The 56,688-nt window shown below is 39.5% G+C and overlaps 1 protein-coding gene across 1 annotated transcript; it reads left to right on the top strand.

Annotated features, from left to right (window-relative positions):
* The first annotated feature begins 1,454 nt into the window (after positions 1 to 1,454).
* On the top strand, positions 1,455 to 53,256 carry MED13 (mediator complex subunit 13). Its single transcript, XM_010009057.1, has 30 exons — positions 1,455 to 1,520; positions 3,458 to 3,692; positions 12,255 to 12,423; positions 26,569 to 26,714; positions 27,772 to 27,969; positions 29,078 to 29,272; positions 30,228 to 30,390; positions 30,698 to 30,808; positions 32,725 to 33,408; positions 36,072 to 36,288; positions 36,845 to 36,929; positions 37,296 to 37,417; positions 38,605 to 38,695; positions 38,860 to 39,074; positions 39,509 to 39,705; positions 40,908 to 41,824; positions 43,201 to 43,368; positions 44,455 to 44,678; positions 45,584 to 45,773; positions 46,302 to 46,767; positions 47,425 to 47,644; positions 48,018 to 48,209; positions 48,359 to 48,582; positions 49,038 to 49,180; positions 49,409 to 49,567; positions 49,663 to 49,848; positions 50,053 to 50,201; positions 50,432 to 50,605; positions 51,788 to 51,888; positions 52,586 to 53,256. The coding sequence occupies exons 1-30, from the start codon at positions 1,455 to 1,457 to the stop codon at positions 52,716 to 52,718; spliced, it is 6,540 nt and encodes a 2,179-aa protein (XP_010007359.1). The 3' UTR covers positions 52,719 to 53,256.
* Positions 53,257 to 56,688: the final 3,432 nt, after the last annotated feature.

Below are 56,688 nucleotides of genomic sequence, written 5' to 3'. Positions count from 1 at the left end.
CCCCCAGCTCGCAGGGGTCTTGCGGGGCTTGTTGCGGTGTTGGGGGCCCTCCCTGCCCCGGACCTGCCCCCCGCCTCCGGCTCTCGGCGGTAACTCGGCGGGGCCCGGGCTCCCCTGAAGATCCACCCAGCCCTGTGGACTTTGTGGGGCTCCCTCGGCCCCGGAGGACAGCTGGGAGAGGGGGGGGCCGAGCCTCCCTGAAGACACTCTGCGATTTACCCCTTTTCTTCCTCCCCCCCGAAAAGACTGGGGATCGGCCTCCGGGAGACTCCTCCATCCTTCCCCGACGAGACTTCGAGGGTCACCCGCGATTCCCTCCTTCCTTCCACCCCTCTCCCCCTCCCTCCTTTCCCCACGGAAGGATTTTTACCCGACGGAGGATATTTTGGTTTCGCCCTCTCTGCGACGAGTATCTCTTTTTGGGGAGGGGGGGTTTCCACAGGGGAATTTAATCCCCTGCTGTGCTGCTGAGGAGACTTTTGCGGCCTTTCTCTCTCAAGGAATACCTTCCCCCCCCCCGCCCCCGCAGATGTTTTTTAGGGGTACCCCCCAGGAAATTTTTCTTCTCCTGCCTTTACGAATTCTTCAGACTCGCCTTGCTTCTGGCCCCCTGAAGTTTGTTTTTATGATTTTAAATTTTAATTTATTCGGAATATTTTTGGAGCAGGGGAGAAGAATCTGACCCCCCCACCCTGTTGCCCTCGGACTCCGAAGAGACGAGCCTGGATTTTTCTCTCTCCCACAGCCAATCCTTCCCAGTCATTCCACAATTTGCCCCTTTCTCATCTGATGACTAAAGAAACAGGAGGAAGAGGAGGGAGGTTTCTGGATTAATTGCCCCCATTGGATTATTTATTTTTTTCCTGCTTCTCTTGCTTGGCATCTGAGAAGAGAGGAAGGAGGGATGACAACTGATTTTTACCCTTAGCCCCCTGGATTAATTGCCCCATTTTTATTCTCTTGTTGGATCAATTACCCCTTCACCTTACCTCCTTTCCCTCCCCTCCTTATGCGAATGAGAAGACAAGAGGAACAGGGAGGATTTTGATCTTAATCTCCCGTCGTTGGATTACTTACCACCTCCCTCTTTCTGTTCTCCCCTTCCAGGGTGGCTTTACCCCCCCCCTCCCCCCCGTTTGATATCCAAAAGAAGAGAAAACGTTCCGAGTTTCTCTTTAATTTTTAATATTTTTTTAAAATCTATTTTTTTACCCTCCCTCTCCGATACCACTCTCCTCCTGGGTTATTTATCCTGCCACTATTTCGCGTGCGTGTGTGTCCGTATGTAAATCCCTTATTTAATTGTATTATTATTTGTGCGTGTGCATCGTCCCCCCTCCCCCCGTTCCCTCTCGGTGTCTGTCTCTCTCTCTCTCTCTCTCTCTCTCTCTGTCTGTCTCTTTCTTTCTTGTCGGAGGCTGTGGGATAATGGCGTGTGGGTTGTGGCTGTGAGGATGAGTTCCTGCTTCGTGCCGAACGGGGCCAGCCTGGAGGATTGCCATTCCAACCTCTTCTGCCTGGTAAGTGTCGGCCACCGGCACACACAGACACACGCGCGACAGACACGGAGTGAAAGAGAGAGAGGAGGTTTGGGGGAGGGGAGGAAGGGGTAGTGGAAGCAAAGCAGCCATTTTTAGCATAGCTTCTGTTGGATGAGTCCTCGGAGTAGGCCCTGCCTGGAGCCAGCCAACTCTCCCATGCCCCTCTGGTTCCCCCTCCATCGCTGTCTGTCTAGCCTTGCCCCTCCCTCCGCTTTCTTCCTGGATACTATCCTCCCTGCAACTTGCCTTTTCCTTCCCTTTCCTCGCCTGCAACTTTCTCCCTGGCTTCCTATCTCTGCTTCTTGAACGTGATATTTCTCGCAGGAGGTAAGGAGGTCTGCTGCTCCTCCTTTTCAGCCCCACATCTCAGGGAACTTTCTCTTTTTCTCTCCCCACTCGTGACATCCCAGGCAGATCTGAGCTGAAACCTCCCTTCGTCCTTGCTTCTAAAGTGATCTGGTTCACTGCTTGTTTCTGTTCTGGAGGTCTGCTTTTGGTGATACACTGGTATTTTACATTTTGTTGTGCACCATTTTGGAGTCTTTTTAAACCCAAATATGAAGTCGTTCAAATTGTCGATTTTGGTAGCTCCCAAAGTAAATTTAATTCGACTGGTCCGTGATGCAATTTTTGCTGGCTGTGTGCTGAGCTGTTTCATCTGCTTTTTAATGCAAATTAGTTTATCTTAGCTGACTGCCTGATATTTATTATTCTAGAGATTGCTGTAAGTAAAAACCTGTGCCAAGCTGTGGTACTAATATTTTTGGATGGAGGGGAATCTGGACGGTTTGAACATGTCTGCAGCCTGCATCAGGCCTGCAGCTCCAGATGAGTAGTGCATTTTAAAATCTTAGTCGTTTAAAGTATCAACTGTTGCAGACTCCCTACCTTTCCTCAATATGCTTTCCTTCTGAAGGTGGGAAGGTTGCCATGTTAGGTTTAAATGTTGCACTAAGCTTTTGTGTGTTATCTTACTGAAAAGAAAAATAAAATAGTGACTTCTTAGCAAATGCCAGCCTGCCTTGTGTTCCCTTCTGAGAGAGAACCCAGGGGAAAAGTCTCCCCTACATGCCTTAAGGTGACTGTCCTCGTGTAGAGAGGCTAAAACTTGCTATGATTCTATGATTGTAGATAATCCAGGAATTGTCTATTCCCTGTTACATATAGTGGTGACACTTTTACTTTACGAAGTCAAATTAATTTTTTGCCTGGAAGGGAATTTAGTGGATCATAAGGTGGATGCGAGTCTGATGTATAATTTAATGATAAAACCAGGATTTAAATTCTTAAGATGTGGTGTGAGAAATAAGAAGTGTGATAGCTCTGGGTAAAATAAGTGTGCTTGAGACAGTTTGTGTGTGAGACAGAGAGAATATTTTACACTGGAGAAACTTGTGAAATTTTCCAAAACAGTGGATGACTGGAAGAGTGTATTGAGGTAGATTTTACTATATTGCCCTGTTTCCTTAGAGTAATCTTGGATGGAAAGGTGTTATGTACATAAGTAAGCAAAAAGAAAGATGTTCTTTGCTGAGGCAAGTGTTTAGTAGATTAGACAGTTGCAGTCTGCAAATAATTGCATTATTCAGTCGTCTTTCATAGTTTTTATTTTTAAATCAAATCTGACTTTTCTCTCTGTCGTCTTAAAACTGCAGTGAAAACAAACAGCTCTTGCTTTATTGCATTTATTAAAGGAGGTTTTAAAACAGGGGTCCCTTATTATTTCCAGTTTGTCTTCTGAGGTCCCCAAAACTTACAAGTGTGGGTTCTGTTAAATTGTGCTGGATATGAATCCTTCCTTTCTTCCCTTCCACCCGCCTCTTCCTGTGCCATCCTCTTGCTGACAACAGGATGTTTCTGTTGGGGATGTCCCTATCCCACTTTTGTTCTGACAGTTGTTCTTTTCCTTCCCTCAGGCTGATCTAACTGGGATTAAATGGAAGCGATATGTATGGCAGGGCCCAACATCTGCCCCGATTCTCTTCCCGGTCACGGAAGAGGACCCGATTTTAAGCAGCTTCAGTCGCTGTCTGAAGGCGGATGTGCTCAGTGTTTGGCGCCGAGACCAGAGACCTGGACGCAGGGAGCTGTGGATATTCTGGTGGGGTGATGACCCCAACTTTGCTGACCTTATTCATCATGATCTCTCAGGTAGGAGGGAATTAATACCTTCTTTTGGGCAGTGAAAGGATGCTGTTACTCAGGAGCGTCTTCCACCAGACCTTAGAAAACCTGTACTGGTTGCACTGTTGTCTGTAGATAAGATAAATCTATGACTGCAATATACACCAAATTATGACAGCAGTGCAGTGATCAAAACAGCTACTGTTTGTGTTTAGGTGGTCTAGGACTGCTAGATTTTCAAGAAACAAATTTTTGCTTCCCACTTGTTTCTTTTGAAAATAAACAAACAACCCCAAGCCTATGAATTTTGGCAGGTTCTTCACTAGGAAGCTGTGCCTGTGATGCAGATGTGATGTCTGAAACATTTTGATAAGATCCCAGGCAAGTAGAATTTTTAAATTCAAACAGTAAACTTGATTTTATTATGTAGTAAGAATTGTAGAGAGCTGGGAAACTCTTGAACCGTGTGGAGTTGTTTTATTTGGAAGTCAAATAATTGATGAGAAGTCCTCAAAAGAAGGCATCTGAAACTAGCTTGCTATCTTCCTGTAATAATCCCTAAACCTTGTACTTCGATGATTTCTCTCTCCCCCTTTCCCAGTGCTCTGGGAAAGCTTGTATCTGCTTTCAGACTGAGGCTTTTGAAAGACTGACAATATTTGTATTTCTCAATAGTGCTGCACTTCAGCTTTGGCACCTTGTTTTGGAAATGTTTACTTGTTGATCTCAATTCCCCAGGTAGATGGCATTCCAGTTGCTTACCAGCAAAGTGACAAAGTTGGGTTTTTAAACTTAGCTGTGGCCAGGCTGCACTAATTCTAGAAAAAAAAAAGGTCACATCACTCCAATTTCCTTTCAAATAATGTACAGTATTCAGATTACTGAAGTGTAAAATGAGACCAAGGTTTGGTGACCTGTAACCAGAAATTGTTCGTGCTGTCTGTGTTTGTGGATAAGCTGGAGAACAAATAGAGGTTGGAAGTGCTGCTGAGGAAGTTCACTTGAAACAATTGCATAACGTGTGGAATTTTCATACAAAAATAATATGATTTGAAAAACAACTGATGCTGTTTATTTCTTTGAATAATTTACTTTAAATATTAGGATGTTGCTTGTGTTCCTGTGTATCCCTGAACTAGAAATATTGCATCTTAAATGGCACTTCCATTGTAGCTTGCTTGATGTTTTAGTGCTTTTATGTCTTCTTTATTTTGCCCTATGAGTAACCTCAGTCTTGACCTGCAGGGAACATCCTTTCTATGACTGAGATATAATTTAGGCTGAATGCTGTTTTTGGCCTGGGCCTGGGTGAAAAGCATCCGTGTAGATTTTGTGTGCTGTTGGCTGGTGGGATTTAACTGAGACAAATATGTTGCATTATTTTCTGAGGGGAATATCAAATGAAAGTTAAGCCGTTTGAAGAGTGTATTGCTGCCCTACCAAACCAGGAAAATTATTTGTTTGAGCAACTTGCTTTGTGTTCTCTCTTGCATCCATCTACTAGTGATACAGTGCAGAGGTACCTTTTAAAAACAGTGGTGTTTTGTAGCTGAACATTTGGATCAGCGTATGTTTACACTTTATGGAATTAGACTTTTGCGCAGGTAGATAAGCACATATCACTCTAGGTACTTAGGGACTCTTAACCTCTCTTAGGGTATAAGGGAGAGATAGTAAAGGATTAGAGTCTCCCAGCCACGTCTTTGCAATTGCTTTGGGTATTTTCTTTGTCCAGGTCACCTGTGGATGTTTGCACTTTGTTTAAGAGGCTATTCTACATGTTATATATTTTTCTACCTGAATGCTTACCACTGCCACCTCTGTCTGTGTGTAGATGTATCTGCCATCTTGGTTTTTCCAGGCATGTTTTTCTCCTTTTTAATTTAAAAGAGACATCATAATCTCTTAAACGGTTAGTCTGCTTGGCTCTTCTGACCAGAAGTTGATAATGATATTAATCAGCTAGATTGTGGAGGAGATGGCTGAGAAGTGTCTGCACCTGCACTTTTTCCTGTTACACAAAATCTTAATGTGAACCTCATAGAAGAAAGAATTATGGCTGAACCCAAACAATGTTATCTGACCTTTGTCATAGACCTAATGGATTTTTTTCATTGGTGGACAATTTCTCCCAGTAATTGACGTTGCCCTGTTCTCCCAATGATTGCTTGTTACATTTTCAATGGGAAAGATAAATTACTTCCTGGCTCAGGCTTCTTACCTGCAAAATTGATTGGAAACTATTGGCTGCTGATGGTTAAGGTGCTGCCTCATTTAGAACTTTTCTCCTTGGTAGGTGAAGAATTACCCTGAAGAATGGGGTGAGGGGGGAAGAGGGGGCTCAGAACAGTATGTTGCTGCTGGCCTGTTTTTTATTGCCTACAGAGAGACTTCTCTTGGGGAAGTGGGCCTTGAATGAGCTGTAGTTAGAAATATGCCAGAGCAATGTTAATAACTTTGGATTCTGGCTTCCTTTGGTATGAAACTATGCCTGTTAAGGAGAGGAATTCTGACAGTTTTGGACTTCTTTTTGGTGATTTGTAGTTTCAGTGAACAATGGGCAGTGTCTGGAACACATCTTGGATTATCAACCCTCAGGGATTTGAAATGTGGCAGCCTTCAAGAATCTGTCTCTCCATTTCCTAAGATGACTTCAAAAGGGAATGTACAGCTTTGTGTGTGCTCATCTCTGCATATCAGATGAAGAAAAAATTTAAAAAAAGCCCAACACTATCTTTCTCTTCGTCCTGTATATTCTAGAAGTTCATTCTCTGCCCCGGAGATATGTTGAAATGCCTGCTACTGGCTATATCTGAGTTCTCATATCAAACCTTGGATAACTGTCTTGTTGATGGTCAGGGTTTGTTGTTGCCTGGGGGCATGTCATAAGGAGACTTGTTCAGAGATGCTGATTGATCAGTAATATTGACTTCACTCAATCATTTCTTTTTCCTTCCCTAGGAAGCTGCTTACTATATGTAATACCAAAAAACTGTAAGTCTTATTTCTACCACAACCTAGCTAGAGGCAAACAGAAGTTTGTGAAATGTTATTTTATCCTCTAACAACCTCAAAGATCATGTTTTTGTTGTGACAGTGAGGCTTGATTATAGTAATTCCCTCAACTCAAGCCTTAAAGCAGGAGGACATCTCTTCAGATTTCAGAAGGCAGTGGTCTCTCACTGATCTGATCAGCAGCTATTTTATTAGATATGTTCTTTCTTGTTTTAAAGTGATTGCCTATACACTTTGATTTTTTTATTTTTATTTTTTAAATTGGCAGTAGATTGTTTCAAACCTGGAGCACAGTTGGGTATGAATTATGTACAAGGGATAGTCCCAAGAAAATGGTTACAATTTGATTAATGCTTGGGTAGGGGAATTCTTCTACACACCTTTGACCTTCAAATTGCATCTTTCAGATGGTGAGCTTTAAGATGCATCTTTTTTATTCCGGTGTCTATTAAATCTTGTTAATTAATGTGAAAGAGTTTTCCTTGCACCTGTTATATATTAAGTTAATCAGTTTTTGGTACAGTCTTCCTCATGCTTCTGTGCGGAATAAATGTTTAAAAATAGTGCTGGTCTTGGCTCTTTGCTGGGCTTGTAGGAGAGCTTGGAAGAGAAAGGAGAGAGGTCTGTGTGCTGGTGCTTGTCTGTTGGTACTGTGTGGTGAAAACAGCAACAGTCATGGCAGCAAAGGCTTCTGTGTTGTGCAGTTCTCAGTGTATGTGCCTTATAGATCAAATCCGTGTCTCCAAACAAATCTGTGAATTGGTTGGTTTGTGCTGATGTCAGCATTCAGTGTCTCATTGCTTCTGATACAATGGAAAGCAGAGTATGAGCCTGTTATCACACTGAGGGTTCTGCAGAAATGCCTGCCAGTGGCAAGCAGCTGGCAGAGGGAGCTTTGAAAATAGTTCAGCTAGTGGCCTGATTGTTTTGTTTTTTAATATCATTTGCTTCCAAATGGTATTTAACTAAAAAAAAAAAAGATACTTTCTTAAAAATTTTGCTCCTGCTGTCAATATAGTGAGCTGAAATAACTTCCTCCTGTGTGTAATAAGGCAGGAATACAAATACCTTGTGTTCTGATGCTGGAGTGTTCCCTCAGGTGTCAGAGAGGTGTCCAATCAGGTAAAACTGCTGAGAAGCATCAGGCAAAACTGACTGCAGCAGTCTTTGTAGAACTTGGGTGACTTGGTGCAAGTATCTGCTTGTTAAACTGATGTTTAACTTTTTTTCTTTTCTCCTGACCAACATGCATGTAAACATCTGTTTAAGGTGAAAAATACCTTGTCTCAGTAAATGAGGATTTTGCATCACATCATGTTGGTTGTACATACAATCTCATGTCCATAATACACCTGTATTCATAAGAGCAATGACTCCGTGGGCACTCAGGGTAGGATTTAACCATATAAGTGATATATGTCTGCATATGGAATTACTCAAAGACCATGTGGAGCAGGATATTGGAACATGTAGCTAGAGAGTTTTTCAGCTTTGCTTTTCTTGTGGCACTGCAACCCAGCCCAGCTAAACTTACACCCAACAAACTGAAGGAAAGTTGTTACCTTGTTATCCTTATAAGCAGGCACAGCTACACACTTACAGAAAGGTCATACTTTCAAATTTCTAATCTTTAGAAAAATATTCTGATGGCAGAGAAAGAATAAAATCTGTGTATGTGATGCTGGTAAAGGGCTGGCACTTCAAAAACTACTTTGTATTGGTGCTGGATATTTTGAGTAAGGTGTTTTGGACAGCAGGTCACATTTTGGCTTGCTTCTCGGTGAATTTTCCAACTAGTTTGGATATCTTGAGTCTTATATCTAGACTCTTCAGTGAATGTAGATAAAAGGTACAGCTCTACTAGAAGCAAACTTAAGTGGTTCTACTTGGATTCTTAAGTTTGTATTTTTTAACTGTATTTGCTCCTTTTTTTCTCACCCAATCTGTTGCTTCTCACTTACTTCCTGAGGGATATAAGCCCTCATCAAAATTAATTTTCAGGTTAACTGGGTAACTCTTGCTTTGAGCAATTTTATTTAAGGTATTTGAATTTCAAGATCTATTTTTTTAAATAGAAAACTTTACTTGAAGTGTTTCTGTCATGTTGTTATAATATTGCATACAGCAGCATTTCACTCTGCTTTGCTTATCATACTTCCCTTGTAATCTAAAGCTTATATAGGGAGTTTGATTGTATAAAAGAGGTTTGCATCAGTCTATTTCTGTAACTGACATGCTGTCAAATGATGACAGAAAGGAAGCCTGTGAAGGTAAGTTGTACTTTGAAAAGATGTGTCTCAGTCATGGTACCAAGAAACATATTTGTCCTCTATGTAATTGAAGTAATTGGGCAGGGGGGTTTGTAATCCAAAGTGGAGACTTGACTGATTTATTTCCTTGCATAATTTATTTTAGAGGCATTTAAATGATACAGTAAACATACTCAACCTTTTCAAGAGCTGATTCTTACTGGTGTTTTGCTGATGTGGCCAGATATATGTTAAAAAGAAGAAAGTGGAAAGTCCATAGTATTTAAAAGTGTTCTTGAAAATGCAACTTTTAATACTGTATATTAATAATTTAATACTGTATCTTGAGCAATATAACTCAAGAAATTAAAGGTATTAAATTCAGAATTGACATTCTTGCAAAAACATACATTAAGCAAAGATATGTTTATTTGTTAGCAATCCTTGATTAATGTAATAATTTAATAATCAGTAAAAATGTAGTTTTGTCAAGTGAACTGTACAAAGAATGTAATGTAGAACATAAAAGTGCGAAAAGCAAGTAGCCTCCTCCACTGTTAAATTAAAATTGGATGCTGGTAGTCTCAAGGAGGTGTTGACTAAGAAAAGCTTGTATTTATGTGTAGTGTGATTTTTTTTTTTTTTCCTGGCTGTTGTTACCATTAATTCTTCATTTCCTGGTAATTTTAGCCTCATTTAAGGGAAACTCTCTGCTTAATATGTGGTGTAAAGAGGGAGGGGACAAAATTAGTTATTGTGGGATGATATGTGTATATATATATATTTGTTCAGTGGAGTGACATTAAAGAATGTCACAGAAATTGAGTGGTTTGGGCAGCTAAGAGCACTGATCAAAAATGAAATATTTGTAAACTTCAGGTTGCCAGAGCACTTTTGTGGATAACACTTGTCTGAAGTGAAATTGTGGCTTAACACCTTCTTAAAATGAGTCAACAACTTACTTTGGTTTATTATCAGTATCAGGTTGAACATCTAAAGTTATTGTGTTTAAAGAATATTACAAGACAAAAATGCCTGTCCTTTTTCCTCCCTTTTTACAAATTGTTCACTTTGTACAGTTTCTATTGAGTAGGAGGATTTCTCTCATGTTGAGAAATAAGAATTTGAATGAAGAAGACAAATAGCTGGGAGATATGAGCAGATGTCATATTTCTCTCCTTCCATCCACCACCCTAAAAAAGGGGGAGGGGGAAGAATCACTGAATAGACTTCAGAAAGACACAGAGCACTTACTGCTATTTTTTTTGCATGAATTTGAATAATGTTCTGAAATGAGGGTATCTTTAACTGTCATCATGTTCCCTTTCTATAGCAAGATGCACTTCGGTTGGAACAGGTGGTCTTATTTTGGGTACCAGACGTTTTTCCTGATCAGTGGGCAGGCTTACAGTGTGCTGTCTTTTTAATTATTAGAGTTTTAATTGTGATTTCCACCTAATGCCTTACACTTCCCCAGATAATATGCTCATCTAAGAGGTCTCTGTTTTAGCAATAAACTAAGACAGCTTGGAGAGCTCGTAAGAATTAAAGTCTTGTGGTGATTTCTTGCACTTAAAGTTTGTTCACAACCTGGTTGTCAGCACAACTGTTAATGTGAAATGAAACACCTAGCACTGTGTAGTGTCCAGAAAATGGAAACTTCTCCTTTGTGTCCTTTGCTTGACCATCAAAATACAAGCTTTGAATCACACTTGTGTATCTTTGCCATTTCAGCATCTTTCTTCTCATTGATTCACTAATATGTCAAAACAAAACTAGGCAGAAAGGCTGGAAATAGCTCTTCTTATTTCCTCTTATAAGAGGTAATTGATGCAGGGGGATGTTCTTAGAATGATGTTTTAAATTACGAGAGCCATATAGAAGCCAACCATTTAACCTTTGAAATGGTGTGGAGTTTATTGTGCAGTTAAAGTCCAATATCATTAAGTTTAGTAGTTAATGTTTGCTCTATTGAGCTGCTTGTTTGCCACCAGTTGAGCAGTTTGTGCTGAGCAGCCAAGCTGCCTGTAGGGTAGAACATTTGTGTGTGTCTACAAATCTCTGAGCTGGGGAAATAAAAAAGTGTCCTCTTGGCACAAACATTTTACACCCTTTGACTTTGGACCTTTGTTGCTTTTTGTTACAAGCTTCTTGTGTGATGTTTCTTTAGTGAGTGACTATATTGTAGCTTTGTGTTTTTTAATAACAAGTGTTTGCTGAACTTCAAAACTGGAATAGGATGATGAGGTGAGAAACTCATGATGAGGCCTTATACATAGGAAATGTGGTTCCTTGCTTTTCCTGGTCTTTACCAGAGAATTATTTCATGTAATGATTAATCTGTAATGATGCACACCTCTCTATTTATAAATTATGAGGCAGGTCTGTTTACTCTTCTTCTGTCCCTCAGAGAAAAGGATACTGGGAGCAATTTTCTTTAGCTCACAGCACTGCTCTGGGGTGGAAATGTACTTTGTGTAGTATCTAGCAAGATACAGATGTGACCACCACCTTCTGCTTGCAGTAGTATCTTGAAACTCCTTTTTCAGTAACTTTTGTCTTAAAGGTTTTTTCATTGTAATAATCTGTAAGTTGTTCTGAGTAAAACTCTTAGGTGTCTGATTTTCTACACGCTCTCTAATTTAAGGATATTGAGACTTTGGTTAATACTATTGCAACCTTTTAAGCTTCTAAGTGGCTTCCAGATAAAGGTGAAGGGGCTTATTTCAAAGGGGGATTTAAAATGCAGAGACTTGGCTGTATTACTGAGGTTTTCTGCCATGGAGCAAACCAGTGGGAAGCTCTTTGAACCAAAGTCCTCTGAGAAGGAGGGGTGAGGTCACTGTGGTAAGACATGTTGTATGGGACTAAACATGAACCCAAGCCTGGCTTCTTGGAGGTGTGGAGAGATGGCATGAGGGACAATGCATGTGAGATACGAGCAGCCTGTTCTAACTTTGAACTCTGAGTGAGTGTTGGAGCAGATGACCTCCACAGGTGCCTTTCAACCTAAATTATTCCTCGACTATCCAGAGACTGAAGTAAAAATGTGTCTCGTTATCTATGTCAGACAGTCTTCTAGTCTCTGCTGCTACCTGGAGTATAAAAGCAAAGGCATTATAAGAATAACTATGCTAGGTTGGTCCAAGGAGACCAGTGGCAGATCCTCAGGGATACACGTGAATCCCAATATACCAGGAATTGCAGGCTTGAAGATAAGACCCGATAGCCAGTAATTTAAGGACAAGCTATTGTGACATGTGCACAAAATAATAGGATGGAACTCAACTCCAATTTATTTTTTTTTTTCCTCTTTGCCTTACAGAAGAGGAAGATGGTGTTTGGGAAAATGGCCTTTCCTACGAGTGTCGCACTCTGCTTTTCAAAGCTGTTCACAACCTGCTGGAGAGGTGCCTGATGAATCGGAATTTCGTGCGCATCGGGAAGTGGTTTGTGAAGCCTTATGAGAAAGATGAAAAACCTATCAACAAAAGGTAGGATGTTTTATTTTGCCTTATTAAAGTTGTAGGGTTTAAGCTTATGAAGTTGTAGGGTTTATTTAGGCTTCATTTAATTAAGAGCACCCTCTTTATGGTTTATTTGGGAACCTGGATCTCTGCTCTTTCTTGTTTTTCTGTCTTTTTGGTGTTCCTCAGAAATTCCTTATGATGAACGGAAGTAATACTAAAAGTAGTAGTCATTCTTTTCTGTGCTGGCACTCATCTACAGACCACAAATAATAGGGTTGTTTTTTGAAAAGAAGTCTTCTAGAAAGGGCAAAAAGGATAGCTGTGTGAAGATAGACCAGCACTAGACTTGCCATTATAGTGACTGGGACTAATTCTGATTGTAAATACTGAGAAAGATTCATTCTTCAGGCAAGCAAGATCCAGAGAGCTGTTTGTAGGCACTGCATGTGGTTTGGATAAATTACATCTTATGGGAGATGTTGAGAAGAGAGTTTGCAATGTCAGGTCCTGGTCAGAAAGAAGGTGTCTGGGAGCATTGGTGTTGTAAGAATACATGTGGCCTTCACGCTGAGGGGGAGGAAGGTGAGAGGAGAATTTTTTTATCTAAATTGGAAGGACTTCTGCTCATGGTTCTAATGTGGTTTGACACGGTCTATGTTGCCTAGCAATAAATAATGAAATGAATAAAAACTAGGTTAGCTGGAACAGGTTTAATCGCTGTTCCCAAATCAGCTTTTAAAATCCAAAGTAATTTAAAGCTTAGATGATGGGCTTTTTGTGTGTGGGGGGGTTTTTTTGTGTATGTATGTGTTAAATCTTGCATGCAGGAAATTTTGAGATCAATGGCTTTGTTTTTTGGGTGTGGAATTGGCCATTGTTGGCATCTTCTGTAATAAATTTAAACTTGAAAGACAATTAGAGCTGTGTTGGAGCAAAAGAAGCAGAAGCACATGTTTGTGTGTGTTTCTATTAGTAGTTGTGAGCTGCTGCTTTTAATTTATGTATAAATTTGTCCTTTAGTTCTAGGCATCTCTTTCTCCACCCTGGTTGGGGCAAATGTTTCCTCTCTGGGGTGTCCTTGTTCATCCATTTCTTCTGTGTTGTTGCTATAAATCAATAGCAAAGAGTTTACTTTTAACTATTTAGGCCAATATTGTCTTGGCACAGTCTGGGTTTTCCTTATTTGAGAAACTGGTTTTCCAAATTGCCATTTGAAACTAGCATTAGTTATGTCATGGCATCTCTTGCAGTAATTCTAAAAAGCTCTCTACAGCAGCTGGAAAAGCTGATGAAAGCTTTTAAAATAAAACAGTGTTTGTTTAATTTGGAGACTGTGGTTCTTTTTTTTAAGGTCAGAAAGTCAGTATGCTTGGTGAAAATAACTGAAGGAATTGTATACTTACCCATAAAACAACTGTGTCCTAAGTAGTCCAGAACTACTGGAAAAAGATATGTAGAGAGATCTACACAGATCTGTGTGAAACAATGTATTTGTAGAGAAGTCTCAGGATTTCCTACCAGATAGCTCAGTAGCTGATATTCTGTGATATTCTGAGTACTGGCTTTTATGAAACGAAGTGAGGGGAATGGTTAACAGATGTGCATACCCTTGGCATATTTGGTTCATCCCTTTTAGGAGTATCTGCAGTTTGGGTAATCTTTACTCTCTGGAAACGTAATCCTTTCAGAGGTCTCACTTCAGGCCTCTGCTGCTCCCAGGAACTTCCTGTGGGAGAAACCCAAATGGTTGAAATAGATGCTTTGTGATACCACCTCTAGAGCTAGGAAGTGTGTCACTCTGTGGTGGAGGAGGAAGTGTCAAGTGGAATGTTTTGAGGTGATTTTGGTCTCGTGTCTAAATTGGAATACTCTTCTGGTCAAAAGGCACATTTCTCTCTTATCTAATGTTAAGTGTGACACTGCAGCAAACAATGTGAAAGGACTTGCAGCCTGCCTAGAAAATGTTCTCAATGTTGCACCCAGGGTGCTATTGTGTTTCTTGCCAGTTGGTATTAAGGTTTAGTTTTTATTAGTTCTTAACAACTTTTGCATGTTTTTCCTTCCTCAGGATCCACTTAACCAGTAAGACCTATACTAAGTTTATCTTTTTTTGTAGGTTTCACTGACTTAATTAAAAACCAAAACAAATCACCACCAGCCCCTCCCCAGAGCCATTCTTCTCTTCATGACTATGGATGCACATATCCTAAGAATCAGAGCAGTTTTCAAGCTGTATTTTTCTTACATGCATTTTCACTATCTTTCAAGTAATAGGAACAGTAATATTCATAATGCTGTTCTCAAAAGCATGTCATACAAGCCTCTTGATGTAGGAAGAATAGAGTTTCTTTCAGAAGACTTTTTTTCTTCCTCTGGTAGAAATACATGTGTCTCTCCAAAGAGCAGTGCAAACGTAGCCACAGATGAATGTGGCAAGTGCTGCACCTGGCATAGGAAATCAAGCCTTTTCTGTTCAGGAAAGCTGTAATTACTCTCTATGTTGCATTTGTTGTTTAAATGTATTAAGGAAGGAGGAAGCTACCCATGATGGTGTTGGAGTATTTTTATTCCTCCTTTCCTTCTTAGAAAACCTTGAATAGTGGGAGAAGTACAGGAAGAAACTCTGTGTACCCAAAATAGGAAGGCTTAGCCCCACTCTCTGGTATTATTACATAAGTGTTGTCCTGCTTCATTTCAGACCTTGTGACTGTTACCTTTAGTGCCTGCTTCCATCCCATGTTGGTGTGTGTGGTTTGCTTTCCTTGGGACTGTTCTTTGCAGTAACATTCAGAAACCCTGAGATATAATTCATATGCCTGTATAATTTGAAGGTACTTGGTTTACCAAGAGGATATGAAGTTTGCTGCCAGTCTGTTTCTGATCATCGTTTACCCTACCCTGCCCTCTGGGCTTTGGCTGGCCACTACATAGACTTGTTCTCTGTATATTGTAACTACAGGTTTTGATAAGGTTGGTTGTTCTTGCTGGCAATCTTTAGTTTCAAAGTCTTTGATTACAGACTGAGTAGTCAGTGCTCGTCACAGTGGAGGTAACTTCCTAACATGTGTTCTCTGGAGCTGTGGTTGAGCAACATCCTGGACTTTAGTCCCACTTTTAAACTTTCTTTGAAGGATGTGTGGATAGAGATATTTCCTTCATTTGGAGCTGATCCCATCTGGATTTTTCTGAGTTCTGTTTGAAAGCATGTGGTTCCAGAACGTGTGAGATTTTCTGTTAATCTGGTCTCCCAACAATAGAAGTCAGTCGTGTTGTGCTTTTCATGTGTATGTGGCAGTGCAAGAGGCATGAGGCTGTGCTTTCTAATAGGTGTTTGGCTGTGCTGACAGATCCTTGGGCAGCCAGAGCTTCCTGGCTGTTGCTCTGTTGTTTTTCATCCTTGTATAAAGTTGTACTTTAAAAAAAAAAAAAGAAGTACATTTCATTGTTGTGTCATATACATCTTAATTTCAGGAAGACAGTCCTTAATGTTTATAACCTGATGCCGCTGTAGCATGTGAATAGATGACCAAGGGAACTGGAATTAAATGGTTTTAAGTGTTCACTGTTTAATTACGTTTAATGATGTGACTCCTAAAACAAACAAACTTATTAAACTAACCTCATTATAAATATTTCTTAAAATCTTTTGTACGGGAAAGGTAAAAACCTGACATGTTTGCTCTGTGCAGTCACGTGCTGCATGTTGACAAGGCTGCAAGGTAATAACCATGACCTGCTCTTCCCTCTCTCCCCCTGCTTCTCTCCAGTCTAAAACCAGCCTTGAGAAAAGTGAGGCAGTCATGTCTGTGGTGACATTTGATCTGTGAGAGCAAGTGACGATCACTGTGCCTGAGGAAACTGTCTGAGGTTTTCAAACATGCTGGTTCCACTTCTGTTCGTGGGGAGGGCAGGGGAGGAGTAGCTAAGTCCCTGAAGTGTGTGTGGTGGGTTTTTTTTGTTGTTGCCTGTTTGTAAGTAGGTGATTTTCAGTTTTCAGGAATGGATGCTGGGGATCAGCAGGAGAACAACAGTAAAATAACAGTAGAATGAAAGACTGAAGAGAAGGTTTTGCTAATGGTTTTAGTTGCAAACTAAATAGGAAAAAAAACTAAAATCATTGCCTCGGTATTTGTCAGAACCTTTTTCAATCACTTAAAGCCAGGTAGATTACAGAAGCTCAATAAGGTGGTTTAAATGACTGCATATTAAATTCAAAAGCTTGACAATAGTAATGTCTTTCTTTCTTCTCCTTTCCAACCTGTTGTGTTGTTTTTGCCGTGTTCAGAAATACGGTTGTGTATGGTTTATTCAAAAATCCACCCTATGAATGTATGAGATGAAAATTCTGATCTGCTGCACCCTATTGTCTGTCTGCCTTTTCTGGTTAGACTGCTCAAATACCAGCCGATGGATGACACTTTTCCTCTTGCCAACTGGGTGATAAAATAGTAGTGTATGCCTGAAATAAATATGATTAGGAAGCTTGTCAGATTAAATACTTACTTTAGATACAATTCTTTAATGAAGATTAACTCTGGCAATCCTAACAAAACAGAAGTATGAAGTGCTTATGTGAAGGATATCTCCTGAAGTGTTGGTAATAATAAGTACAGTTTGCTAAACTTTAACACAACTGGAATACTAGTAAGCAAATAATTGAGTAATAATCCTGATTTTGTGGGAGGATCTGGCAAACAACTGAAAATCTAGCATACTAAAAGGTACTATATTACTTGTATGGAATAAGAATTTATATAGGAAATAATATAACCCATTGCAGTAGGTGGCAAGCCAGAATTTGTCTCTGATGAGTTAATTTAACACTACATGCCTGAAACAAATAATAATGATAATAATTAAAAAAACAAACAAAAACCCACTTGAAAAATCATAAGTGATAAGCTTATCAAAGCTTACAAAACGAAACTTGCTGCACAGGTTTCACAGGTAATGCTGTTTAACCTTAGTCTGGGGGCAAGATTTTATGCCAGCCCACTGTTCTTTTATTTTTTCATGGAAATACTTTTTTATCTACCTGATGTAAATAATAAGTATATGACTTCTTGGGAAACGAGTGCTAAAAAATATTCTAGATACAAATTTGATTTTGTTATAAGCCTTTCCATGTGTAGTTACCTTGATTTGAAAGTGTGCGGATCGTATTTCTGAATATATGTATTTTTTTTTTTCTCTCTACCTCACCTTGTCAGGAGGAAGAGGTAAAACCATCCACAGTGGATGGAATTATGAGTTGGGAGCAAATGTGTTGGCAGATCCACAGACCTGAATGGCTGTGGCTGCAGTGGGGAGAGGGGTTATGTTTTTCAGTCAGGTCCTGTTGCCAACTTCAGGAAGGCTTGTATTGATAATGCACAGCTTGGAGAGGAGCTGCTGCCTGCTCCTTGCTGCCCTCAAGGCAAAGGGAACACTGAGCTCTCCATATCTCTGCTTTGCTGCCTCTTTCCTATTTCCCGTGGCTCCCCTTCCTATAGGAGCTGAGTAGTTTGCTTCTTGCTCCCTCTAAAATGGTAAGTTATAATTAAGGAAAAAAAATAGGACATTTCTGGGTGCTAAAGGTCAAAAATTTCTTCCTCCTTGACAGAGGTAATGATAGAAGAACAAGGTGAAGCCACAGGTTTCACGTTTATTTCTGTATATTTAATTTGAAACCTTAATAGCTGAAACTTAAGTGGCTTTTCCTGGATACTGCTGTAATATTTTCTAAGACTGCTCAACTCTCTTTTTAAAATTTTTTTCCCTATGTAAATCTTTAAATCAAACAATGTCAACGTTTTCTTACAAGGGCTCTAATGAGGCTGTTCTGGCATCATGTACCGGCAGGAGAGCAGGTGATGTTTTTCCTTGTACTGTAGACAGCTGGAATTGAGAGCTGCTGTAAGTAGGACAGTGCAGGATAAACAGCAGGAGCTGAGAGCATTGATCACATGATTGTCTCTTTGGAATATTGGGTTGCTACAGAGACTACAAGCAGACAAATTTAGCACTTTACATCACAAAGCAGTTTTCTCTTATTTAGCTGAAGTTACAGCACTAGTTGGTTCATCAGGAAGAATGAAAAAAAAGAGATGGGTCTGGGTTTGTGGCTTTCACCAAGAAATCTGTGCTGCTGTTGTTCACTGAACAGTAGATAACACAAAACCCATACAGATAGTTCACGTTTTGGTAAATGAAAATTTTACAGTGCATTTCAATTCTGAACTTTGAAAAAAATCTGGCTTAGTAAGACATTTGTAGATCTTTCAGATAGAGCAATACATTGAAAGCTGCTACACTCTCTTTGAAATAGAGTAATGTCTGGCTATTACCTGTTTTCCAGATATGCTCTGGATTCTTATTCTTTAAAGCACACATCTCATTTGTGAATGCTCAAGTTCAAATAATTGAGATTTGCATCCTTAATAATTAAAGGATGCAAAAATAAAATATGGCAGGTTTATTAGTCTCATTTAAGTGCTGAAATACAGGAACATGAACAAACTCTTTGTTGTATTGCTTATAATTGCTTTATCTGGAGAAATATATACTTTCTGTGTGTGTGCATATATAATCTGGTTGGGTTCTGAAAAAATCAGCTTTGTTTCTATGTAAGATGCCATGCTGTAGTTTTAGTAGTGTACAGAGCATAGTTTTTTATTTCAGTCTTGCTTTTATTGGATGAAACTAAGCTCAGTAATGAAGTTAATTAAAAAATGTGAAAGTCTTAAGAGTGACTATGGCTTATTCTGGAATACAGGTCAGTTGCTGCATTTGTATTTGTTTTAGTGCACATAATTTGCTTATAAAATAAATACATTTTTAACTTGCAGGTCTAACTACAATCAAAACATTCTCAGCTCTGTGAAAAGTATTGTGAGGAGCCCTTTCACAGTAGTCATTAATGATGTGCTTTGAACTGGAAGTTTTTTCTGCTTTGCTATTAGCTATGTTTTTAGCTTTGTGGTACCGTCAAAATCAGCTTTCTGCTATATTTACGTCCATGACCATAGGGAGTTACTCAGAGATACTTAGAAAAATATCTGCAGTTCCATCTTCTTGTCAGTAGAGAAGCATCTGCATTTTGAGATCTTACTACTTCATGTGGAGATACAGAATAGCTAATTTCCTAGAAAATGTAGACATGCATTTGTTCTGATGTCTTTGAGCTTTCTCATTAAGATATTAATGCCACTGTGTCTGCCTGAAGTACAGACCTTGTGATGGGGCTGAGACCAACTCTGATGTTACAGGGGGACTTGTAGCCAATGGCAAGAAAGGCATGTTTATGACTTGATTAATGATGATTTTCAAACTCTTATCATACAAGGTAGCATTGCAGTGTTATGAGTATGTATGATAACGTGTTTTTCCTAGAGAACAAGGAACTACGTTTCTCTTACCCTCTATTTCCCTCAGGCCCCAGTGCTTAAAAAACAAATCACTCCACCTCCCACCCCCAGATAAGTAAAGCAAACCCAAAGAAAGTTCCTGAATATGTATTAAATCAAGAAAACTCAAATTGTTTCCCTGGCAATTATTTTTGGTGCTGTGTGAATATTACAATCTGATTTGAGTGTTTTCCTTATTTTTTATTTTGCACATGACAGCAAGTGCATACTTAATTTCCTGCTCCTTTCTAGTCTCAGTGAAGACAGTGGAGTTCTATAATTCAGGATTATGGATGGTGAGTGGAAGTTGAAGTTGCCATGTTTGAAAACAAGATCATTCAAGCAGGACAGGTGTAAAGGTGGTTGCACAGAAAGCCTCTCTTCATTAGTGCATTGCAGTGTTAGGGCTCTGCCTGGAAGGTGTGTATACAAAGAACTGTTCTGAACAAGCACTTACAAAGAGAAGGTGGTAGATGGGTTGTCTTGAGGGAGTTGCTTCTGCTTTTCTTCTGTTAGCTCAGAAAGCCTCAAGTGGCCTGGCAGCCTCACTCCTCTGCCTGCTGAAAAGCCCTGGAGAATTGCCTGACAAAGAACAAAGCCCATAGTGTATGTATGGTAGAGCAGAGGACCAGGCAGTGCATGTTGAACATGTGCTCAGGTATGTGATTCCTCCAGACTTACTTTTGGGCAGTTAAGTTGTCTGTGCTAGTTGCTAGAGTGTTGTCTCTCCACCTGGTTAAAGGAAAAAGAAACCAACAACAAACAAATAACTGAATATGAGGGGTTTAGGGCTTCGTGGTGTGTTTGTTACCTTGAAACTTTTATTCTATTTACATGATTCTTTCCAAAAGAACCAATTTAATTGTAAGACTGTGTTCTCCAGCCCAGTAATTTACTATAGAAGCCAACTGTCACTTCTAAAAAGGAACTTTGACACTTGAAGTATATTTAAGTGGCACACCCAAACAGTCTTTAGTGAAGAATAACTGTTTGGAGATGCTTCTGTTTGGACAGCTGGGATGCATCAGTTGGAAACCCTCAGCTCTATTGCTGCTGCTGCTAATTGTTGTCAGCCAGTCATAATATATTGATTCTTGGTCAAAATGCCCCAGAGGATTCTGGGTGCTGGCCAATATGTACCAGTTATGGGCAAACATTTCCTAACAGTCTGAAATAATGGTGCCTATTAATTAGAGACTTAAAACTGTAGCTGATGTGTTTGTGCTCCTAAACAAGGTGTGTTCTACCCTATTGAAAAGGAAATGGGAGAATTCTGATTGTGACAGCCATTAGCTCTGGGACAGCAGTCCTGCTGAGTAATATTCATTTTCCTCACCTAGCAAATGGCAGTAGAAAGCATAGAGTTTATAAGGATATGGTAAGAACTGCTTTGACTTGGTAATCCACTCTGTGTGTTCAAGTCAGAAGTAATTTACAAAGAGTCTAGGAAAATATGAGATGGTAATTATTAAAAAAACAACAAACACAAACCAAAACAAAGCACAAAACTAAGAAACCAGCCCACCCAGACAAAACTCAAGCCATTCAGTCATTCAGCTGGAACATTTGGATCCTTTTTAGAATTGTACTATTAAATGTGCTATAGAGTTTTTTTAGTTGGAATCTTCCTTGCTGCTTCTGATGTTGTTGCAGTCTCCTTGCCTTTCAGCAGCAGCCTGGTGCTGATCTCAAGTGTGCAATCTAGTGAAGTGTGGATTAGTGAGGGTCTAATGCAGCTAATGTTTGTGAAGCACTTTGAAGATATAAAGCTCTATGTAAGTACTAACGTGGAGGAAAAAAAACAGACCTAATTACCTTGTATCAAGGAGGTATTTTCAGGTTTGCTAATGGAGATGTAGAAACCTCATGTATATGTAAATTTTAGTGTGCTTCCCCCCCCCCTTTCCTTCAGTTTCTTTTACAGAGGTAAAAGTAGAAATTGTATTGAAATTGGCCACTCAGTTTCTGTTTCTCTTCACATAGAATCATAATCCTTTGTCCCTGAAATTCGAAGATCTTTGCTTTGTATGGTTGGAGTGAAAAGGGAACACTGGTCAAGAAAAAAAAAGTGTTTTATGCAAATGTATTTTAATGGAGCATAGGTGAGAACTGAAGGTTGATTAAAATAGCATTATTTCCAAAAAGTGTCTATTTTATCTTTAAACTTGCTTTCAGTGTTGGAATTCATTCTGGCTTAATTCTGGTGTGTTCAGATCAAAATTCATAACGCATGATCATTCTGATGATACTTCACAAACAGTTTTATTCAGAGAGCAGTTGGAAACTGGATTATTCATGTTTAAGTTCTGTGATTAGGACTTCTAATGAAATTCATTTAACTATAAATATTAGAAGTGTTAATGGAATAACTTACTCAAGCTCATGCAAAAAAAGATTTTCTGTTTTCAGATAATTCTGCCCTCTGCTTTTATGTCTTATATATGGACATGCAACAATACCTGATAGTAGTTGAAGAAGTACAAAAAACAGTGATGGGGGGAAATCAATAGTATCTTTAAGACAAGCTACTATTTTTTTGCTGTATCTGCACCATAAGGACTTCACTGATTTTTTTTTTTTTAATTATTGTTTCTTTTTCTCTGCATGTAGGAGAAAAGTTCTGAGTGTTGAGTTATGGGTATTTCTTAATATTTCAGTCATGAGATGCTCTGCACAAATTATTTAGTGATCTTCTGAGCTGCTTAAGAAAATGTCTGCTAATAAAAGCTTTGGATGAACTCTGCCTTAGCAGGCAGGAAACCACCAGCTTTCTCTCTGTTATTGTGTCCCTGACTGAATTGTAAAGCTAATTTGCCTATTTGCCCCGAAGTGGTAAGTAGGTAAATTTTTAGGCTGTGAGGCAAGTTACTGAGAATAGGAGAGAGAGAATTAGAAAAATAGTGGATATATATGTATGTGTGTGTGTGTGTGTATATATATTATTTTTTAGTAGGTTATGATAAAGTTTGAGAAGATTCCTCCTAAGCAGAGGTTGGGGTGACATTGTGTGCTAGCCATCAGTCTCTGGAAACTTAAGGAATTGGAAAATGTGCAAAATACTGATTTTTAAAAAAATCAGCAGTATGAAGAAGGCACATTTTGAGGGTTGCTTGCTAAGTCCATAAAATGGTGTATGTAGGGGCATCCAGTAACTTAAGAGCCCTGGTCTTTGTTTTCCTTCTTCCTTTCTTCCACTGCCCTGCAAAGACCTTCAGTATAGTTTTGATTTTTAGTGTTTTAAAATGAGGATTCTTCATTTTATTGCTTGTGATTATTTCACATGCATCGACATTTCCTCGAGTTCTGTAACCTAACAGAAATGGTGGTGTTAAATGAGAAGAAGCAGTTTCTGAGCATGGTTAGCTAGGAAGAAATTTAATGCTGTGTTTTAATACATAATGTTAATTTTGCCTTTCATGTTATTAACCTTTGGTTTAAAGGAGACTCACGTTTTCCATGTGGAAATGTTTCCCTTAGCTTAAGGACAGCACTGATTTTACCATGTATTCCTACTATGAAACATTATTATCCTATTGTGCACAAAATGACTCTGCACCTCCAAAAGTCCTGAAACATAAACCCGAGGTGGTGTGCATAATGTTGCTGTTTAACACATAACCAGAATTAATTGAAAGGCTTGTTTTAAACCAGAATTAGTGAAAACTTTAGAATGTTTGGATTTTCTAGAAGCAGTGGTGCCCACAGCAGATCTGCTCTCCCAGCTGTACAAGTGGTGTGCTTGCAGCCTGCCTGCCAAAGCTGGTGGAATGATGTCAGTGACAATAGCTGCTCTCTTCCTTTATTATTTGCTTGGAAACTTCTCCCCTGCTGGGTGGGGGTAGAAGAGGCTTCTGATTTGGGGTGGTTTTTTTTATTTGGCTTTTGCACAATGACCTTGAGTTTTCTTTGCTACTTCTTAGAACTATTTTTGCAGTGTAGTGAATTTAAATGCTTCTGTTATCATGCTGATGCTTCTCTTTGTCTTGGTTTCTTTGAATTCCATCAGATTATGCTACAATTGTCTGCCCTTTGTCTGTGTAATAATGTGGTGTTTACAAGAGACATAGCTTAATTGCATTTAAAGTGTATTTAAAGAATATGTGCTTTTATTTTTAAACTTTGCCTCACTTATACTAAGCTTCTAAATTGTTGTCTCTCAATCAGAGCCAAGAACACTATCCAGTCTTTCACCTAAGCCATCCGATATGATTTAAAAATAAAATTAAATTTGAAAATCAGTCTTCAACTATTTGTGTAGGGATTAAAGTTTAATCAGATTTCCTTATAGGAATTTAGTGGTGTTTGCTAACCATGTGACTTCACTTGAACTTGAAATCACCAGCAAGATGCTCAGCTCCATCATCACTGCATTTTGGAAAGTAACTTCCCTGAGATTCCTGAGCAGTGTGTTGTTTCATCTGCAGGGAGTATTCTGGCCAGAGCTGGATTACTGAAGCAGTTGTGCTTCACACTTGTCAATGAAGAGTGGATGATTGGCTCCTGGCTTTTTTTTTTATTGTTCCAAAAACACAACTAAAATTGAGCAGCAAATCATGATACCACCCCAGCCTTGATGCACCTTGAAAACGGTCATCTTCAGTCAGGGCCAGACACCTAGAGCAGCTCCTCACTGAGTTCACTTTAAGTTACTGTAATTAAAAATGTGCTGTTTCCTCTTCCTCCTTGCATGGTTTGTGGGTTCTCCTGTCCTTGAAGTGTTTTAGGTCCCTAATTTTAAATCTGCTGGTAGGCAAAGCTGTTTATTTAACACTGTGGCCTTCTCTCTTCTCACTGTAGTGGCTGCCCTGGTGGCTACTTGACTCATTGGGGTGAGACTCAGTGAACTGACTTAATCTCTGTTTTCATGGATTGAATGGACTGTGCCAATTCCAGCAGCTTTTTCCTTAGGGTTTACTCTTTACTATCTGCTGGTTGAGGAAAGAAACATCTTGGAAGTGACACTACAGATGGATCCAGAAACTGCACCTCTGGAGGTTGCATTTTTGTAGGGTTGCTCAGGTGCTTGGAACTCGTCAGGTTTTCATGCCCTGGAGCTCCCTTTGTATCTTTTTCAGGAACACAAAACTTGCTTTGTGTTCTCGTCCTGTAGACTAAGAAATTCAGACATTTCAGGATTTCAGAGAGCATGCCCATGATCCTGGGAATTAGTTGATGTGATCTAATTTTTATTTTTCTGGGAGGATGTGATGTCTTTTTAGGCTACAGTAGTTCATGGAGTGACTTTTCCGTTCGACCTTGCAAAAATGCAGTAGTACCTGCTATTTTTCCTGACTTAATTTACTGTTTTCCTAGACCAGTTTCTTCCTTTTTTCCTGAGACTGAGCAGGTGCTTGATGCTGCCCTCCTTACAGAGAAGGACTTATTTTCTGTTCAGTAGCTTATGAAGTACTTTAAAAGTTCTCCTTGACTTTCATTCTTCTGTTACTGAGATGGTGGACCTAATTTAATGTCCATTGTGAATAGCATCTTCTTGATTTTCAACATCTGTTCTTTTCCTGTGGGAATGTATTAGTCTGGCACTTGAGATAACTTGTAGCTAAAACAACTGAAAATCCTTGTGCCTGTACAACTTATTTAAAAAGAAAAAAACAAAGTTTTTCAGCTGAAACTGGGTATGGAGATATTCTGCTTCTGTGGTGCCCTGACAGGGAGCTGCTATTCTTTTTTTTTTGGCTTCAATTAAAATTGGTAAAATATATTTCACATAAACCACTGAACATATTTGGATGTGACATAAAATATTTTGATAGTTGTACTTGCAGGGGTTTAGCTATATTTTTGTAACAAAACAGCAGCTAGCAGAGCTGCAAAAACTGGGGAGTCTCTGAAGCATAGTCTGGAGAGGCAGAAGATTTCAACTAGTTGTCAAGTAGTCACTATATACAGCAGTGTGGAAACAGCATTTAGTTCAGAGCTACATGAAGGAGGTGTGTGGTGGTGGTGGGTTTTGCTGTACAGGACTTCAGTGTTTTGTTTTCTTTAAAACACTCTGGTCTGAGAGGAGCAATCAGGGAAGCATCTGGTCCTAAGCATTGATATTTGCCTTAATGACTTTTTAACAATTACTGAAGCTTTGTGAGGGTTTGGGTGCTTTTTTTTTTTTTTTTCTTAATTGGTTGTATCTTCTGTTTTGTGGGTAGGTATGAGATTTAGTTTTTAGTTACTTGATTGGCTTCAGGAGCGTGAAAATAAGATTCGATTTTAAAAAAAACCCAACATAACCAAAAAACCCCCAAACACTTCTCAAAGCTGTTGCCATTCTTCTTACTGCTTTAAAATAAGTGGCTTGTTTGCTAATATTTAATATATTAAAATAAAAATTCTGCTTAGTGGATCTGTGACAGCATAACCTTGATATTGCCTTGTTAAAATTAATATATATTCAGAAATACGTTTATAGATTTAAAATAAATATAAAAGATATGCAAGTGTTAAGTTATAATTTCATTTTTATTGCAAAAGAGGTGCTTGAAATTTCTTCCAGACCTCAAAATATGAAGTAATTGAAAACTTTGGGTCTGTATTTTTCTAACTGAGTTTTTGTCTCTAATGCTCAAATACTTTGTAAATGCTCTAAGGCAATGTGTATTTGCCATTGTTTTGCTATTTAGATAGAAGGGATTTTTTATTACTTCATTAATTAATACTTTGGGAGTAAATGCCTTCAGACTAGTGATAAAGCCATCCACTTACTTGAAGTTCCATACTCAGGATTTTTTTTCTCTCCCCTCACCCTATGTCCTCCCCACTTCTCGTTCCCCAGCGAGCACTTGTCCTGCTCATTCACCTTCTTCTTACATGGAGACAGCAATGTTTGCACCAGTGTGGAAATCAGTCAGCATCAGCCTGTGTACCTGCTCAGTGAAGAACACCTCACTCTGGCCCAGCAGTCCAACAGCCCTTTCCAAGGTAGGTGTTGAGAGTCAGCAAGGGAGTATTAAAATGAATCAATCCTTCGAGGTGCTCAGGATGAGGCCTGGCAAGGGCTGAAGTGGGGTATCTGCTCTCATTACATGTTCTCCCCACCTGTCCCCCATCTTGACATAGTCAGAAGCCAGTTGGTGTGTGCCAGCTCTTCTGCAGGTGGATCATTTCCACATTAATCTCTTGCCATGTAGCCAAATAATTGGTCTTCACGACACAATAAACTGAAGTTTCCAAGTTTCTCTCCTCTGAGCGACTTAAGACATTTTTGCTTTTCCAGCGAACTTTATAACGCCATGTATTTTCAGCAATCCCTCTTTTAGAAGTCAATTTCTGACTCAACATACTTAAGCTGTTCAATCCCCTTACCCTTTTTTATTTGGCTCTTCCTTGCCTGTAAATGCCTTTGGTTCCACCAGCAGATGCAGGCTGTGCTCTGGAGGACAGAGGAGTGATGGGGCCTGAGTCTGGTCAGTGGGTGTTTGATCCTTCCCTGTTGCAGACACACTTGTGCTGGCTCTAGAAATCGGTTTTCCTGCATGACCACATACTACCCTTGTTTATTAATGCTCAGTGTCTAAACTTGCTTTTTTTAAAATGCAATTTAACAGCAGCTGTGCTCTCCTAATGTGGACAAGACTAAACATGAAGCAGGTTACTTCCCTTGTTGTTGAAACTGTACCAAGCGAATGAAAGGATGAGGAAACACCTTAACTCTGTCAGAATTGAAATAGTGTTTCTTTATCCTACCTGTATGATAGAGACCTAGCCAAGATGAAAACCTGCTTGTTGCTTGTTTAAAAAGATTAATTTGTAGCTGCTTCAGTGGTATCTTGATACTTAAAGAGTACACAGACATTTAACAATGTGTCCCTATTACCAACACCTTGTGCAGTTCAGGAAAATGTGATTAGGGTGTACTCTTACCAGAGATAAGTTGTGTATTTGGTGTGGCTGAAATAACAAAAATGCTGTTTCAGTGATGGAGGGTGAATTTTGGTTAGATAGATTATCTCCAATGTGTTTTTATTTATCTTTTTAGTTATTCTGAGCCCCTTTGGATTAAATGGCACACTCACAGGGCAGTCCTTTAAGCTTTCTGATTCGTCCACAAAGAAGCTTATTGGTGAATGGAAACAATTCTATCCTGTTACATCTAACCTGAAGGAGGGATCTGAGGAGAAACAAGAAGAAATGGATTGGGAGGATGATTCTTTAGCTGCTGTTGAAGTCCTTGTTGGTGAGTGCTTTTACCTTTTAATTGCTGAAACAAACTGGCCAGTTAGGTCTGTGAAATTCTGAATGCAAAATGACCCCACTTTGTTCTTTTTTGCAACTATTTTCAGCTGCTGTTGATCTCTTGTTTTTCCCTTTCCCTGTGCTTAGTTGTGCCTTTAGTGGGTTTTGCAAACATGTTAGTAGGTGCTTTTCTTTATTTACCCTGAGAAGCAAGATTGTTTTTAAAATAAATAAATAAAAAGGTAAAAGGAACACCCTAGTCTATCACTGTTGACATCTGAGATGCATCAAAAGCACGTTGCACTGCTTCAGATTCTGTGCAAATTCAGACAGCACAGACGTGCCTTTCAGGGATGTCTTCAAAACCACAATCCTGGGGAATGTAGTGTACTCAAGCACTGCATTTATCTGCTGCTGTTTCTAAAATCTAAGCCCCTGGGACACACTAGTTTGTTCCTCTGCTGTGGGCTATTGACCTTTGATTTGCCAACTAATGTAATAATTTCTCTGTAATGAGTGTTTCAGGCTCAGATCACAGTGGTGGCTGAAGATCCTGGTGCTGATGGGGAAGGGAATACTGTCAGTTTTATGTGATACTGAAAAGCATGTTCTCAGTCTTCTTTCTAAAAATTATGGAAGCAAGTAGGAGCCTGTAGATGCCAGGGCTGTATATACAAAACTGGTTTTATTTATTCACCCAAATCTTTAATGTAAAGCAAATTGAAAAGTTGTGATGAGGGTGACAACAGAGACTTTTTCATAGAATCATAGAATGGTTGAAGTTGGAAAGGACCTTAAAGATCATCAGGTTCCAACCTCCCTGCCTTGAGCAGCAACACCTCTCACCAGACCAGGCTGCACAAGCCTCATCCAACCTGGCCTTGAACACCTCCAGGGAGGGGGCAGCCACAACCTCCCTGGGCAACCTATTCCAGCACCTTCCTACCCTCTTGGTGAAGAATTTTGTCCTATTTTTCCAAAGATAATGCTTTTAGTAGGTAGGAAGGGTAGGTAAACTTCTGAGTGACTGGTAAAATGATCCCTTTGTTGATGATTTTAAATACAAGTTTTTTGGTAAACAACTGTCAAATCAACTTGCTTTTTTTCAGCTGGTGTGCGAATGGTCTACCCAGCGTGCTTCGTCCTGGTTCCTCAGACAGACATCCCTGCTCCTAGCACTGTAGGGGCATCTCACTGTTCCACTGCTTGCTTGGGTGTCCACCAAGTGCCTGCTTCCACAAGAGATCCTGCCATGTCTTCAGTAACTCTGACTCCACCAACATCTCCAGAGGAGGTCCAAACAGGTATGATAAAATCAACTTCTGCATGTGGGAAATGATTTTTGATGGCTTCTCCTTTAAATCTGGCAAGGTTTGGAAAGGATTGAGGTGTTCTCTGTACAACTGACTTGTTACCAGAAAGCACATTCCTTTAGTCATAAATCTGTTGTGTAAAATCAATTTTTATTGTTCAGTCATGAGCAAAATTAACCTGTACACTTCTGAGTGTTGCTGAAATGAGGTCTGTGGTTGTCCAGTACCTTCTATTTCTGTGATCGGTTTTTGGTTTTTCCCCTCCTGTATATCTGTGTGCATGAAATGTATTCTGGCATAGCTTTATATACTTCATTGTGCATCTCAGTCGTTACTGAGTAGGGTGATGTTTCCAGCCTATTTTGCAGTCCAGGGGAAAGTCTTTGTAGTTGAGATTTCAGCAAGGCTGTGCCCCTTCTGAACTCTGTGCCAGTAGGGGTGATGGTGAACTGCTTTAAGACAAAGTTAGTAAGGTTCACTGAGAGTTTCAGGTGGCTTTACATACAGTTCTTTTTGTGCAGAAGAGGTTTGGTTTGTTTGTTTTCCCCGAAGGTCTTCCATTACTTAAATTTGGCCTTTTTTTTTTTTTTTATAAATTATACTGTTTGATTTCCTAACAGGTAGGTTTGCTAAAGTTTTCCTGATGTATGAGCAGTGTTATTTTCTTTTCCAGGTCTGTAGTTTCTTGGAAAATGAAGAATAGCCAGCTCAGTTATAGTGTAAACATATATGGTGCTTTTTTTTTTTCCCTTTCCTTTAAGAGTGAACCATGTTATAATCAACAGCTATTATACATAAATCCTCTGTTTGTCTTTAATTCCTAACATTGAGTTAAGAAGGTACTTTTCTTCCTAAGATGTTTCTGTGGTGGTTCAATTGCAGTTATAATGGTTGTGAGTGCATCACCTCATTGCCTAAAACTGTTTCCTCTGGTGTTGCCTTTCAGTTGATGCTCAATCTGCCCAGAAATGGGTGAAGTTTTCTTCAGTTTCTGATGGATTTATCTCTGACAGTACTAGCCATCATGGTGGCAAAATACCCAGAAAGCTTGCCAATCAAGTGGTGGACAGAGTCTGGCAGGAGTGCAACATGAACAGAGCACAGAACAAGTAAGTACTCATTGTGTGAAGATAAAACCCCACTGGTATCTTGTGTGTTGGTTGTAGAAAGTGGTTCTGTTAAAAGATGCTGTAACTGGCAGTAGATGGTGCTTTACTCTTAGCAATAACACATTTTAAAGGACCTGATTTGTTCCGAACTAGTACTTTGTTTAGTTCTCAATTCAGTATGTTAGTAAAAGGCTATTTATAATTTCTTCACTGAATTCCTTGTCACAAAACTGCTCTTGAGGTTTGACAGGAGGTAAGGAAGGAACATATGTTGATCCCAAATAACTCTCCTGCTACTGCATCGTAGGAGGAAGTACTCTGCTACATCAAATGGCTTGTGTGATGAAGAGACAGCTGACAAGGTAGCATCCTGGGATTTTGTTGAAGCCACACAGAGGACAAATTGCAATTGTTCAAGGTACAGTACTTGGCAAACCCACAGTCCAGCTCTGTATGTTGAGATTGAAGTGCTCAGGAGAGGGCTTGAGATGACTCCTTTAGGAGTAATTAAGCAATAGCTGCTTGTAGGAAAGCTGTAACAGAATTTGTATCTCATCTCCTAAATGTCATTGTAGGTCTTGAAACTCTGCCCAGTAAGATAATGCAGAGTTTTTATTCAAGTGAATCATCTGAGTGGACCTACTGGCAGTTCAGTGGCAATTTTGGAGTTTTTGGCTGAAATTCCTTAGGCCTGTACATGAATAGAAACTTATGGGCAACTTTCTCAGGCTGCAATGGAAAGGGAACAATTATTTAGGAATTAACAGCCTTTTCTAGAGGGCTGTGGCATTAGCCTTGAAGGGAGAAAGGTGTTTAATCAACAGCAAGCTGATTGTAGCATTTTGTCTTGATGAACATGAAAAAAAAACAGGCCCAAACCTGCTTTACTTTTTGGGAAATACACTGTTCCATGGGTATGTGACTGGGTATGAAACTGCTTTTCTGAGAGTTAATTGGCAGCATATATTTTTTTTATGTTAGCTGAGGGGGAAAAAAAAGGATCAAAACACAGGGGGAAGGTCTGGATTTAACTTCCCATGTTAGTTCTGACTTTTGTTTTGAAACTGTGCAGTGACACAGACTATGAATGCAAGTGTGTACAATAGTGACTAGGTGTGTAAAAAAGTGTATAGGTAACTGAAGTGTTGTAAAGGTTGAAATGTTTTCTCTGATTTAAATGTTACATTGATTACCTTGCAATGAACATTGCAATCTCAAAATAATGTCTGGAGGATGTTGTATTTTGAAAGAGGTTATTTTAAGTTCTGTAGAAATACTTGTGTCCTGAGAAGAGCTGGGAGGTGGAGGAGGAGTAAGTACTCTGTTAAAGGAGAATTTAGATATGATAGCACTGCTGAAGACAAAACAATTTATTAACTCTGAACTGTCTATTAGAAATATGCTGTTGCCTGAAGAGAAATTGTAAAGACTCAGAACCCCTTACTGCTATCTGTATTTTGAATTCTAAGTGGTGTACAGGTATGAGAGTTTAAAGTAAAAGTAGATTTTAATATCTCTTACCTTTTATTCCTGCGCAATGCTGATTTTTAATACAAGTTGCATACTTCTTAACTTCCTAATGGCAGAGAATACTCAGGCACTAAGGGTGCTCATGCAGTTGAATAGCTTAATCATAAGCATTTCATTTTAGACTTTGGTATTTCATGTCTGTTTTTCTGTCAGATGATCTAGAAAGTTGATGTCTTAAACTATAGATGAAATATTCAAGCTCAAATGCATTTATACTGGAAAAATCCAAACTGTATTAAAGCAGTTGAGACATGGAGTTTTTCTTTTTTCCACACTTCCTGAATCTGTAGGTAAATAGCCACAGAAGCTTTAAAATAGCTTGACTTCTAGATTTTTTATGTTAATTTTCCACTCCTTAACTGATAAGAGACTTGGACAACATTATTGGTTAGCATTAATGCTTGAATTCAAGAAGTCATTCACTAATTCATATGTTGTTCTACTGATTCATCACTGTTGGCAGAAGTTGAAAGTGACATTGTGTTCATGTGACTATTTCTATTAAAACCAGTTCTAAAATACTCTCTTCAGTTCTGAGGACAATGTGTGTGTTTAGCTCATGGGACAGTTCTTACAGTGTTTTTCTTTTTTTACATGGTATTCTTAATCTTGCAGTGCTACTCAAGTAATTGAAATTATGTTTGGTCAGGAAGGGGCAGCTTCACTTCAGGACAGTATCAGTTTGAGACTTCTGTAATTGGCTATTTAATGTCTTAGAAGTGGGTTCTTATCTGGTGCAAAACAACATGATAGACATATTGGAAAGATTAATGTGAAGTATTTTCCCCTGTATTAATTCTGCAGGCACAAAAATCTCAAACCAAGAAATTCAGGTCAACAGGGGCAGGCACCACCTGTGGGCCAACAACAGCAAGCAGCTCCAAAGCACAAGACAAATGAGAAACAAGACAAAGGGGATAAGCCACAGAAACGCCCTTTGACTCCTTTCCATCACCGCGTGTCCATCAGCGACGATGTTGCCATGGAGGCAGATTCAGCCAGTCAGAGGCTGGTGATGGCTGCACCAGACAGTCAAGTCAGGTTTTCAAATATCCGAACTAATGATGTAGCAAAGACTCCTCAGATGCATAATGCTGAAATGGCAAATTCACCTCAGCCACCACCACTTAGTCCTCACCCGTGTGATGTGGTTGATGAAGGGGTCGCTAAAGCTCCTTCTACTCCTCAGAGTCAACATTTCTACCAGATGCCAACACCAGACCCCTTGGTTCCCACAAAAACAATGGAAGACAGACTTGATGGCTTGTCTCAGCCTTTTCCAGCTCAATTTCCTGAAGTCATAGAGCCTACAATGTATGTTGGTACTGCAGTGAATTTGGAGGAAGATGAAGCTGATACTACTTGGAAGTATTATAAAGTTCCAAAGAAAAAGGATGTGGAATTCTTACCACCTCAGCTTCCAAATGATAAGTTGAGAGATGATCCAGTAATACCTGCTGGACAGGAAAACGTAACATCAGTTACAGAGTAAGTAGTTCTTAATACTGGAGTGGTAACATGGGAAAGTGAGGAAACTTGAGAGGCCAAAGGCAGCAGCTTCTCATGAGAAGCAGGGTTGTCACTAAAGCATAACACTGTCCTCCTGTCTGTGTGCAGGAAGGCAGTGCTTGTGGATGTGAGCACAAAGCACATGGCTAGTTAAAACCTTCTGCCTTTTTCTCGTTAGGACTCTGGTGGCAGTGAGGTAAAGTTTTCTACTATAAAATTAATCTATAGCCAAATAATGTCAATTTGGGAATTGAGGTTCTGCTTGAGGGATAAAAAATGTATCTTGAACGCACCCAGACTTGTCTCTTTCAACTCACCTGCTGTTGGTTTTGGGTTTTTTTTTCAGTCCCAAATTTTTTTCCTGTTCAGGTGAAAGGGTAAACTTCATGTGACCAATACCTGATTACTGATTACTAATTTTACTAATTTATTTTTTTTTAAGAGTTAGTTCACTTTATTTGTGGTAGAAGAGTTGAAGCAGCTACACACGAGGCTGAAATGTGTTTGTTTTCTGTGTTGTTGCTGGAAGTGGAAGCCATTGATAGCAGTGACACTCACTTGGCTGTGTGGGAAAGCTGGAGGAAGAAGGAAATTTGTTGTAGCCTTTGGTTGGTTCTCATACACATGTTCTTAGCCACATCTTGTGTTCAGTGTTGAAGACCCTGCATTAACTCGTGCATGTCTCAGCTCTTTCAAGATGTGCATTTATAGGGTTTTTTAGTGCTTTTTCAGCCTTTAATTCATTTCAGCCAATCAGACAGAAAATGATATGCTCTACTCCAATACTTATTTTTTTCTGTTCAAGAAATGGTCTGTCCTTGTATGGCTTCAACTTTGATTTAACAATTTATTGACTTTTTTTTTTTTTCCCCCAGAGTATCTGGCTGGTGACTTCTCTTCCTCTTTGGTGATCAAAAACACTTGAAACTGCTGCTTGGTTTCATTATGTATTTTTCCTGATGTTTAATTCCTTGTTCCTAGAAAGAAATTTTCTGATGGTAATTTTTGTAGGATTTGGGAAGGAGGAAATCCTCAACTCCCATTGACTGCTGATAGTGGTGCTGGACACAGCCACAGCCACTGTGCTGTTTTCTGGGGTGCTTGTGCCCAACACAAGATGTTACTGAACATGGGTGACCAGCATGGATGCATTTGACAGTGTTTTTGGCTGTTTCTTTGAAAAGCTTATTTCTAGGATGCCTTTTGATGAAAGTAAAACTGTTTCTGTGTCCTTCCTCACACCGCATGGGTGACAGGGATGCACAGGCAGCCAGGAGGACTGTGAGGAATCTCTGTGCTTTTTTATGTACAGGATTTCAAGGCTAAGCTCTTTTAATTGTTCTGTACCACCCTCTCTTTCTGATCTCTCAGAGGAGAAACATAAGCCTATCTTATTCTAAACTCCAGATGAGTTTCAGCATCTGGGCTGTCAAAAATAAGCTCTACTATTTGTGAGACGTGTTAGTTTCTTAAGGGATAGCATTTCCTTTTGGATAGAGGCTTGAGAAGGGCAGTAATAGCTATGTTGGAACCTGTTTGAACTTGAAGTGTCCCTCCTGTAATCTTCATCCTTGCAATGTCCCTTTTTCATTTCCTGTAAAAGCTTGTCACTGGTCATTCTGTTGCTGTTTGGAAGGAAAAGGTCTCAGAGCAAGAGGTAGCTGTGTCCCCTGCCTCAGGCATGTCAGACTGAAATACTTGTCTCTTTTGGAGGACCTGCCTTCCTCACATGGAGCCTCTTGTACACAGGGATGCACAAAATACAGTTTGTGTAGGGACAGTAGAGAGGCACATGTGTAGTTAATCATATCCTTTTCTACTTACCAGTATCTCTGTTGCCTGGTGCAACGTTGCATCTGTGAAACTGATAATCCTGATACAAAACCTCAATTTCTGTGTACTTACCAGCTCCACTTTTTGCTCCAAATGTTCAGAAAATGCTGATAAAGGCAGATGTGTCTTTATTACTCTCATTAGTAAATTAGATATTGGTGTGTTCCAAGCTTCGTTTGTATTAATACAAGAAACATAAATGACTAGTAAATACAGTGGCATTTGTGTTATTTAGTAGTGATTATTGCTTGGGCTTTTTGGGTAACCAGACTTTGTGTAGGGAGTGTTGCTCTGGTGGCTGTGTTAGACACAGCTGGGTGCTGGGAGGGCAGCTGTACTTTCTGCATTTAAGTGAATTAGATGTTCAGGAATTAGATTCTTAAAATATGGAAAATTCAGATCTAATTGCTTCTTTCTGGTAACTTGCCTTGGACCTGGATGGGGAATGGCAATGAGTAATGGTTTAACCTGGTGAGTTTCTTTTAGTGGATAAAGATAGTTTAATACTTTTGTACTTTATCATAAATGACAGCTACGACCTGGGATAAATTACTAATCTTTATCTGAATTGACAGTGCTTGAGGAGAGATGGGCAGAGTGAATCACACTGCTGCATCTGACGTGTGTAAGGAGGTTATATTAAATGACTAATGATTTAATCTTTTTCCCCAAAAGTTTTCTGAGGCTGGGGTGGAAAGGAAGAAAGTGGGAAGGGAAGATGTTCTTATAAAAGCCATGTGATAGCAAAAATATTTCCACATAATAAATGATAAGTAATATCTTGTGATTTTTATTTTTCTTCTGTTCAGATTAATGGTGCAATGTAGGAAACCCTTAAAGGTTTCAGATGAACTGGTGCAACAGTATCAGAGTAAAAACCAATACCTAGCAGCAGCAGCCACAGAAGCTGACCAGGAACCTGAAATTGATCCTTATGCCTTTGTTGATGGTGATGTGGAATTCTTGTTTCCTGATAGTAAAAAAGACAGGCAGAACATTGAGAGAGAATCTGGGAAAAAACACAAGGTGAGTGAAGGAGTGAGGATACAAATCAGTGATGGGATTAAACCAAATTGCTTTAGTCACCAAATACAATTTAAATCCTTTTCTGTGTACTTAGGAGTACCTTAAAAAAAGACTGTATTGTAGCAGAAATGATCAATGAAATGATGCAGCATGTCTCTAACTGCACCTACAGTATTTTTTGGCACACTGGTGGTGTTATTGCGTTAGGGTTTATGGGTTGTTTTGGGAGAACACTGCTGGATCAGAACAAAGAGCACTCTGGCTCAGGAGCTCTGCTGTAGGAATGGGTGATGGGTGCTTGGGGAAGGAAGAACAGGTGAGTGCTCTGTTCATCTGTGGGAAGATTTTGGGTAGGTGAGGGGAATTCTGTATTCCCAGCTTCCTTCTACCTGAGCAAGTACCACTAACCAGACCCCCAGATACACCTGGCTGATCTAGAAGGCTGATGAGAACCTGATAATTCTGGCATGTATGAGAATTCCCCTCAGAAGACAAAATATCCACCACTCCCCCAGTTAATATAAGCTAATTTTTCCATCTTCTTTTCCTTTAACAGACTGAGGATGGGACATCTAGTGTTACAGTTCTATCCCATGAAGGAGAGGATGCTATGTCTTTATTCAGTCCTTCTGTCAAGCAAGGTAAAGAGACTTTATTTTGTTTTCTCTCTCTTTTAATTGTGCTGTATTAATGATCTCTCAAATAGTCAATAGATTCTAATGGGCTAATAAGTTTTTACTTCATGGTTTGTATTTCCTGTCCCTTCAGAATTAGGAATCTGCTTGGAACACATTTTCTTTGTTGCACAATTGCAAGTAACACTTGATTTTTATAGCCAACATTTATAAAATTGAAGTGACCTCATTTATGTGTAAGATAGTTGAGTGGAAGGGAGAATGTACTCCTCCCCCTTGACCCCCTGCTGTGGAAATAGTTTTTAAGGTGTCTTTAGTTTGGTAATGAATAGATATTGTCAAGGTTTTTGTAATGCTTGTTTTTCCCCACAGATGCCCAACGTATTGCTGCTCATGCTCGCACTGCATCAACCAGCTTGTTCCATGAAACAGACTTGGTGGTCTCTTACACTGACCTTGACAATCTCTTCAATTCTGATGAAGATGAACTAACAGTAAGTGATAAGCAAAAGTAAGAGCAGCTGCTAGACAGAAAACTGCAAGGAATAAGTATGTCTTTTTGTGGCTTGGGGTTTGATTTTTATTTCTTTGGGGGGTTTGGGGGCATTTGTAGGAGAGGCTGCAAAACATGGACATATAAGCAAGTGCTGTGGATCCTCTGTAGCAGACAGTGTTCTGGTTGACTCATACAACCACATTTTTGGTACAAATAAGCTTTTGATTTTATGTCCTTGCTATGCAGATAGTATATGCTTCTGGAATATACCTCTAGTTATAGTTTTACACATTCAAAACTGGTACTAGTGATCTTTTCCTATGATCTAGGTTCTGTTTAACTAGTCAATAAAGGTAATACTGAAACAAGACAAACTTCTGAAAGAGGCATTTAAACGTGTGGACATTCTGCCAAATAAGCTGCTTCATTGCAGCAGCTCTTATCTTGGAACAGTTTCTCTTGCAGTCTCTGTGACTCTGAATCCATTATCTTTCTAGTTTCTATTTCAATACTGTTTGTAATCAGTTGTCTCTTCTGAACTGTACTCTGCTTCATGCTTAATCCTAAATCCCCTTACCCAGACAAAATGTCCATCAACATTAATGGGAGCTGTAGCTGAGTAAGGGCTGAAGGATCTTAATAGCCATCAAAGGTCACCATTATATAAAGCAAGTTATTTTCTCTTAAACATGAAGGGTCTTATTTTCTATCAACTTTAGTACTGTCTAAACATTGTAAAATATATCTCATTATTTTAATTTTAACAGCTTTTCTTCCCTGTACCTCTTGTTCCAGGCTTTGTGTTTCTCTTTTCTATTCGTATTCCTGTGGTAACATCAGTAATGTTAGCATGGCTCTGGGAGTGTGTAGGTTTTCTGATAGATTGTGGGCAGCCCTATTCAGTTTTTTAATGCCTGCTAACAGGCTGAGAATTATTTTATTGCTGGTTTTTCATTTTAATAGCATCATGACTGGATGGGAGAGTGTTCCCTGACCTGCAAGTAGTAAGGATGGACAAGTGTAACCCCCACTACTAGCATTAGGCTTCTAATGTATATTAATTTTTCTAAATATTATACAGAGTCTCAGCTCTGTACATCTGCTGCACATGAAATTTTCTGTGAGCAGGAAATATGTGTGTTTGTCTGAAGTGCTTTTACTACAAAACTGCATTTCTTTTCGTAGCCTGGATCTAAAAGAACAGTGAATGGTGCTGATGACAAATGCAACTGCAAAGAGGCAAAAGCAGGAAATCTAGACCCACTCTCCTGCATAAGTAAGCTTTATTTGTTTTTATCTAAATAGAATACCAGCTCTAAACATTTGATTGCTAATATGCTGTAGGAATTTGGAAACGTACACTTTGTTTGCCCTCCTGAAATGTTAAGACAAAGGTAATACTTCAAAGTGTATTCATGCCTGTTTCCAATCTGAAATTAGGCACTGCAGATCTGCATAAAATGTATCCAACCCCACCTTCATTAGAACAACACATTATGGGATTTTCTCCAATGAACATGAATAATAAGGAATATGGCAGTATGGACACTACACTTGGAGGAACAGTACTTGAAGGGAATAGCTCTAGTGTGGGAGCTCAGTTCAGAATTGAAGTAGATGAAGGTTTCTGCAGCCCCAAACCTGCTGAAATAAAGGTAGGTAGTTCTGATAGTCCTGATAAATGTTTCAAATAACTGTTGTTCAGTTTATTAGTTAATCCTGAGGAGGAACTGTGGGAAATTAAGTACAATTTGTAACTTGTCCTGCATTATACTGGGGTAGGTAATGCACTTTCTAGTAAGTAGTGTATCATATCTTGCTGCTTAGGTTCAAGAAAGAATACTATGTCATTAACCATTAGTAAGCTGAAGAAATGCATTTTGGTAATTGTAGTTCATTGTTTTGTTGGCATATTGCTTTTTGAAGACGCATGGGTGCAGATAATGTGTGTGTAAATCTAACATTCTCTTTTTCACTAAATCAAGATTAAAGAACAACTGCTTGAACTTAGCCACATTTTTTGAAAAGCATTTTGATTGCTGAAGTGATCTAATTTACATGCTGATGCTTTACAATGTCTGACTTCTAGGATTATTCTTACGTTTATAAACCTGAGAACTGCCAGGCTTTAGTGGGTTGTTCCATGTTTGCACCCCTGAAGACACTTCCCAGCCAGTGTCTTCCTCCCATCAAGCTGCCTGAAGAATGCATTTATCGCCAGAGTTGGACTGTGGGCAAGTTGGATCTACTTCCTCCAGGACCTGCCATGCCATTCATCAAAGATGGGTATGACCTGTGCTACAAATGTTTAAGCTTTGTAAGGTGGTCAGTTATCCACAGGATAGGAAGCACCCCTAATTATTTTTTTAAAACTAGAATGAGAAATATTTGTAAAAACACACCGTGTTTATACAACTGACAAAAGCCTTTAACAAAATCCTTACAGTTAAACCGTACTGTAGGAGATTCTTCTCAAATAGCTTCTTAACTGTGCCCACATTTTATTTGTTGTCTCATTTAAAGGTTTCTTGGGGAAGCTTAATGGTGCAAGTCCAGTTTTAATAAGTAATGAAGATGGTAACAATCAAGATAAATGTAAACTTGGGACTTGTTTTTGCAGTGGTGTTGTAGGTACTGTAAGGACTTAGTAGGTGATGCTTCTGTTACTTAAATTATTTTCTTAAATAGCAGTAATCTCAGCTGCACTGGGACTAGGAACACATTTCCTTTGATTGGAAGCTATGCCCAGTGTGACACTGCCTGGTAACTGCAGAATTGCAGGAGGCGTTTCTGTCATCTGCCTTTGGTAGTGATGGTCTTGCTGGCAGTTGTTCTTGGAGAAAATATTTATTCCTCTTTCTCTTCTGCATTAGTAGCAGGTATAAATACATAGCCTCCTTGTTGCATAATCCATTTATTGATAAAATTACATTAATATTAAATCTTGGAGTAAATACTGATGTTGCTTTTCTTAGGGTCATTCATAAGTGATATGTTTCCAAGTCTCATTAGCCCTGTAGGTCTTTGGAGATATTCAGCTGCTTAGGAAAGAAAATGTTAAATGTTTCCAGGTGATACTTTCCTCATGGATCCAGCTGAATCTGTTGATAGACCTGTATTTTCTTAGTGTGTGTCAACACAGTGTGTAAATAAAACAAGAACAAAAAAGGTGTCCTTTAAACTCCACGCAACCATACAATTTATAATTTATTCTGACCACACTTGCTTCCTCAAAGCTTTGTGCAAAGGAAGAAGGAGGTGGGGAAAGATTCTTTAACGGTGCTGTCACTTGTAGTCCCGCAAAGTCATTTAGAACAAATGCTGTCACAGTTCCTTGGGGAAAGAAAGTCTTGCTGTGGTTTATGAAAGGCTAGTTTAAAGAAGCAAATATTAATTAGGTAGATCCTTCCTTAGAAACCTGAGACTTAAACTTCAAAACAGTACGTTGTGCACTCAAAGCATTTCCTTCTTCTTGTGGGTGCTGCTAGTGATGGAAGCACTATGGATCAAGAGTATGGCCCTGCATACACACCACAGACTCATACTCCGTTTGGGATGCCACCAAGCAGTGCACCTCCCAGTAATGGCGGAGCTGGAATTCTCCCTTCTCCTTCCACCCCTCGTTTCCCAACTCCTAGAACACCAAGGACTCCTCGAACACCTCGTGGAGCTGGTGGACCTGCAAGTGCACAGGGTTCAGTCAAATACGAGAACTCTGATTTATACTCACCAGCTTCCACGCCGTCAACATGTAGACCACTGAATTCAGTAGAGCCTGCAACCGTGCCTTCCATCCCAGAGGCACACAGTCTGTATGTCAACCTCATCCTCTCAGAGTCCGTCATGAACCTCTTCAAAGACTGCAACTTTGACAGCTGCTGCATTTGTGTTTGCAATATGAACATCAAAGGTGCTGATGTTGGAGTTTACATTCCTGATCCAACACAAGAGGCCCAGTATAGGTGTACCTGTGGTTTCAGTGCTGTTATGAATAGAAAATTCGGCAACAGTTCTGGACTGTTTCTTGAAGATGAGTTGGATATTCTAGGACGTAACACGGAGTGTGGCAAAGAAGCAGAAAAACGCTTCGAAGCTCTCAGAGCTACTTCTGTTGAACATGGCAGTGGAGGACTGAAAGAACCTGAGAAACTGCCTGATGAGCTAATACTGTTGCTGCAGGATCAGTGCACCAACTTGTTCTCACCCTTTGGAGCAGCGGATCAAGATTCCATTCCCAAAGTTGGTGCAGTTAGCAACCTGGTACGTGTAGAAGAAAGGGATTGTTGCAATGACTGCTACTTAGCCTTGGAACATGGACGGCAGTTCATGGACAATATGTCAGGAGGGAAAGTTGATGAAGCACTTGTGAAAACTACTTGCTTGCACCACTGGTCAAAAAGAAATGGTAAATATTGAAAATGGCTTATTTTCTACTCCATGATTTTATTTTTTAAGGGTTCGTTTTTTGCAGCTTTGCTTTGTGACTATGGGATGCTTAAGACTTTTTCCCCCTGCATGCTTGCATCAACTTCTGTTTTAGCAGAATAACTATTCCTTTTACATTGAGTGCAGGCCTTGGCTACCATCAACTGCAAATTCCTGACACAGATTTGAAGTGTGGTGCAAGACCATGGTCACTATCCATGACACTCCACTTGGCTTGCTCTTTTAGAGCAGGTTTTGGTGACTGCATCTAGAGAGTCTCTGTGGAATGACTGTGCATAGGGAAGTGTAGGTGGTTCAAGTGGTGACTGTTTTGTCAGGGCTACTGTGGTAGAATTAAAGAAGATTTATGATTCACTTGGCTTCCCCCCGTCTTTAAGGGGAGGCGGTGGTTTAATGGCATGTGTGGCAAATAAAGAACTATTGTAGCCTTCACTGCATGTTGGATCCATCAGAGATCCTTGGATTTTTCCTTTTAGGGCCTGATTAATGATATACTGTCTCATGGAATACCCTTTATTGTGCACATTTGCATACTTCTCACAATAATAGTCTTTTCAAGTAGCAACTCTAGCAGGTTGAATAGTGAAATGTGAAACTTTGATAGCAGTTAGCTGCAAGTCATAGTTGTTAATGAGGATAAGGAGGGCTAACAGTAAAACACAGCTAGGTCTCTGTGTATCTGTGGGGGATTAAGTTTAAAAGCTCAGGTTATAGATAAATCAATGTTTTCAGGCACCCAGGAGAAGACTCAGTGTTACTGTGACCTTGGTATTTAGGATAAAAAGATGTAAAGATACTTTTAAATGAAAGACTATGAACTGATAGCCATACTAAATTTTGTGCCAGCTTTTTATTCTTTAACACTGTGCATTAAATGTCATAGTGGTGGCAAGCTGATGAAATGGGCTGTGACTCTTTGAGGCTTCCTTCAACTTGTGTGAAGTGAGCACTGGGTGGCAGCCTGCCCAGCCCTCCTCTATTTGAAGGGAAAATCCTGCAGTTTAAGGATTGTAGCACTTGTTTGTATTTTTTTTTTAATTTTAGGGGTTTTTCCACTGGTGTAAATGCTTTGGTAAGGCTTTCACAAGAGAAAGAACTCTACAGAAAAAAATAATGGGAAAAAAATCCATCTGTGTTCTTTGTAAGTGGCTGAGAGGGGAAGAGGGAAAGCTCTAAGTCTGTGTACTTAGCTTTTTACATCATGGCCTTGCACATACATTTCACAAGAGAGTGACTGTAACATCAAGGCGGTTTAGGATTCTGGGTTGTGTGTGGAGGGCTTAATTTCATCCTGTTGTGTTGCAGTAGGCCTTGACAGTGTTTTTGTCCTTCCAGTTGTGGATGTGAGCATGCAGTGTTCCCAGGACATCCTGCGTATGCTCCTCTCGCTCCAGCCCATTCTTCAGGATGCGATTCAGAAGAAGAGAACAGTCCGGTCCTGGGGTGTCCAGGGGCCCCTCACCTGGCAGCAGTTCCACAAAATGGCTGGCAGAGGCTCTTATGGTAACTGCTGTGGAGACTCCTCTCTCTTAACCTGTACTTGATCCCACTACCAAACAGTGTCTGGGTGTTGTTCAGCCTATTGGGTTTCTAAACAGTGTTTGACCTTTCTTTAAACTAACAAGAGCTGTTAGGGGAGAATTCTTCTCTTTAGAAAAGCAGAAAATATTTATATTCCTTAAAGCAGTAACGAATTAAAGAGATGTGTATTTAAAACTAACAGCTTCAACCTCACTGTTTATATACACCTGACACTTTTCCAGGCGAGGAACTGAAATTGCAAAGATGGATTTAATGTTAAAAGCAGTAATTGCCTTGCTTTTTTTTTTTTTACTCAAAAGAATTATTCCATTTTAATTACTCTAGAAATAGCACAGCTAAAAATACTAGCTTTGAAATGCTTGAAAAAGTGTATGCTTTATTGCTCAGTAGTTTCAGAACTGTGTTGAAGATCTGAGGTTATCCAGTGTGTTGTCTATCATAAATATTTGGAGTGGCCAACACCTGATGCACATTTACAGATACAAGGTAAATTTTGTGCACTCAAGATTTAAACTAACTTCATTAGCCTATGAGATGGACTATGTAGAAAGTGACATTTCACCGGCAGATCTTTTGTAGCTATATTTAGAATTATACATTTAGGGTAAATTTAAATGCATGTTTTAAAGTATTTTTCTTTCTGTGCTCCTTTACTGTGCTTGGACTATTCACGTTTCTTCTCCCTCTTTTTTGGTCACTCTGTGGGGAAACTTCCTGGGCAGTAAAGATCTGTTCCTGATTGTCCATGTACTGATAGAAATATGAAACAACTGTAGAACAACTTCCTGAGGCTCTGAGAGATTTAAAATAAAAATAATTAGCTGATGTTTTTTTTTTTTTTTTTTTTTTTTTTGCAGAGGGTTGGATCATACATGCAGGGTTTTCATTTGTATCTGTTCAAACCAAAACTGTTCCATTTATAATCAGTGCCACTTCCTGTTAGATGCTGGGAACCTTAATGTTTTTTCTAATCATGTTTCCTAGAAGCAGGGTGATAATTTTAGCCTTTCTGCTTAATATATTGGAAAATGTGTCTTGCTTTTCCAGGAACTGATGAGTCCCCGGAACCACTGCCAATCCCAACATTTTTGTTGGGATATGATTATGATTTTCTGGTGCTGTCTCCATTTGCTTTGCCATATTGGGAGAGGCTGATGTTGGAACCTTACGGATCTCAAAGAGATGTTGCTTATGTTGTGGTGTGCCCTGAAAATGAGGCTCTGCTGAATGGAGCAAAAAGCTTCTTCAGGGATCTAACTGCAATATATGAGGTACATTATTTATGGCAGTTAGCAGTGAAATGGATTTTTGAAAGACTGTTTTTAATACATACTCATAACTACTTATCAGGCTTCTCTCATGATATAAATGCTTGTACAAAATGCTGTCTCGAAAAGCTGCTAGAAAAGATTTTAGGAATGGGCACTTGGAAGATAAGGGTTGTTCATGCTGCTCACCTCTCCTTTTCCTTGTTTTGAGAGTCTTATCTGATAAACGCCACTCAGTGGCAAAACTCTGTATTGCCGCTTCAATTGTAGCTACGTTTAATTGATTAAATGTATGTATTACTTGGATTGTGATTAAGATTAGAGCAGACGATGTATCAACCTGTTTTTCTTGCATTTAGGAAAACCTGAAAATAAATCATAAAATAGCAGCCTTCCAGTATCTGCAGGAGCTACAGGAAAGCTGGGGAGGGACTTTTGTTTGCAAGAGCTTGTAGTGAGACGACAAGGGGTAATGGATTAAAGCTTGATGAGGGGTGATTTAGATCATATATTAGGAGGAAATTCTTCACTGTGAGGGTGGTGAGACACTGGAACAGGTTTCCCAGGGAAGTTGTGGAAGCCCCATTCCTGGAAGTGTTCAAGGGCAGGTAGGATGGGGCTTGGGGCAACCTGGGCTGGTGGGAGGTGTCCCTGCCCATGCAGGGGGGTTGGAACCAGATTATCTTTAAGGTCCCTTCCAACCCAAACCAGTCTGTGATTCTATGAAATTGCCATTAAATATTTCATACTGTTGTAATATTCCAGAATTTAATGTCACTTTGGAATACAATAGCTAAGCTATGAGTTCTCTGCCTTTATATATATATATGCTCCTTTATGTGACATTTAATGGGTTTTAAGATTTACAAATTCCTTATCTTGCATCTTCTATTTTACCTTCTTTGTAGTCATGCAGGCTTGGTCAGCACAGGCCTATCTGCAAGTTATTGCCTGATGGGATCATGAGAGTTGGACCTACTGCTTCAAAAAAACTTTCTGAGAAGTTGGTCACAGAATGGTTCTCACAGACAGCTAATGCCAACAATGAAGCATTTTCCAAACTCAAACTTTATGCCCAAGTTTGCAGATACGAGCTGGGTATGAAGTTTTATTTTTAGTGTTTCTTATTTCATACAATTACTGTTTACTACTCTATTCCAGTGGAGGAGAAGAAATAATTGCATTTATTCATTGACTGTTACTGTTTATTGCAGTTTCCTGGTTTTAAGCTTGGGAAATAAAAATATCCAAACCCATCATATATTTATATTTGTGCTAAAATGGCTTCTTAACATCTAGCAGTATGTTTAGGGAATGACAGTGTTGCTGCCTGCAGGGACTTGGGTTGTCTCTTTGTATTGGTGACTTAAATTCTAAAGCAGTGATTTCCAGCAATTCAACATGGCTGGAAAAAAAGTATTTTAAATATATTTGTGGATATTTCTGAAAGAGTCTTGTGAGAATACTAGAATTTGAAAATTGCATACTGGTGTTTTAATTTGAGAGGTGAAATGTGTGCTAAGGGTTTGCTCTCTGTTTCTTTAAAACTGCAGACTTACATAGATGAAGTATGCTGAAAACCAGCTGCAATATATAATGTATGTTTTTTTTTTCTTCTGGTTTTAGGTCCTTATCTTGCTTCTCAGCCTTTGGACAATTCTTTACTTTCCCAAACAAATCTGGTCCCTCCCTCCAGCCAGGTGGCCTCTGCTCTGCCCCCAGTGACAGCTAATGCTGGGAATCCCAACACTCCCTCCTCCGCTCCTGCAGCTCCCACCAGTAGTACAATGACAGTGACATCAAACAGTGCCATGTCTGCTGCAGCCACTACAGCCAACTCCACCCTGACAACCACTGCCCCCTCGTCCTCTTCTGCCAGCGTAGGCAGTGGGATCCCAACAAACAAGCCTTCCTCCTTCCCGCCTTTCAGCAGTATCAACAATACCACTTCTGCCTCCCTGACCACTCAGGCTGCACCAGTCCAGAATGGGCAGACAGGAGGGCAGCAGCAACAGCCACCACTGCAAACAGCAGCCATGTCTGCAGACACTACTTCAGTGCCTGCACAGCCCCATCCAGAGGTTTCTGAAAGGTAATGATCTGCAGAGTCCAACCTGCTTCCGCTAAAAACACCCTCAGCTCAACCAATGAGGACCTATTAATGCTGCTCTTGTCCTTCCAGTAAAAATCTTGTCTTTTCTAGTCACAAGGCTGCTTTTTAGGGAGAGTGTGAGTTCATTCATGGTGGAGCTGAACCTTTTGGTTCCAGTCTTAGCTGCAGTTCTAATTGCATCTTGGTGTCTGCTGTGGTACAAAAATATACTTTGTCTTTTTTCTTCTCTCTCTAAAGAGAGAAAAAAATTACCAGGCTACTCACTTCTATATTTTAAAGGGGGGAGGGAGGAATAGATAACAGGCACCATCTTTAAGTTCTACTTTCTGTTATCAAAGTTACAATAGTAAAGAGCTCTTACCAAGAGACTGATCTTGTGGGTATTCTTGTTTCCTGGGTGAAGCAATAGAAATATGTGCTGCTGAGCTTCTCTAATAAAGAAGGCTAAAGGAAAAGAGAAGTGATACTGAGTTCCTGATAAACTCACATAAAAACCCCGAAATAAACAGACTGTGTTTTACACCACAATTGACACAAAGGTCTTTCGGATTAATATTTGACAATGTCATCTTAGTTTTAAAGTCAAGATCATGATGAGGCTACTTTTTCTAACTGGTTTCAAAATTTCATTTCCAGCACTATGGATCGTGATAAAGTTGGAGTCCCTACAGATGGAGATTCCCACGCTATCACCTATCCACCTGCAATTGTCGTTTACATCATTGATCCTTTTACATATGAAAAAAAGGATGAGAACAGTAGCTCATCTAGTTTGTGGACACTTGGACTTCTGCGCTGCTTTTTAGAGATGGTTCAGGTTCTGCCTCCTAACATCAAAAATATAATTTCTGTGCAGGTGAGCCAACATTTATAGAAACATGCTGAACAAAGTGTCTTTGGCTTTGGTTGTGTTTTGGAGGTGATAATGCCCTCAGGGTGAACGTTTTCATTTGCTTTGTAAACATTACTTCTGCAGTTCTGCAGCTGTTAAATCTCTGAGGTTATTTTTTTGGAGCATTGTGGGTGTTACTAAGCAAAGCCGGATCCTGGAGATTCCAAACTCACTGCTCTTAACTCTGAGGAGATGTAGTGGCCCACTCCAATAACGAGTGAAGAATGGGAAAGCTGCTTGTGCCATCACTGGAATCTGTGTACCCAAATACTGTCTCAAAAGCTATTTCATGATGAAACAGTAATTCTTCTTTTCTCCCCTCTGTAATCTGTTCTAGATTGTCCCATGTCAGTACCTTCTACAACCTGTGAAACACGAAGACCGGCAGATTTACACTCAGCATTTAAAATCTTTGGCGTTTTCAGCTTTTACCCAGTGTCGGAGACCCCTTCCAACTTCCACCAACGTGAAAACATTAACTGGCTTTGGCCCAGGTTTAGCCATGGAAACTGCCCTTAAGAGCCCTGATGTGAGTGTTGTTCCTGTGGTTGTGTAAATATGCCAATGGGAGAAATGTCCCTGTTCATTAACTCACTGGCCTCTTTCACATTAACTAACTAGAGTTCTTAGGAATAACTGCTTCCCAAAACCTCATGGTGTGCTCTGTTATCTTTACAGAGACCTGAGTGTATTCGACTGTACACCCCTCCTTTCATACTGGCTCCTGTAAAGGACAAGCAAACAGAACTAGGAGAAACTTTTGGAGAAGCTGGCCAGAAGTATAATGTACTTTTTGTAGGCTACTGTTTGTCTCATGATCAGAGATGGCTGCTGGCATCCTGTACAGATCTCTATGGAGAACAGTTAGAAACCTGCATCATTAATATTGATGTACCAAACAGGTAAGGATGAAAGTGTTACCTCAGTTCTTCTCATGGATGTCTTCTTTCGTTCCCCTGAAGAATTAGTTTGTTTATGATGCTGTAAGAATAGCTCTGACTTTTGCAGACTCACTGTATTGCAAAACTAGCTAAAGCAAATGGATAGTTTCTCTGTTATATGCATATTGTTCTGAGTTAAACTTCTAGAAGAATGTTATTTGGTTTAATGAGATTCTTGAGTGTTTTTGTATGTGTTCCTACCTTCCCCACCCATTACTGCCTTTTGATGTCAGTATTACAATGTGATTAATTAAAAAAACCCAAACAAACTGAAGTTGCAATTGAAGTATTACAATACTGACATTCTTAGGTCCTGTAAGTGTTCAGGTTAATGCAAATAAGAAGTTCCAAAAGGAGCAATAAGAACTTGTTGCACTTGTTTTCTAGCTTTGTTTTCCTTTCTTTCTTTATTCCAGAGCTCGCAGGAAAAAGGGCTCTGCCCGCAGACTTGGTCTTCAGAAACTCTGGGAATGGTGCCTGGGACTTGTGCAGATGAGCTCTTTGCCATGGAGAGTTGTCATAGGCCGTTTAGGAAGAATAGGACACGGGGAATTAAAAGGTAATGTCAGCATTTTTAGAGTCTAAAACTTGATTTGAAGCTTTCATTTTTCAGTCATATAAACTGTCTGTCCCTGGTTCTGGAAGAAAACCTAAATAATTTTAGAGTTCCTTTGTGTATTCAAAACTTAACAGAGGTGAAGTGTATACCTCATGCTGGTCTATGTAAAATAGGTATTTTCAGCAAGTTCTGTTCTTCTAGACAAACCTGTGTCCTTTATATCCTCAGACTGGAGTTGTTTGCTGAGCCGTCGAAACCTTCAGTCCCTCAGTAAGAGACTCAAAGACATGTGCAGAATGTGTGGGATCTCTGCTGCAGACTCTCCCAGCATCCTCAGTGCTTGTTTGGTGGCAATGGAACCACAGGGGTCCTTCATTATTATGCCAGGTATTTGAGTAACTCTCTCGTTTCTTCTTTTTGGTGAGAGAACTGATAGTTTGGGTTAAGAAAAACTAAGGAAATGCTTGATTTCTCTTCCCAAGATTCTGTCTCGACTGGCTCTGTCTTTGGACGCAGCACCACGTTAAACATGCAGACATCTCAGCTGAACACCCCACAGGACACGTCGTGCACTCACATACTTGTGTTTCCCACATCTGCATCTGTGCAAGTAGCATCATCAACTTATACCACTGAAAACTTGGATCTGGCCTTTAACACAAACAATGGTTAGTAGACTGGATTTATTCTTAGTTTAAAACAAAACCGAGCAAAAAAAAAAACAACAACCCTCGTCACTTCCCCCTAAAATAAGACAGTTTATTCTAATGAATCACAAGATTTATATGGAAAATCACTTGATTTCAGAATGTGTTGTCATATCTTATATGTAGGCAAATGATAGACATTCACTGGTCTTGTTCTTTTTCAAGATGGAGCAGATGGAATGGGAATCTTTGACTTGTTAGACACTGGAGATGATCTTGATCCTGATATTATAAATATTCTCCCTGCATCCCCTACTGGATCCCCTGTACATTCTCCAGGGTCCCACTACCCCCATGGAGGTGATATGGGCAAGGTAACTATTAAATACAAAGTTGTGTGTGTTGTTTGTTCATCTGCTACTTCCCTTTTGTGGATTGAAAGGTTCCTGTGAAGTGTTTTGAATGGACTGGATACTGGATGGTCTTTTTGCACGATTCCTGTGATGCTTGAATGTTTCAAAATGCTTTGTGTTTTGAAAGATACAGATAATTCCTATGAAGTTGGTGCTCTCCTAATACCAAACCGTTGCCTTTTGTTTCACAGGGTCAAGGTACAGACCGATTGCTCTCAACAGAATCTCATGATGAAGTAACAAATATACTGCAGCAGCCACTGGCCCTTGGTTATTTTGTGTCAACTGCCAAAGCAGGTCCATTGCCTGACTGGTTTTGGTCAGCCTGTCCTCAAGCACAAAATCAGTGTCCCTTGTTTCTTAAGGTACTGTAACTTCACCAGAATGTACAGCTGCCTTCCTGAAAGTCCTGCAGTCTGGAGGGTTCTGAGTTATGAGAACTGTTACCTTTCAAACAAAGTTGGTGCATGTCTCTTGGAGTATGTGTGGTTTTGCTTTCAGAGAGCTTGGGTTTTAAAACTTTGAGCTTTGGCTTTTTAAAAGGGAAGAAAAGGGAGCAATGGAAGTGAAAGTAGCAAATGTTCTGAAGGGTTCTCATCTTCTGATGGTTTCTTTGTGGTAGTCGGGAGTCCCTTCTGTTTCTGGCTTTGTGCTACAGTATTTTGTAAGAACAGGTTGAGTTTCTGGACAGATCTCTGGTTAATGTTTGGCTCCCATGTGGACTGGTGGTAGAGAGAAAAGTGCACAAGTGTCATGTAATATTAAATTTACACTGGGTAAAAGGAAAATATTAAATAAATCTCTTTATGTACTGCACAAAGCATAAGAGCTTAGTTTTGAGTGTGGGCTGTTGCAAAATGATGGCCATTGTATCATCTGTCTGGTTATTGTCTGATCCTCTTATCTTCCTGTGGCAGAGTCAAGACGTACTTGGCATATTTAAGGCTATGTATTAGTGTACAGAGAAACTTTCTGTATTAGCATTATTATTATTACCCACTTTTGCCTTAAATTAGCATCTCTAATACTATGCTTTATTTTCTAATGATAAAGATGTATCTTCTTCAGCCTTATTTGTGTCTGGATTACTGTTTTCTCTTGGCCTAAGCTCAGCTGTGGCTTTGGTAGAAGGCATTTTTTTGAGTAGAGTATTTATTATTTACCCTAAGCAGCTCTACATATAAAATTATAAATAGGCCAGTCTTACAGAAAGCAACTGAACTTTCAAGTCTATATATTACTAGACATCTTGGGCCACTTGAGTTGCTTTTTAATAATCGCTTAATGTAGGCAAAGGGATTTAAAACAAAAATAATCCTAGGATGTATGACAGTACTAGCACTGTGCTTCTAGGAGAGATCTATGTGCATTTCCTTTGTATGCTGAGAATTCCTGAACTTGTTGATGGCCTAAGGATAAGATTTGTTTTGGCTTGTGTGTCAGAGAATAGGAGGTGACTGCAAGGTAAGGGCCAGCCATACAGAGGGAAGAAAAGATGTCTTAGTTGAACCAGGCAGTAACTGCTGGCAACTTTCTTCTTTTCTCAGGCCTCTTTGCACCTCCACGTGCCTTCAGTGCAATCAGACGAGCTACTCCACAGTAAACACTCCCATCCACTTGATTCTAATCAAACTTCTGATGTGCTCAGGTATTTATGATTTTATGATTGATCACTTGCAAAAATATTGTGCATTTCATTTTTAATACTGCTGTAATTAAGCTACATATTTATTTTTCTTGCTGTTAATTTTTTTTCTTTGTGCTCCTCATGGTCTGTAGTACATCACAATATAAATTACTGTGCTTTGGGTGATTAAGATTGCTTGATCACAGAATGGTGCAATTAAAACCAAACATTTCTAAGCCCTTCTTTAACTAATCAGTGTTGATTGCAACTGAAAATACTTCAAAGACAATTAATTCCTCAAGGTAAAAGAGGGCTTGAGATGTAACACACAAGATGAGGTATAAATGGGTGGAAAATAGCTAAGCCAGGATCTTCCAGGGCAATCTTGTGGAAATACTAAAATGCTGGAATACAAGAGTCTAGAGAGATTCATGGAAACATAGGACACTTGTTGAGAAAATGTCAGATTTTTTTGTGTTTCTTTAAATGTGTGAACCTCTTGACATTTAATTAAGCATAGACAATTAAAATTATTTTTCCACTGAAAGAAACTTTAGCTTTGAGCTGCTTGTAGTAATTCTGAAGGCATAATATTTCAGAAAGTTGGCAAACCTATTTTATGTTTTTCATAGCAAAGAAACGGGATTGTGTTAAATTAGGGCTCTAAAAACCTGGTGAGAAAATCTGTTGGCTTGATGGGAGCTTGTTTGCTTTTCAGGTTTGTTCTGGAACAGTACAATGCACTCTCCTGGCTAACCTGTGATCCTGCAACCCAGGACAGACGGTCATGTCTCCCAGTTCATTTTGTGGTGCTGAATCAGTTGTATAACTTTATCATGAATATGCTGTGATCTTCATCTGAATTTTGCAAGACACAAATAAGGAAAAGGGATATTTCACTGCAGGACTAAGTTATAATTCTTCTCAGTGCAAGTTGTTTGTGATGGGGTATGAATCTTGTTACTTCTAGCAAATATTGTTTTGACTGGTGAGAGGGGCACCTACTGTCTTGGAGTCATCGGCTGTCAGGAACACTTTAGATTGATGATCAGAAAGTGTATTATAACATTTTTAGTAGCAGAATTAACCATTTTCCCCCAACCACAGTATTTGTGAAGAGTAATGAGCCATAGTACCCAGTCATGGTTAATGAATATTCAAAGCATGAAGATGAGAAGAAACATGAGGAACAATAAATTTCAACCTATGGCTTCGGAACATGAAGATGTTCTTGTATTGGATTATAGTATCTAGTATTCAAAAATGCCTGCATCTCTTATTTATTGTAAGTTTTTAAATGTATAAATTGTCTTATATTTCTTAACCTCTTTTATAAAAATTTTCCTAGAAGGTTTATACTGCCTTCTTGCTTTAAAGCAATTGGTCTAAAATATATGTAATCGTCTTAATTAAAAGTTGCAGTAGGTTGCTTTTAGAGTATTATTTTTTTGTAAGGGGTGGGTGGGGACAGTAAATTTGTATTGTCTTGATGTACAGTTTAATGGGGATAGAGGGGTTAATGTCCATACCATTGTGTGTGGGGGATTTACAGCTAAGCTGTAGTTGCAGAGTACATGTACAGTAATGAAGTTCACTGTGTTTATATAAATTGAAAAGGTACCGGGTCTTACAGCATTTTATATCACACCTTTACAGAGTAACAATGGCAATATATAAGTGATATTGTAGGTGGTTTAACTTGTAGTGAGAATAAAATGAATAAACTCTTCAACTGAAGTTTGTGCTATGGTTCAGAGCTGTGGCTAGATTCTCAGATCTCTTTCCAGTATACAAGTTTTAATATTATAAGAGTATCTGTTGTGCATTGTTATTACCTAGATATTCTTGGCACTGTGGTGACTGTGTTACTTTCTTCCACATTTGGGATAAAATGTGAATCTGATGTGGAACACACAGAAAACTCTGATCTTATCCAAAGTCTCCTGTGAGGCTGAAATTTAGCCCAGCTCTAGCCATTTTACAAATACAAATATAGTCAATCTTGACTTTAAGATTGGTGTGTGTTTAACTAAAATGTGGTGTATATAGATTCTCAGTGAATTCTGGTATTCAGATTTTATTCCACTAGTAAAAAAACAAACAAACAACAAAACAGCAAGAAACCCTGAACATTTTCCTTTTTAATGTATTTTTGGCACTGTCGTGAAGGTCCTAAGTATCAGTGTGTGGCCTTCTCCATATCCCCTTTTCAGGCTCTGGCTGGGGCATGTGCCAAGGAGGCTTAGCCCTCCCTAGGAAAGGGACTGACAAATTACAAGGCTTTCTTAAACCTCTCCCTCTATCTTCAGTCACCATTTTCTCTCAGTAGTTTCCTTCCTTTCTCCCTAGCACATGCCAAATGTCTGATGCTGCTCTAAAATAGCCCCTACGGGTGCTGAAGAGCAACTGCAGATGCTTTTCCTGGGTTCCTCATCTGACTGCCAGATTAAAAACTGAACTCCTGCAGTGCTCACATGAGCCTGTTAGGATAACCCGTGTCCTGGGTCTTAATCCTGTCTGTCTGGCTGGTTCAAACCTTGAAAGGAGCAAGTTTTAAGATCCATTTGTGCACCCGTTGTGAATCCTCTACCAGAAAGAATTCACTTGCATTTACAAAACCTGCTGTGTTCATGAAAAAAACGTTTCCTGAATGCAGAATTGCCTGCCTGAGAGAATTTCTCATATAAACAGTTTCACTGAATTATGTATATACAATATTAGCAACCTTTTTTTTTTTTGGCTTTGTATAAAGAAGTTGTACAATTGATGATGAAATTTTTCAGCCATTTCTTCACAAGAACATGAGTGCAATCAGAAGCTAGCATATTTTGATAAAGAGAGTTAAAAACTGGGTCTGCTTATTACTTCATCTTGATCATGGTAGTGCACTGCAGATTAAACAGCACATTTTTTTTATCTTACAGAAGGGTTGTTTTTTTCCCCCTTATTTGGCTGAGGTTTTTGAAGTGGAGAAGTGCTCCTAAAACTGGAATTTTCAAAGCATATGTCCTATGTCTGTGGGTTTGTTTTTTTGTTTTGTTTTGTTCGGGGTTTTTTTAAGCTTTGTTGCTCCGTGGTCATTTTTAAGCCTGGCTCAGTTAGCCAAATTCCAAGGGCTGGGTTTTGGTGTGGCTTTGTGTTAAATCTGACTTGAATTCATGAAGGTAAGTGAATCAGCTGCCTGAACATTGGTGTAACTGTATTCTGGACCACAGCCTTCCCTGTGAAACTCTCCGACTGTAAAAGCTGCCATTTCCCCACTTTTCCCCCCAGATGCAATCAAAGTAAATGTTAATTATAGTAACCACTAGAAAATATTAGGAGGGCCCATTCTGGAGTGTAGTCACAGCCAGCAATGTACATATCAAACCTGCCAGCACCAGGGAGCCAGCTATTACATTGGGCATATTTTTTGTTAGCTGCTTGCATTCAACTATTTTAAGTGCTCATAATAGCTGGTTTATAAATAAAATTGTCACAATCCAATAACTGGGGTTCTTTAGCAAGTGCAAGCTTAACTATTTGTAAGTCTCAGCTCTAGCATCTCAAAATGGTCTTGCAAGAAAATACTGTTCCTGGCAGTGCCCTGTATCAAGTAGCTGTGGAGATTTACCTCCTCTTAAGTATCCAGTAAAGGAAGAGTCTGAGGTCTTTCCATTCCAATTAAAAACATGTATTTAGCTATTACTGTATTTAAGCCATTTGGTCGCCTTCCACTCAGTACTCTTTGAATTAGATTCCTGAAAACCCTGTTGCTAGACCAGCAGGCCACCAATTGTACTTGCAAACAACCCTTCCATTTTAAGGTAGCTGTAACATTTAGATTCTTTCTAATGTTTCCTGAAATAATTAAATATAAATGAATTTGTATTTAAATCCTCAGCTATGTTCTTACTTAGCTGTCAGTTATGGCGCAGATTATTGTATTTCTATATTTACCTCCATTGGTAATTTTAACTTCATGTGTTGCTATGAAGACTTGCAGATGTCTTTAATAAGCACTATTTGTTAATACTGTAATATCAAAATACTATGTTGCATTATTTTAAAGCTTTCCAAAATAAGAGTAAAATGTGGTTTTTTAAAAAAAACAACAAGCTATTGCACCATATAATTTGCTGCACAACAATATGGCACAGCATATCAGTCTGTTTGGGTGGCAGTGCTGCATAAACCATGTTTTGGTCTGGGTTTCTTTTGCAAACTGGTTAATTCAGTGATATTGTAGAACATTACTGTCTCGACAACCTCCAGCTGGGAAGGTTTTTTTGGTTGATTTTTGTGTGTGTGTGTGTGGGTTTTTTTGGGGTTTTTTTGTTTGTGAAGGACCCAGGACGATGCTTCATACTTCAAAGGGTTTTTTTTTATTATTCTTGTTACTGTTTGTGGGTGTACGTTTTGTTTTCAGTGGAGTCAAGCTTCATTTACAGTAGAACTGGATTTGGGACCTACCACAATCCTCAGGGTCACTTTTTCAGGACGTTCCTCATGGAGCTGTAGGGTTTGTTTTTCCCTCCCCCGAGTGAACTGGACGTGAGGACCTTGCAGAGCGAGGGGGTCGGGGTGACATTGCTGTGACCTCCTGCCTGGACGTGTCACCTCCCTCCCCCTCCACAGCCACCACCAACCACGGGCCAAGCCGTCAAGTTTTATTTTTGTGGTGACAAAACCGAGAAATCAAAGCGCTGGGAGGAACAAAACGCTTTATTGCTGCCATAAACACCGAGTTGTACAAATCGTGACGGAGGGAATGAAGAAAGGAGGGGAGAGAAGGAAAAAAAAGAAAAAAAAAAAGTTTATACTTTTAAAGAAAAAAAAAAA

This window comes from Chaetura pelagica, unplaced genomic scaffold (assembly GCF_000747805.2).
Source record: "Chaetura pelagica isolate M959 unplaced genomic scaffold, ChaPel_1.0 scaffold72, whole genome shotgun sequence".
NCBI lineage: Eukaryota > Metazoa > Chordata > Aves > Apodiformes > Apodidae > Chaetura > Chaetura pelagica.
Note: the sequence above shows the minus strand (reverse complement) of the source record. Positions and strands in the feature narration are given on the sequence as shown.

What these genes read in the sequence shown, in the direction of transcription:
- MED13 (XM_010009057.1), top strand. Translation starts at nt 1,455, where the DNA reads ATGAGTTCCTGCTTCGTGCCGAACGGGGCCAGCCTGGAGGATTGCCAT. An exon ending in GAAAAACCTATCAACAAAAG is followed by an intron (nt 12,424 to 26,568) that starts GTAGGATGTTTT and finishes CTCGTTCCCCAG; the next exon opens with CGAGCACTTGTCCTGCTCAT. An exon ending in CTGATGAAGATGAACTAACA is followed by an intron (nt 37,418 to 38,604) that starts GTAAGTGATAAG and finishes TTCTTTTCGTAG; the next exon opens with CCTGGATCTAAAAGAACAGT.